The sequence below is a fragment of the Telopea speciosissima genome, chromosome 10 (assembly GCF_018873765.1).
Source record: "Telopea speciosissima isolate NSW1024214 ecotype Mountain lineage chromosome 10, Tspe_v1, whole genome shotgun sequence".
NCBI classification, from domain to species: domain Eukaryota; kingdom Viridiplantae; phylum Streptophyta; class Magnoliopsida; order Proteales; family Proteaceae; genus Telopea; species Telopea speciosissima.
The window spans coordinates 13,183,530-13,255,618 of record NC_057925.1 but is presented as its reverse complement, the minus strand read 5'-3'; the positions used below and the strand labels follow the sequence as shown (position 1 = coordinate 13,255,618).

At 42.1% G+C, this 72,089-nt stretch overlaps 3 protein-coding genes across 4 annotated transcripts; all 3 read right to left on the bottom strand.

Moving 5' to 3' along the window:
• Positions 1 to 28,200: 28,200 nt before the first annotated feature.
• Positions 28,201 to 29,162, bottom strand: LOC122642812 (AT-hook motif nuclear-localized protein 28-like). Its single transcript, XM_043836413.1, has one exon. It carries the CDS (start codon positions 29,124 to 29,126, stop codon positions 28,218 to 28,220), a length of 909 nt encoding a protein of 302 aa, XP_043692348.1. The 5' UTR covers positions 29,127 to 29,162; the 3' UTR covers positions 28,201 to 28,217.
• A 6,675-nt stretch (positions 29,163 to 35,837) lies between these two features.
• Positions 35,838 to 42,169, bottom strand: LOC122643290. Its single transcript, XM_043836927.1, has 3 exons — positions 41,945 to 42,169; positions 38,209 to 38,397; positions 35,838 to 35,939 (listed from the first exon to the last, which is right to left on the bottom strand). The coding sequence occupies exons 1-3, from the start codon at positions 42,167 to 42,169 to the stop codon at positions 35,859 to 35,861; spliced, it is 495 nt and encodes a 164-aa protein (XP_043692862.1). The 3' UTR covers positions 35,838 to 35,858.
• A 2,915-nt stretch (positions 42,170 to 45,084) lies between these two features.
• Positions 45,085 to 47,354, bottom strand: LOC122642811. 2 transcript variants are annotated; one of them, XM_043836412.1, is made up of 3 exons: positions 47,126 to 47,354; positions 45,606 to 46,937; positions 45,085 to 45,507 (listed from the first exon to the last, which is right to left on the bottom strand). In XM_043836412.1, exon 2 carries the CDS (start codon positions 46,934 to 46,936, stop codon positions 45,608 to 45,610), a length of 1,329 nt encoding a protein of 442 aa, XP_043692347.1. In that variant the 5' UTR covers position 46,937; positions 47,126 to 47,354; the 3' UTR covers positions 45,085 to 45,507; positions 45,606 to 45,607. The 2 variants fall into 2 exon arrangements, with proteins under 2 accessions (XP_043692347.1, XP_043692346.1); XM_043836411.1 differs by having other exon boundaries at positions 45,085 to 46,937.
• Positions 47,355 to 72,089: the final 24,735 nt, after the last annotated feature.

Below are 72,089 nucleotides of genomic sequence, written 5' to 3'. Positions count from 1 at the left end.
CCTATCAGCTCCCTCACTGTCTCTTTGTTGCTAAAATCCCAGCCATCCAGGGACCCCTTAATGATCGTGCCCCCAAAACGGAAGGTCAGTGCACAAAATAAAATCAATTGGGGTAATGGTCATCTCCCCACAAGTGAAATGAAAGGTGTGGGTAGACGACTATCTTCTCTCCACCAAAGCAAAATAGATTAATAGAGGTCTAAGTCACAGTTGCGAGACTGCAACTACATAAAGTCCTCAAAGCCCATCTCCCTAATCCATTTGTGAACGGAAGGACCCGTAATTCTTCGGGTGGATTTGGAGCTTGAGTTGCTGTGTCAGTTCTAAATTGAAGCTTCGCTAATATTAGTCTAAGCCACTCAAACGATTTTCTTTTCTACACGAAAGTTGTAGGCAGGTGAGTCTTCTGTCTTTTGGTTTTTATTTCATATTTTTCTGATTTTTTTTTGGCTGAGCACGTGTCGCTGTTGCCCTTTGTGGGGCAGGTGTTGTGCAGAGGTGTATAGTTTTCCGATTTGTCTTTCTCATGAACTCGATCTGTCCATCACTCTATTCCCAGTAGGTCAGAGATATATCCCCCACCCCTTCTTTTTGGTTCTTTAGTATTGATTTACTATTTTTCTTGATTTTTTCGTAGAATTTAAGAAAAATTTCACCGTTTTTCCTTTATTTTCATTATAGGAGTTCCATCGCCTTCAACCCTTTTTAATCTTTTGAGTTGATTGTTTTCAGCATGTATTTTTTCTTATCTAAAGAGAGTTCTGGCGTTATTTTAACTGATTTTCCTTTACTATAATTTCTAGTATGTGTATGATGATCTCCTGCTTGTTAGCATAGAATGTATTGCCCTACATTATACCTTGCATGCTTAATTTAAATTCCAATATACTAACCTTGCAAGGCAAAGCTGGAGTTAGGTATGCCATCTGTCCCCTTTTTACAATTTATTGTGTGTGATTTCCAAACATTTTTTTTTATTTCAATTTAGGCTCATCCAAAAACATTCAACCTAGGGTAGAAGTCCGGTTTTTACTAGGTAGACCGAGGTGCCTAACACCTTCCTCGGACAACAATCTGACACGGACCCCAACCTTTGGATTGGATCACTTCAGATGGAGTTAAATTTGTTTTATTTTTAGTAAGGATTTTAGACTTTAATTTAGATGGTGACTTCTTTTCAATGAGACCTTGAGGTTTGGTTTCACCCCCAAAACCCATCTTGTCCTCACAGTATGGTATTAATATGAGATACTTGTATCGAGCCAGTATTTGGTACGGTATCAGTATGGGATATATGTGCATCGTACCGGTATCTCGAAACCATACTGATTGACACCCTTATGTGTCATGAAAATTATGTTATTTTAGTAAAAACAGAAGAGGAAATTGTTTATGTTAATATGGCATTCTATACGTGTTCTTGTTTTTCTCTAACAGCATAAGCAAATTTTTTTTCTTTCAAATTTACCATACAACCTTTGTTGGTACAGAATTAGTCCAAAAATCTAGAAAAATGATTGGGAGATGGAATTCGATATAAGAGACCATCTCAAATATTTTATTTAAAATTTTTCTTTAAATTCCCAAGGACAATAAATAACTTATTTATACTTAGGTGGGGTGGGAGAATTGGGGTGGGAAAAATGATGTGGCACTTCAAAGTCCCATCCAAACCTTGTTTGGTTATCCTCGGTGGTGAACTTACAAAAGTTCAAAGAACATCATTAAATGCTTATGCTTTGTTTGCTGATGTGACACTTCAAAATCTCACATCTAACCTATCCAAAGTTGGACCTTTATCTACTCTATTTTGTGGGCTGCTCCATTTTGCCAAGTTCCTCTAATAGAGGGGGGCGAAAATATCCACCCTACCTCTGCCCGAACACACTACCCGGGTGGGATCCACCCCCCTCTATTAGAGGAACTTAGGGAAATGGAACAGGCAGGAAATGGAGTAGATAAAAATACTCCAAAGTCCCAACAACTTGGTGGGACTTTGGTTACCATTCATGGGATGAAAAGCAATTTTTTACCTCAATATTTCCACCCAACAAAACCCCCACCAACATGTGGGTCCCATCTCTATTGGGCTAGGTCATTTTGGGGAAACAGATCATTTATCATAAAGAGGATGAGCTTCAAGGGAATGATTTAGAGTTCTTGCAGAGTGGAACCATGCAGTACTAGACACGAGATAGATCTTCCAATGATCAAGGCTTTTTTTGAATAAGCCAATTCATTTGGGACCCTACGGATCCATTCTTTTTTCTATTCAAAGATCAGCCCTTTGTCTCTGTGTTTTCACGCCGAGAATTCTCTGCAGATGAAGAGATGTCAAAGGGGCTTCTTACTTCCCAAGAGATCGGAAAGAACACCAACGGCGAAAGCACTTTGTTGGGCCGACAATGACACTGAGGGACGAAAGCTAGGGGAGCGAATGAGATTAGATACCCTAGTAGTCCTAGCCATAAAGGATGGATACTAGGCATTGTGAGTATCGATCTGTGCAGTGTTGTAGCTAACGCGTTAAGTATCCCGCTTGGGGGAGTACGTTCGCAAGAATGTTTAGTAGATCTGTTCCGCCCAAAGTGCGAATGGGCTCGGGTTATGAACTTATAATCTGATGATCGAGTCGATTCCATGATTATAAGTTCATTCCATACCAGACTAGACCGGAATATGGTTATGTACATTCTCATTATGAGAAGGGGTCATTTGAGCGTATGTAAATAGAGAATATGTTTACATATGGATCCCTACGTCGTTACATTCCATTTAGGATTAGGAAAATCTACCAAGGGCTATAGTCAAAGTGATCCTCCTATTTTCGGGATATATGAGAGTTCGATCATTTATGTATGATTCCTCGACACTCAACTTTCCAATACAAAGGGTTTTGAAGAGAAAAATCCTTTCTTGGGCCCTATTAGTTGATAGAGAATCACAATGGGTTTACTAATGAGTCACGAAATGCTATTGTTCTTACATATGATTTGATTTTTGCTTTCCCCCCCCCCCCCAATTTTCAGAAGTAATTCGTGAGATCGTGCACCTTTCTTTCCTAGTTTTTAGTTTGAAAAATAAAAAGAGAAGAAAGTCTGCAGCTGGTTGGATCCAACCTATTCTTGAAAAAACAACTCGCACAATTTTATCCCAATTTTGCTGAGGGAGCAATCCCATTTTTCACCTTAAATTGGTCAAAATATACGAAATTCCTTACTTTTCGTGAAGGATTAGATCCAATAACAAGGGGTCTATGGCTGACCGATATTGCACACCATCATTGAGCTATTGCAATTCTTTTTCAGATACTGGGTCACATGTATAGGACACTTGGGTCACTGATCATGGTCTGAAAGATACTTTACTAGCTCATGAAGGCCATCAATAATCCCACCCCACTTTCCCTTCTAAACAAAACGAGACGTTATGATAAATAGTATTTTCTTGGGCAGCAACCATCTCTTATTTAAATGAATCTAGCATGGTACAATTGAGGTGAGGGGAGGGGGCTTAAGGCTTTACCTACTAACCTATTCCCGCTTGGGATCGATCCCCTGGCCCCTAATATTAGGACACCAAAGAATGCCAATGGCTTAGGATTCCCTAAAAGACCCTGAAATTCGTCAACATTTCTCTATACTTCTTTATATTTTGTCCCTGAAGAAGCATAAAATAGAGGAGACCCACCAACAAAATGACACTACTACATTTGCAACACCTGTAAAATTCTCCTCCACAAAATAGAAATCTAGAAGAAGATATATATATGCCAAATCTGAGCAATGAAGAGATCTGAAAAGTGTGAGGCAAGAAAAGAACGACACTCTTCACTCCGTACACTGCTCTGCATGGTAACACGTGACAGTCATTATTGGGACTTTGCACCTATCCACCTAAACACAAACTAGGGGTAACCCTAACCCTAACCCCAACACACGTGTCAATCAATTTCTTCACTTTACTCATTTCTGAAAACCTATCTATCTATTATTAATGAATCCACCACAGCTAGAGATTATACAGAATCTTTGTACGACCAAACGAGAGGTTTATAGCAAGACACGTATCATAGGGAATCTCTGTCTTTAATATTCTCTTACTCTTCTTTGCCTCCTTTTGCCTTTATAATGTAAACAACACAACACAAACGAGAGAGCTGATTACTGCTCTCGATCTCTACATTCCTTGATCCTTCTTCCTTCCTTCCTCCCTCATGTCCCGTCACCGGCGTCAAGCATCTCAGGCACTCCCAACTATTTTTGGTGTCATCGATGAACAACAACCCATGAGGTCTCAAGCACTCCCAACCACGTTTGTTGTCATAGATGAACAACCCATGAGGCTACCTGATGTTACCTTTACCGGTGTGTCTGATACTACTGGTGTTCTTGGCCATGGTGTTGTTGATGGTGGAAATAATAACAATAAGTTGACTCATCTGCCACCTTCAGTAGATCAGAATGTGTTGGTGAAGAAGAAGAAGACGAAGAAGCCACCAGTAGAGGACTAGAGGAGTCATAGATCATGTGCAGTAGTTTCAAGTTGAGTTATTAGTAATGTTTCTTCAAGGGTGGAAGTTGAACCATGTGGGTGAGGAATCTAGCTTTTGTTTGCTTTTTTTTTTTTTTTTTCATCTTTCCAAGCTCTAAAATAATTTTATCTTATTTTTTTTTATATGTTGGAGTCATGATTTAAGGTTTGAATGAAGAGTTTTAGAGTTTCATGTTTTCTTCTAATAAAGGTATTAAGCTTTTATCTTAAAACCAATTGGTTCAAAGTGGGGTGATTTCTTGTAGTTCTTATATTTGATAGACGGAACACCCACAATCGATGTGAGATTACCAACACCCACAACCGATGTGGGATTACCTTAATACTCCTCCTTATGTGCAGACATTCTTGTGGGTTCTATCTTCGTGGGTCGAGCAGGGCCCATCATCGACAAATACCCAATGTATCCGGTCTAATACCATATTAAGCTTTCATCTTAAAACCAGTTGGTTTAAAGTAGGATGGCCTCTTGTGACTCTTATACTTGATAATCAGAGCATCAACCCACAACTGATGTAGGATTAACTCAAAAAAGAGCAAGCATCCATGCAACAACACCACCACCAACAACAACCCATGCTCCATTCCAGTTGAATGATTGACATTAAACCACAAGCATCATTATGGATCACTAGTGCTTCTTAGAGGTCATTTTATGATGGGGTTGGGGGTTTAAGAACTGTAACCCAATATGGTGTTATTCCATATTTTCTGTTGTGAAATATCATTTTCAAGCTAGTGTTCTGGATTTGGAACTTAATGGTGTTATATTTATATATAGAGTTGACCTATTAGATATGTAAGTAAACTATAAGATCTTTGACAATAAGTGCAATATTAGATCAACTAACTCTATTGTTTGGAAAGTCATATTTGAAACCATGCCACAGAGAATAAGAGTAGGAGAGAATTTGGCTTCCACTTTTGACAGCCGCCCTTAAACTACCTCACACTTAATTTTGATAACTTTTTGCCTTTAATCTTTTTAACCACCCACTGATTTAATTTCTTGTATTATGCATAGAAAGATTTAATTGCATCTAAGACAAACTAAAAAAAAATTAAGGTAAAAGGTTTTGTGTACAATCGTGTATGGTGCATGATTGTACCTACAACCGTTGAATGGAGATGAGAATCGTATATTGTATACGGTCATGTTCATCCAACGGTTGAAAGTACAACCGTGCACATACACGACCTTGTATGAAAACTTTCCCCAAAAGATAAATATGGTCCTTTAAGGCATTTTTATCTTTCTTGGATCCTTTTACTTTTAAATGCACCCAAAATTTTTGCAACATCAGTTATTGTGCAATCATTGATGGCATAATAAAGGTCTCTTGCTTGAGAGCAAATCCTTTGTTGCTTAGGCTTTGAGAAAATTCCTGCTAGAATGCTAAGAAGACTGGTTCCCAATATAAGACTCCAGTTGCTCCCCACACCCACACTCACACTCACACAATTTGGATGGAATTAAAAGCAGACTTTAAGAACCCTAGGGTTGCCATGGAGTTCCATTGATTGCAACCATTAGGGCTAAGTAAGGTTGGATAGCTATCTACAAATGTTGAGTTTTAAGATGGAAAACACCAGAAAATAAAACTGAGTTTTTTAGTAAAAAAATGTATTGTGTAGCTCATTGGATGATAAAATACACATTTTACCTTTTTGTTTTTAACATTTTCTTACTGATCACATTTTTCATGTGTTTAATTTAACTTAAAAAGTTTTTTTTTTAAATGTTTGGTGAAGCAATATTACTTTTTCGGTTTTTTTTTTTTGTTTTGGTGGGGGATGAGTGAGCAGTAATTAATTGAAAAGGATTTTTGGATAAGGCTAAAATGCTTTATCCCACTAACATGTGTTTGCTAAGGAGTGGGCAATCTCAGATGCCTTAGGATTCTTGTTGGTTGTTGAAATTGCACTTTGCAATAACTGTACCCATGTGTACTTAGACATGACAGCAATCATTCCCAACTAAATCAAAGATATATAGTATGACATGAGAATTCTTGAGGATTTACTACGGCTAAAAAGGACATATGCCACACAAGGCTCTTTGAGAATAATAGGCTTTAGATTCATCCATAATAGAGGTCTAAGGTCTCAATAACAAGAAGTCGTCACCTAAATTGAAGTATAGGATCTACCAACAAAACAATTGATTTTGCTTTGAATTGATCTAACCTAGGATTGGATTCATGTCAAATTACGGTCCGAGGAAGGTTTAGATACCTTAGTCCACCCGGTTGAACTAGGTTGAATCGGACATCCATCATAAATATGTTAATCAGTCATTATACAAAAATAAAATAAAGAAGAAGAGACAAACAAGGCTCACCTCTATTTAACTACGCTATGAAAGGGTTAGTATACTAAAAAAAAAAAAAAAGAATTAAATATGCAAAACCTGAGGTTTAATTATTGTTATGCCCTAAGACAATATATGAGAAGGTTAGCAAACATGTTAAAATTTACAAAAATTCCATTACCCAAGCAAAACATGACATACCACCATTATCAGAAAGAAAGCAATCAAGAACTAAATCATAGCCATATGCTGATGATATCCCATGCATCAAACAACGAATGACGTGAACAAATAAATGTAATAAATATCATATAAATTCCTGTACATGCAAAATTACCAAAATACCCTTATATATAATCCTAGCTTTAACATGTCACCGATAAAATCTGTGAAAAAATGATGAAAGACATTATAAAACACCAGACAGTCATCACCTAAACATTAGAAAACCAGAACAACAAAACAAAACCCAAAAACGAAGAAAACAAAACCATGAAATTTGTCAATAGAATATAAAAATTTAATGAAAAATAGCAAAAGTCATTGGAAAAATCCCAAAAATCACAGATGAAAGCTAAAAGAACCTAGTAATGGTTCGTAATCTCGGATTGGATCGGTGGATATTGGCTGGATTGGATTGGTATCGGCCATGACCGATCCCGAGATTAGACTGATCCATCAAGGTATTCCTGGATCGATCAACTCAGTTGGATCAGCCGACCGATCCAATCCTTGCCATTTTTTTTTTTGGTGGGTTTTTTGACCTTTTTTTGAATTGTTTACCGATCTGTACCTATTTTTAATATTTTATTAATATTTTTTGACCGATTTAATTCCGATCCAGAAAAACCTAGATTTTGATCATTTTTTACCGATCTAGATCAGTATCGGATCGTTATCAGCCATGACCGATCCCGAATTCGATACCTGGATTTTGAACCTTGGAACTTACTATCTTAATATACAAAAAGCTCCATTGAGAACTAAACGAATACTCTAATTCATGGCATGTTGTCCCTGTCCCACTAATGGGTAGCAGCGATGTAATGTTAGTATTTGGAGTACAATGGATTAAATTGAATGAAGTAAATTAGAAAGAGCTTACCAAAAAAAAAAGATTCACTTAGTTCCAAAACTCCTGAAGAGTGTAGAGACATTAGAGTAGGTTAAGCTCAGGTTTGGACGACCTCCAGTCTGCACAACATTGAGGGACTTACAAAATAAGGAAAATTCTCTCTGTTTCTATTTTAGGGACTCTTAGTAGGGATTAAGATCATTTTTGTAGATACCAAAACATCTAAAAGGGGCTTCTTATTTATATCCCAAGATAGTACCCAGGTCTAGGACTCTGTTCCCCATTCAGAGGCTCCTTGATCCTAAGAGGATAGGGTAATCATTGGTTAAGAATGAAAGTAGACTACATCGAGCAACGTAGACCAAGGACGTAGTGGACTTCAAGTCAAATGGCTGCCTCCATCATGTCCGCTAGGATCATTTGAAGGGTTTAGGTAAGTCCTTTAATTGACAATGGCGAGATAAGGCCAATGCACATGCTACAAATCACGAACTCAAGAGACCACAAATCTGCAAATTCCCAGGATCAAATGCCAAATGGGAATAATCCGATAAGCAACGAAGGTTGGCCGGCAACTGGTGTCAAGGGCACCGGTGGATTCCTATTGAGTGCCAACTCTAGCCAATGAACTTGGTTGACTTGGGCCAGCAATAGGGTTTGGGCTTGGTTCAAGTGTGACCCCAAACCAAGGCCAAGCTTGGTTTTGGGTTTGGGCTAGGTCCCACCTATATGATAAAGCCATTTTGCCATTATTTTCAAAATCATTTTTAATCGTTTTTAAATCCTTTGATCATCCTAAGGATTTGGAATATTGCTGGGGCACGAGGAATCTCGAGAGTTATTAAATAGGGCTGCAACAATGTCAGGTTGGGACGGGCTTTATAAAACCCTAGTCCAATCCTGAGTCCCCTTAGCTGGGCCCAAACCTGACCCGTACTCAGGGTCGGGCCGGGCTGATCTTGATTAGCCTTGATCATGGGGAAGGGGAAGGGAGATGCTTGGACTAGACTTGGCTAGGGAGAAAATTATCAATTTTTCTTAAAGTAACACTATATTAAAATGTATTATATCACTTATTATCTTCATATATAATATATTATATAACAAAATGTGGGTTATATATATACATATATATTATATCAATATATATTTTATAGTATAATTTAAAACAGGGTTGGGCCGAGCCGGGCCATACTCAGTCCAATGCTTCAACCCTAGCCCGACCCGACCTTGACTCAGTGTTAGAAATTTCCAACCCTGACTTGCCCTCAGGGCCAAGATATCTCAGCTCAGGCCCTGTTCGATCTCAGGGTGAGCCAGGGCGGGTTCGGGTCGATCGATAAGGCCAAACTTGCACCGCTATAAGGGATCATATTGATGCCTTACATCATGATTTTAATATTTAATCTTAGGGGAAGGGTGTGCTGCCAGGATGTGTGGCCTCTGCACTAGCGCAAGGCCAATGATGGTGCAGGCATACAAGGGCATCCAACAAGAGGGGCAGGACGGGCATTCCCCACCCCCGTGTGTGGGTGTAGGGGAACACTGCCAGGCAACTTTCTTTTTCCCTCAATTTTTTTTCATCAAAGAAAAAGAGTGTTGTGACATTGGACTGAAGCGAATACAAGATTTGATATGGGTGCCTGCAGCTCTTATTCCATAACAGCTCATCACCATCTCATAAGGGATTACCACCTTCAATCAAATAACTTCGCATTAATATTTGGTTTATTTGCATTTCTCTTTCTTTTGTTTTCATCTCATCCTTATGTTGTGCACATGTAAATGCATTTGCTATGATGGGAACGTAAAATGAGAATGAATTAACAATTAAATATATTTTTTGGTAGAAAATCATATTCATTCCATGATACCCAAAACAGAATTTGTTATAGGCAGTTGAGAGTATGAAGTCTTTGTCCTTTCAAATTTTTATAAGATCTAATGCAAAAATTTAGCAAATCTTTATCTTCTCTTTTTTGATAGGTTAGCAATTTTTTCTTTTTTTGTTCTAATCAATGGATAGTATGATCTATTTTTTCATGGACTGGAAAAGGATCTTATCCCACCATGGCGGGAGCTGCACCCATGCAGCACCACTAAATGACAAGAAAAATGGGGGTAAGGTAGTCATTTCATAGGTGGGTCCCACATGGGCCCCACATGTGAAATGACCACCTCCCCCTGTATTCAGGGTGGGTTTTGGTGCTGCACAGTGCAGCTCCCGCCACAGCTGCACAAGATCCAAGTCCTTGTTGGCAGAAATTCATATTCATTTTTCTCCTTTTGTTTTTCACATTCTTAAAAGTAAAATGAAAAGTGATCTCAATCTACCAATGAGCTGCTCCACACCACCCCTCAACCCCCCCTCCCCCCACAAAAACAAAAAAGAAAGAAAAAAAAAGAAGAAGAAAGGGATCTAGCAATGAGATGGTGGAGGAAACTGAAACAAAGTAAGTGTTTATTCATGACCAGATGAAAATATTTTGTTTGAAATTGTAATTTTAAATTCTTTTCATTTGAAACTCATAACAATATTAGTAGTCAAATCTTGATTAAACTTGCAATTTGCATGCCATTTTAATGGCATGGTCTTGTGTCTTTTCTTGGTTGCATTGGCTTATTCAACACTTGAAGATCCCACGTGAATCAAACGTTGGAAATATTAACTTTGGGTCCAAGTCAAAAAATTTCATTTTAATTAAGCTATATGATGGGAAATTACCCATTGTCAAAAAATGGGGATACCTTTGTATATTTTATGCTTTCCATTCTAATGCAAACCATTCCCATGGTCAGTTATGTTTTCCACTTGGTCTTATTTTGGGTGTCATTATATTGAAATATCGACTACAAGCTTTTTTCGGTATATATATATATATATATATATATATATGTATACATTTTTTCTAACCTTCAAATGTCTTGGTCACATTTCAATTATGTCCGCACACACATAAACACATATACATTTTTTCTAACCTTCAAATGTCTTGGTCACATTCCAATTATGTCAAGATTTTTCTAATTGGCTTGTTTAAAGCTAATATTGGTGAATAATCTCGCATAAATCTTAGTCCTCATGCAAGTGTTGTAATAAATAGTTCTTGTGGATATTATGCATTAACAACATAAAGTAACGATGGTGATTAATGCCTCTAAATAGTTGAGGGGAACATTGGATGATTATGGTTGGAGGATGACTTGGGGATTTTTGATTAACTTGATTTGCAAAAACATTGTAACACGTTACTTTGGGTCTTCAATGTCACTATTTTAAAACTCGGTAGTTCAACTCTAGTAATGACCAAGTTACTCTAGATCAACTAAGTTCTTGGTGGAATCGACCCTCTAACTCAGCCTCTCTCGATCACTAGGAGATCTAGATTGACAAGATTAACCGTTTTATTTGGCAGATAATCGGAGTCAACACAAGTCAAGACTAAGTTTGTCATACTTAAAAATCTAAACTAATATTTACTTGGCAAATCGGCCAAATTAGTTAGCAGAACTATGGATATTTGTTGACCTTGTTTACTATTTTTATTTATATAAGGATATATATGGAACAGATGATGTATGTGTTAGTGGTTTGATATTTAAAGTGTTTGGTTTGTTTCTTTGTTACATATGTTTCTATTTGTATGATCTAGGAATTATGTTAATATTGTGTATGTTTTTTTTTTTTTTTCTTCTTTCATGGGTGATATGTGTTAGTGTGTTACTATTGAAAGCAGTGATCGGACAACCCCAGATCCTAAAGTCGTTTCTTCATACGATGCTGTCCAACTCCGATGTTCTCCTGCAATCATTGTATGCTCTGGCGACTATCGTCTTATCTCAACAATGGCCGTTCAAGAGGTTGCTCTCTAGCCTTCTTGTCTCTCCTAAGTTAACACAAGAATGATGATTGTTCTTGTGTGTACCGCAACCAAGGCTAGAACCCCTTTCCCTATTATACTCCCATAGGATGTGGCCACATCAGCCAACAAATATTTGTCTATCTAATTATAGGGTCAAAGGGCTCAGAACGGTGGTGCAAATGTATTGGCAAAACGTTGATTGAAAATAACTGTGGATTATGTCCGAAGAGCGCCCAATCCAATCAAAGATTGGTTCAAGTGAGATAATGGGGAAAAGGGGATCCGATGATCTGGTTCATCTCTTAACTCTAGCTCCCCAAAAGTCATAGAAGACAGGCGAGAGAAGGTAACAGTACACAGAAGAAGTGCAAGAAGGCGGAGACGTGAGAAAGGGAGAAGGTGAATTGCAACCATTGTAGAGATTACCTACTGCTTTTTGCTGGTTCTGATTTGTGTTTGTGTTCATAGCAGGGAGATGATATGAGGGGCTCAAAGATGGTTGGAGATGAGGGGCTCAGAAGTGGGGGTTAGGCTTTCACCGTAGAAGCCGGTAATAGGATGTGAAAATAATTTGGTAGTCCGTATTGCCACCACCCACCCTTAATTAGATATATATTTTTTTCATTTCCGTCTTCTTCTCTCTCTCTCTTACTTGTTAACTACGCTAGATCCCCGAGTTTCTCGGACAGGCTGGCCATTGAGTTAGTTTAGTTTCATAGTTTTAAAACACCATTTGACATGCATATTAACATTACAATCAGTTGATTTAGATACAGGTGACACACAATTCAACATTAGGTTAACAAGGTGGTACAATTGCTTAATACTTTCATGTAAGTGTGGAAATCAGTTCTCTCGGTTTATGGTTCGATTTCTTATCAATTTCAATTATAATGGAATCGAATAAAAAATAAGAAATTATCTGTTCTAAGTTCTGAAACTGACTAACAATTATTGATCGGCTTGTTATTGTTCCTTTCTTTTGGGAAATAAAAGAAAAATTAACAAAATATGAAGTTAGATACATCATCCTTTATGGTAGCAAAGCTAGCCTATTTGCTATAATTGACACAAAACATGCATTGTTAAGAGATATAATTACATCCATCTTCAACGAGAAAGATTAAATTGTTAATAGAATTTGAAACAAGTCCTATGGCGGGAGCCTCGTGCACTAGGTACGCCCTTTTGGACTGGATTTGGACGTACCCACTCTTTCCAAATTTAGACCATTTGGCAGTAATGTTTATAAGCAGCTACTTCATGCGCTGTACTTTTCTGCCACATCGGTTGATGATTTGGTAGTATAATTGTTGGATGGACATTAGGGCATGCCATAGATATACAACTTGTCAAATTTAATGGTCTACCTCAAACATTGAGTCCACCATGTATAGGATTTTCATCTTTAATTATTCAAAATCCAATAGACTTCACCTCTCTTTTTTTTTTTTAGCATTATTTGAGGCTTTGCTAGACCTAGAAAATGACAAATGAAGAGATAAAATTCATGTAAAACCTTAACTATAGTTACATAGATGATAATGTGGACAAAATATCCACCAAATTAATTTAAGCCGCAACCAAACTACCACCTGAAAATTATTGTATGTGTGTGATAGAAATGATTCTAGGTATAACTTATTGGAACCATGCTCATCGTTCTTCGTAAGCTTGGAATCGATGATCTGGTAGCGCAGCGGATTCGGATTGGGTTTAAAATCTTTGTATTCAAAATTGAGATCAATCCATAATGAAACGAAACGAGAAACGATAGGTTACTTTAGAACCACTTTTAAAGTTCCTATTCTAGATAATAGTTCTTTCTCTCTTGAGCAACGATAGAAATTAAAGAAGATGAACACTTGAATCCTCAATTTGAACCAAACGAACAACATGAACTATCATCAAACAATTTGAGATTCATAGTTCAAATCAGCACCACCACTCACACTCAGATGAGAGAGAGAGAGAGAGAGAGAGAGAGAGGGAAATTCGACTAAGGGGGGAGGCCTCCAAAATTCGGTCAAGGTGGTGTCTCCCCTCCCCCCCTTTTGGTGTTGTCTATAAATAACTCAACCCATTAGGGGTGAATGGAATCCCAACTTTTAGTTTTCTAAATTGATTGGGAGACTTATTGGTGAAGTTACTTGGTTTGCAATCTATCTTGCTTCCAAAGAAGGAAGATGAGGAGTCTAAAAAGGATTTTGATATCTTTAATTATAGTTGATAATTTTATCAAATAAAATTACTATAATTAAAAAAATAATCAACCTATTTTATTTTCCCAATAAATATCATGCATAATTAAACTCTTTATTTGCATATAAGATCCTCCACTATACAATATCTCATGATGAATTATAGGCATGTAATAAAATACTGCTAATCCCCACTTCATTGTACATGTCTTTATCAAAGATTCTGTGACTACAATTGGACGCCAAAAACGCGATTAAACATCATTGAAATAAAATAACAATGTGTAAAAGAGAATGCCACCTGGTCACACAACGCATGCCACCATTATGCCCTGACACAGGCACATGCAAAATGATCACCGCACCCCCTGGAACACCAGAAAGGTGGTCATTTCGTGCGCTCTTGTGTCAGAGCGTAGGGGCAGTGATTGGCGTGACGGGATGATGTTCTTTCTCCCTAATAATATATACTTGATAATAAGAAAATAATTTTGTAAAGGAAAAATTACATACCCCTCCCTTGTATTATGGCCTAATTACACCTTCTTTCCTTATATTTCCTCAATTACACTCTAACCCCCTCTGCTTTGCAAAAATTACTATTACACCCCGATCGTTAGCGTCTGTCTATTAAGTGCTGACGTAGCTTAGTAAAAATCTCATAATCCCTAAATTAACCCTAGATCCTTGTACGATGACCCATTTACCTTTTTTTTTATTTATTAAAAACGAATAAGACTCACTTCCCTTTCTTCTTTCTCCCAACTTCATCTTCCACCTTCTGAATCTTGCAATTGCCGGCAACGTAACTCCCTCCCATTTAAGGGTGTCAATTGGGACGGTTCCTGGTATTTGGAATGGAACGATACCGGTACCGGTACCAAAAGTGCCAATCCCAGTACCGTCCCATTTAGTTAACGGGACCAAACCAAGATCCCAGTCCCGATTACTAGTGGAATGGGATGGTACCGGTTCTTAAACGGTTCTAGGCACTGTAGAAAAAGGGAGAAGAAGTTTAATTGTTTCTAACAAGGCGGGTTTATTAGTGTTGTGGAATTTTTTCACTATCATGAAATCTAAGTTGTCTACTGCTTTTTATAAAGCAACTTTTATTATGAAATCATAGTTTCAAACTCCCTAAGATCACATGTAATAAGCTTTTCATTTTGTTTAAATCTAGAGAAGTCCTACAAAATGGAAGAATCCCGTTGTGTTCCTCTTTGACTTTCCCAACCAAAACTCTATTTATCACACATGTCACATGGTAGTATGGTACGAAGTACGAAGTGCAAAAAGGAAGAACATGGTAGACGTAGTTGATCGAGGGAGGAGGGAGGAGGGAGTAGCACTGCAGCAGGTTCTGTGAGGAGAGATTTCAAGCTATAGCTGTTGACCTATTGTTCCTCTTCATATTCAAAAGGCAATTAGTGAAACCCCAATGAGTCGTAATTCTAATACCTTTTTTTTTAACAAAAAGATCTTATATACTCTTTATTTTTAAACGGTACTAGTAGTTTCGATACCATCCGGTACCTAATTGGTAGTTCGGTACTGGTACCGTTGGGAGTCCCGTCTCAGAACCGTCCCATCCCATTTATCATTCGGTACCAAAATCAGATACCAGTACCGTCCCATTTACTAATGGGATGGTCCGGTACCAGGTTTTAGCGGGACGGTATTGGGACGGTTCCCGGTTCCGATCCCAAATTGACACCCTTACTCCCATTGCCTGAGTTTTAGGCTCTGCGGCTAGAGAAGCAAGGTATCGAGAAGGTATGTCTGAAACTCCATCTTCTTCCTCTGGTTTTAAGAGAAGCAAGATGTCGGAGAAAAAAAATTTTGAAAATTTCATGTTCCACCCCTGGGATTTGCCTTAATTATCCTTTCACCCATGAGGTTTGGAAATTTTCATTTACCTCCCCTACTTACCAAACCAATTAACAAAAACACCCAGTCCGTTTAACGTGTATCCATTGACTGTACACTTTAAACATTAAATTATATTTTAATTTACCAAAATGCCCTCATCTTCTCCAAATAGTTTAAGATTTTAAAAAAAAAATCCCTTCTTGGGATGAAATTCAAACCCTGCCGTAGATTCCACCGAGTCACCGAGGTTTTGGGGTAAATGACCGCATCTTTCCGATCAGAGATGGAAACGGCACTCCTGATCTCTGCACGCATCCCTTCCAACAAACGTAAAAGCTTTGAATTTTCAGAAGAAAAAAAATATTTATTTGTTGGTAAGCTTGCAGGTTAATTGGTCTCCGTTTGAGGAAGAAGAACCAGAGAAGGCAGAGGAACTAAAGTTTGCATTTTGATGGGAATAGTGGTTGATTCCCAAAATGAGGGTGTTGATAGTAGTGGTGGAAGATGTTCATGGGGATTTCGAAGTTTGATGAGGAGAAAGCAGGTCGATTGGGCTCATGCCAATGGAGAGGGACACCACCAGTTGGCCAAGGAATTATCTGTTCTTCAGCTCATTGCAATTGGTAATGATTTTAATCTTTCTCTTTCAGAATTCAGAGTTTTGGTTTTGAGTCTCTCTCCTCCCTCTCTCATGGATTTAGGTACCTGAGGATCCAAATTGGTATCCTCTACCGCCGAGCTGCAGGAGGACGGTACTGCCCAGACACAGCACGGCGGGGAATGACCGCCTTACCCCTGCCTGAACGCCTTGCCCGAACAGAGGTAAGGTGGTCATTCACCGTCTTGCTGTGTCTCGGCAATACCATCCTGCCGGGTAGCTTGGCAGTAGAGGATCCAAATTGGGTAGCAGAGCCATTGACTTGGTTCCTGAGGTAAATATTTTTATCTATTGGTTAAACTTGCATTGTGGCTTTTGTCTGTTTTTTTATTTTTGATGGAAGGCTTTTGTCTGCTTTGTTTATTACAAATTGATCAATTACATTTATATTTGGGGAAATATCATCCCCCTCTCCTCTAAGTTTTCATAATATCAATTCAATCCCCAAGTTTTGGAAAATGATAATGCCCTCCTCTACTTTTTAAAGATTCTATCAAGTGTATCCTAACCGTTAAAAAATATTATTAAGTGATGATGTGGCATGTACAAAATTTTTAAAACCCCAAAATACCCTTAATATAATTATATTCCAATTTTGCCCACCCCTACTTTCCCTTCTTCTTCTTCATCACCACTTCTTCTTCCGCCAGCACCACCATCATCGCCACCACTCTTCCACCGCCAGCACCACCGCCAAGAGTCTAATTACTATTGAACCCATATTACAAACAAAGTGAGTAGTACGAGACAACAAATCAAGATACCTTGAGATCTCTAGGTAACTTGGAAGCAACGACAGTGGAATGCTGCAAGCAGTTCGCTTGATTGACGATTGCTTTCACAACATTTGGGTGACAGTGGCGGCAACAAGGATCCGACTCATCTACTTCCATTTGTGGTACTTCCATCTTACTTCCAAGCCTCCACAGATCGCCATGTGTCAAAGCAGTCATCCAACGTTTGAAAATGAAAGTATTCAAAAAATTTCAAATTTTCATTCAAACCCTTATGAGACCATTGAACCGTGACTTAAACCCTTAAACAACCCAACCCAACCGGCTCAAAGGTTACTCAAACCAAACCCCAAACCCCAAACCCATCTTCTCCCAAATCCCTAAACTCTACGAAACCCAAACCCATCTTGTTTCTCCTCTTCTTCTTCTTCCTCCCAAAAACTCATCAGCTCTGCTCCGCTCTGTTACTCTCTTCTGCTTTTCTTTCGGAAATTTCAAAGAAGCCTTGCAATCGTTCCGGTTGGGTTACATAAATTCAAAAAAGCCTTATAGGTGTTCTTGCTCTCTTTCTGTTTCAAACCCAACAAAACTCTGCCTCTCCACTTCAAGCTTTTCGTAATGGCGAGAGAGAATGAGAAGCCAGGCTAGCATCGACCACATGATTTATGTGGGACCCCGCCGCCCCCCATCCTATACAACCACGTGCGTCTCCAAACTCCAGTCACACTAATACACCATCTCGGTATTCCTCATTTGAGTCAATTCCTCTCCTTTCTTCTCCTCTTCTCCCTTTCGTTATTCACTTCAATCTTTCATCTTCTCCTCCTTTATCTCTTTTATTATTCCTTAAACACAATCCTTCCTTTCTCCTCGATTACAGAGACTGTGAATTCAAATCCAGCCTTGCCTTTCCTTCTGTTCCTATTATTTCCAATTGGATCGAAATTAATTTGGTGATTGTAGATCCGTTTTAACCCACCACCACCACCTCTCTCTCTTTCTCTCTTTGTGTGAGGTCACATTTCACACGAGAGAATAGACAGAGAAGATAGAACAAAGTGTGATAGTCAATGTGATTGATCTTGGAGGAACGATTTACCCGAGTTTATTGTTGGAAACAGATGTTTTGGATGACAATTTTGTTAACAATTTAATATCTCTGTAGCTAAAACAAATGAAGCAATTAGCGGTAACTATTATATTAAACCGGAACGATTGCAAGGCTTCTTTGAAATTTTTGAAAGAAAAACAGAAGAGAGTAGCGGAGCGGAGCCAAGCAGTTGAGTTTTTGGGAGGAAGAAGAACCCGTAGAGTTCAGCGATTTGAGAGAAGACGGGTTTGGGGTTTGGTTTGAGTAACCTTTGAGCCGGTTGGGTTGGGTTGTTTAGGGGTTTAAGTTACGGTTCAATCGTCTCATAAGGGTTTGAACAAAAATTTAAAATTTTTTGACTACTTTCATTTTCAAACGTTGGATGACTGCTTTGATACGTGGCGATCTGTGGAGACTTGGAAGTAAGATGGAAGTACCATGAATGGGAAGTAGAGGAGTCGAATCCCGGCAACAAACGGTTACTAAGAAAAAGAAACTAAAAATAGGGGAAAGTAATAGATCAGAGTAGACGGGTTAATGAAAATGGAATAGATCCTTAGAGGGTTCTTGTAGAAATAGAACATGGAAGGACTGGGATACTCTTTTCGCTTTTGCAAGATCTTAGCAGCAAGTGGTCCTGTGTATATTTATGGTGGAGGAGTGTAATCGAAAAGAGGAATTTTAGGAAAGACATCGGAGCTTTCCTACAAAGGAGCTTCTCTTTGATGAGCTAATTGAGAGAATTTATGATGACTACGAAGAAAATCTCTTCCATAATGCTCTTGTGAATAAGCCTCTCATCATCTTCGATTACTCTTGTCTTCTTTGGTTACACTGTAAACAGAGATTGAGAACGAGACAGAGAGAGTGTGACAATAGTGGATGTAGATTCCGATGATTTTTGCGGAGTGGCAATCTCGTTGGAGAAAGGTAGTGGGCAGACCTGATTCCTAAGAGGGGTTTCGCAGAGGGGTTTCGGTTGCGTGCTCACCACTACGCTATACGACGTGTATATATATATATATATATATATATTTCGAATCATAACGGGCATTTGCTGCAAATCACAGGGGACTGTGTTGCGCAAGAATCTCAAGCTTCCCCTGCCCGCGCTTCGCCATAGCAAACTCCAACCCACCACGGAAGGAGGAGCACGGAGTTCGCCGCTGCGCAAAACCCTCTCAGAACTAAATTTTCTTCGCTCCAACGGGTGGGTTTCACCTCCACCTTTGGATTCTCATTGGTGTTTTTTATTCTAAAATTTGATTTCTTAGAAAAGATATACTTGTTAGAAACCCTTTCCTATTTCAGTAATTGCACTGAAATGCTTTGAACCAGTTCCTCGAAATTTCGTATTGTTTTATTTTGAATCAGTTCCCTGAAATGCTTATGTGGTTTTTTGTCCTTTTATCTTGATTACGTTTCTGTTTCTTATTGTTCTTTGAAATTTCATTTTTTGTTTTATTTTGAGTCTTTTGACTGTTCATCTTATGCGATGTTATGAGTCATTTTTTGTGATTCAACCGTTAATGTTTTATGATTAATCTACTATAAAACGACTAACCTGTGTTTATACGAAGTTACTTGTCTTTGGATTTGAGTGAGTTTTGACGTTTGGAAGAACGACTCATTGTGAGCTGGGTTCCTTTCACCTAACTCCTTTTCTTGGCGGTGGTGCTGGTGGTGGAAGAGTGGTGGCGATGATGGTGGTGCTGGCGAAAGAAGTGGTGATGAAGAAGAAGGGAAAGTAGGGGAGAGCAAAATTGGGAAAGTAGGGGAAGGCAAAATTGGAATATAATTATATTAAGGGTATTTTGGGGTTTTAGAAATTTTGTATATGCCACGCCATCACTAAATGTCATTTTTTAACAGTTAGGGTATGGTTGATAGAATCTTTAAAAAGTAGGGGAGGGCAGTATCATTTTTCAAAACTTGGGGATTGGGTTGATATTATGAAAACTTAGAGGGGAGGGGGATGATATTTCTCCTTCATATTTTTTCGGTTTCTATTCATTAAGGGAAATATCATGCCCTCTCCTCTAAGTATCCATAATATCAACCCCACTCCCAAATTTTGAATAATGATAATGCCCTCCCCTACTTTTGAAAGATTCTATCAATCGTACTCATTCTGTTAAAAAATGTTGTTAAGTGATGACATCAGCCTTAATATATTCATTTAAACCCCAAAATACCTTTATGTAATGTGATATTTCAATATTATCCCTAATAACAAGAGATTAAAATAAAAAAAACAATAATACCCTCATCTTTAACCTTGTATCCTTCTTCTTTTTTTCTTTCTTTCTTCTTCTTCCTCCCGCAACCCCACCCACCCCCACTCCTCTACAACCATGGCTGCCATTACTGTGAGCCTATATATTAAAAAATTAAAAAACAACAACAAAGGCAGCCAAGGCTGCCATTATCATTAAACACATACTTGGGCCTGCAATTATCGTAAAGCTCTCACAAGGGCATGCAACTAGTGGTAGCAAAGGCCGCTTGTACAGTGGCACCGGGATTAACACATGTGGTGGCCGAGGTGGGCTCCTTCCTTCTCTGGTGATCTAAAAAAAAATCGATTTGAAGGTGGCAAATTTGGGAATTTTTTGGAATGGTGAAATCGATTTAGTTTTCATGCTACACCGGCATAGAGTTCGCCAGAGTCCAACTATTGTTCGCCGGTGTTGTGGATGTCAATCGGTGTCGACAGCAACCGCAATCAGAGGCTAAAAATTTGTTGAAACCCTAGCAATTTTCGATTTCACGGTTTGGGCTGAGGAAGAGGGATTGGCATCGGGTTTGCAAGTAAATCACTCCTAGAAAGAGCCCACAAGAGAGACCAGTCACCAGATTCCCGGTGATTGTGAAGTTGTAGGATATCCCTACAAGACTCACTGTTGAAATGAGACCCATAACATTGATCTGGGATTAGGAGAACATCTTCATCGACCTGTCTCTTTTTTCTTGAAGCTGAACTAACAGGAGACTGCTTCGGCACCTGTGAAGGTTGAGCCTTTTCCACTTGATCTTCACCATTGTTGAATGACTGACTCTTCGCCATGTGTGGATGGAGTTGCAGAGGGGTGGGTGCAGGTGGATTTGCAGGAGGAAGAAGAAGAAGGGTAATATTGTCTTTTAAACTACTGTTTTAACACCGTTAACCACTTAGGGTACGGTTGATATAATCTTTCAAAAGTAGGGGAGGACATTATCATTATTCAAAACTTGGGGGTGGGGTTGATATTATGGATACTTAGAGGGGAGGGGGATGATATTTCTCCAATTGATTTTAATTTATAGAAGTTGAATTGCAGGTTTTTTCAAACCCTAAATGATTTGGGAAAGATGAGGGAGTTTTAGTCAATTAAAACAAATTTTAACGTTTAAACGTGTACATTTAACATATTAGGTGTTTTTATTAATTAGTTTGAAAAGCGGGGGGGTATGTGAAAATTTCCAAATCTCACTAGTAAAAGTATAATTAACACAAACCTCAGAGGAGGTATGTGAATTTTTTCCAAAACAAAAGGGAGCCATGGCTGCTAGCTCTCGTGCTCTTGAAAGAAAATGAAAAACTTGCACTTCCAGAGGTGAAAGGAGCTTCAACTACTTGAAAACAAAGTAACAAAAAAAGCCTCATCTGGAGAACTGAAAAGCAAGAAAAAACAAAGCAACAATAGAAAGGCCTCATTTGGAGAATTCAATCTAGAATCGAAGCCCAAAACCACAAACTCTAATTCAATAGAAACATAAATTCCCAATACCTAAAACAGATGAAGAAATAAAGGGAAAAAAAAAAAAAACGAAACTTTAATTACGAGAGATAATATACAATTGGAATTGAGATTTGGGTTTAACTACCTGAATTCGATTATTCTTTTTCTTTTTTTTTTTTTTTTTTGGGATGCTTTCCTCTTTTAGGTGGTTTCGATCTATGGATTAGATTGTGGTGATCGATAATAAGAATTGCTCGGAAGAGACGAGCTTCGCTTCTCTCCTTTGGAAGTTTCGATTCCAAAACGAGAGAAATCTCTGAACTCTATCTAGATTGAATTCTCCAGATGGCTGCTAGCTCTCTTGTTCGAAACAAGCTGGAATCGTCGCTGAGTCACTCGACCACCCCTTCGATCAAATGACAGATACAGACGACCTCCATTGCCTGGACGTTTTCTGGCGAAGCCTTTTCCTGTAATGGGTGTTTTAGGTTGAAGATGAGATAAGGGTAGCTGTGTAATTTTGTTTCGGATGTTTTAGTACAAGGGTAAAACAATCTTTTCTAACCAATAATTAACAGTAGGTTAACACCGTCAGCCAAGGAGGTTAAAGTGTAGTTGGGGAAAATGCAGGGGAGGAAGGTGTAATTAGGCTATAGTACAGGGAAGGGGTATGTAATTTTACCTTTTGTAAATAATTTACAAAAACGTAACTGGATCCAAATTCCAATCCGATTGATCATATACTTTCTCTTTTCTTAATATTCCCTAATCAAGGGTAGTGGATTCCATGTTGAGCATTTCTTTCATTCATGATGCAAAATCACGAATCTAACACACCGATATATATAGTCCAAATGACATCAACAATTGGTATATCAAAATCGAGAATGTAACATTGTAACGATAAGGATCTCTCATGTCAAATGATCAACTTTTGACGAGTACGCATCTCGTCCTAATACCACAGGCGATAACACATGTGAGAAATGTACCAGATTCTTTTCTATACACACACATAATGTGTAATTACATTTATGTCTTGAAATCATCATTTCTAGTAACATAAAATAATAGATGTTAAATTTATTTATTCAAAACAAATTTAGGTTTGATGGACATACTCCAACAAGCTCATCAACAGATTTCTCTGAGATTTTTGAAGTCTTTGAGTATGTGATCCGACCCACCTTCAATGATACTATTGAAGCTCAAACTGATCAGATAAGGGAGTTGAGTTCGATTGTTACCTAGGGTTGCAACAGGGTCGGGTTGGGTCGACCTAAAAACATTCAAGGACCAAATACATGGATCCAACACATTGTACCAAGAGTTGAATGAGAAAGAAACAACATAAAGATGTGGTTTTTTTTCATTCTAAATTTCCCACCTAGAAGTAACGTAAACAACCAAGAGTATGGCTAGGATTACTTGTACTTTAAATAATGTAAAAATCCTAAAAGATGATCATATAAACAAATGCTACATTTTCCCCAAATCAGAGCAAAAATTTTAACTAGAGTATATATAAAAATCCAAAATCTTAGCTTAGATTCTTGAATGAATAATTCAATTACTTGAATGGTATTTCAAACTATTGTTCTTAAGCAAACAAGAGATTCAGCTGGAGGTCTTAACAAAGGTTCTAATAGGACTGAACCACATTAATGGAGTTCCAAAGACAGCTTAGGTTAAACCATTTGGTTCCAAGCGGAACCCCAAGCTCAAAACTAAAACAAGGAGAGCCATCTAGGCTCAAAACTGAAACATGGAGAGCCATCCAAGCTCAACCGAAAAAAGAAAGAGAAGAGAGAAATGAGGAAAGAGCATTTGGCCTACCTATTTGAGGTACACAAAGGCTGCACCAAGTAGACCCAAGCACAAGCAACCGATCCCTTCTTCTTCTCCTTCTTCTCCTCCTTGCTATCTTCTCTCTTCAAAGCTCTCCTCTCCTTTCACAATTAGGTTAGAAAAGGAAAATGAGAAATGGCTAAGGGATAGCCCTAGCTATCTTATTTATAGAAGTGCCTTACTAGGGCCTGTTTGGCTAGGGCCTCTTAGTTGTAACCTAGGGCCTGTTTAGGTAGGGTAGCTCAAATGTCCACTTAGGGTCTATTTAGGTAGAGTCTCTTAATGAACCACAAACACATTGCCCATCTAAACTCATTTTAAAACATAACTTGGACCCAATGGGCTTCATTTTAGAATACAACTTGGGCCTTGTTTGGCTAAGGTATTTTAATGTCTAAAGTACATTAGCCTATTTCAAGCATGACTTGGGCCCAAGGACCCACTTAATAGGCAAACACAAGACAAGGGGTTAGGGTAAGAGTTAGCCATGCCCGGGGGCATAGGCATCACCCGAGACATGAGCATGTGGGCCCCACACACAAAATCAAACATAAAGGCTTGAAAGTAAACATTGGATGCAAGCACGGATGCAACCAGTCACCTTGCATCCGACCTTGCCTCCGATGCCAAGAAAGAGGCAATTTAAGCTTCGAAAAGGTCCGGGTTTTGACCCGCACATCAAGGACTTAGCGAGGGTAAAACAAGAAATAAAAGATAGGGTCAGTAACTTACCCCTCTTCCATCACGATATGTGCCTCGTGATCCCGAAGAGCTTCCCAACAACGATGCTGACCTCATCAATGAATGAAGTGTCGATATGGCATAACACAGGGGTGCCTTCTGGTACACCTCACTGTCAGGGCTTGTACTTGGAGGAAAGTCCATAAAGTCATCGGCTACAAATTTTCCCCACTCTCGGTTGAGGAAACTGTCCTCTGCAGTCAACCTCGTGAACTGGTCAATGATCTTACGGGTTGGCTTGATGACCAGGGAGAACAGTTCACTGGCATAGACCTCTGCTCCGTCTACGTGGCATAGAATGAGATTTTAATATTAGTATCCGGGGGGTGGGTATAACAGCAAGAGAATTGAAGTAAATCGATACCGAAGTAGATGGCGAGTGGTGATCTCCACGGTGATGGCTGTGGGCTACTCTGTGACCGTCATCCTCTTCAGTGATATGGATGGATCTCTTCTTATGGGAGGAGGAATACCTTTCTTTGTCAAATTTGAGTTCACAGAGCCAAGATTTGAGTCGTTTGGAAAGCTTAGAGGGTGAGTTGACTAAATTCAGGATATCTGGAGAGAAATTTTGGATGACTTTAAGTTCCATATGATCTTCCGACCCTAAGCTTTCATCATCAGAAACGGTTCTCTTTCTTTTCTTATGGTGGGAAGAGGTAGCTTTCCCCTTATCCTTGTATGCCTTGGTCCGATCAGAGGAGGGTTCAGGGCTGTTTGACAGATTGGAGGCAGACTTCATTGAAGACATAAAGGAGCTTGACGACAGATTGTTAGAGTAGCTTGGCGCCTGATCAAGATTCGTTTATATATTCATATGACTATATATTTGTACATAAAGAAAGCTCGCTACTAGCCGGTGGTGTGTGCTAGCTCTCAAAAATATATTTTATTCTTACTTGAAATAATTCAAAAGTATCAAAAGTGATAAATAACCGAAGGGAAAAGATCCTTGCCAGATTGCGTGCAGCTTGCATCCAGACATAGGACTGTATGAAATGACTGTCCTGCATGTGCTCTCATTAGTCTCCGCCCTTGTGCAGAGGCTATGCAACCTCGCAACAATCTTCTACACTGAAGTATAAGTCTAATTTTGAAGAAAACTATGATAAGACAACCTAGGGGGGGGGGGAGACAAATATCCTACAAAGACAATGTTGGAGCTATTTCGACATTGATAGCTTGTTTTGCCATATGGACAAGTTATTCGATCATCCTCGATCACCATTGGATAGAAAATACGGTCACGTATTAAATTAGATAGCTCATTTCAACCATATCCTTCATCTGGTATAGGGTTTTGAATCCCTTCTTTGCTTCAAATGCTATGTTCAAATGAACTATGGGAGAAAGTTCTTTGTGGGGGAGTGTGCGTCCTACGTCCAGATACAGAGGGAACAAAAATGACCACTACCTACAATAAAAGACAATAATGACCGCCCTATTGAGGTTGTTGTATATGCTTACATTGGCTCTCGTGCATGCAAGAGCCACACTCCCCCACAAAGAACTCTGCCCCTATATAAATCTTAGCATTCTATAGTTTTAAAAAAAAAAAAGCATCTAATTACTCTAAAGATTATCTCAAGATTAGATTATGAAAATAGAGGGTTTCCCACAACGCCAATGCGGGTAGGAATTGAATGCCACCCCAATGACACAATCAAGAATTCTATCATCTACATGGGTTAGAACAAGAGAGAGTGTGTCAATGTGAACCCTCATTTTATTATGTGGTAGAGTGCACATGCTGAATTCTGCACTCTATCAGCATGGTCTTCTTTTACCCCTAAAATAAATAACAAATCTACAAAGTTTTTGGCCCTCCCAAACATTTCCATTTGTCTAGTAAAACTGTTGGTGTGAGCATTGCTTCCTACACAAGAAACCATGTGCCAACACCCAAACAAAGAAGAGAATAAAGAGGAGTTCAGATCTGCTACCCACATGGGGACGGGTGGGGATAGATCTAAACCCTCGGGGTGTGGGGAGGGAGAGAGTGATAACCTCTTCCTCTTCCTCTTCCATGTTGGTGGGCCCATCTAGCTCCAGTGCTCCAATGATGCAGAGGGAAAATTGTACTCAAAACTGAAAAAGCCATCTCTTGGCATGAACCATCGAACCAATAAAATCCCACCCGATTGAGAGAACACTTTAAACGCTCTCCTTAGTACCATCAATGCCTTGCTTTCTTTCTTTCTCATGATCTCATGAGAGAGAGAGAGAGAGAGAGAGAGAGATCTGGGCAATTACTGCCTGGAATGCATTGGAGAATGTTGTGAAACTTTAAGACTCGATTGATCATGAAAACAGGTGGTCAAAAGTCAGCAATAAATGTGGAGTTATCTGATGCATGGCCCTGAAAATTAAAAAGCACTCTCTCTGTGTTTTTGCGTAGAGAATAGAGATGCTGCTGTACCTGTCTGTACCTGTAGTTTAAGAAAGAAAGAAATTCTGAAACTGGAAATTTTATTGGGTTGGAAAGAAAGATGATCAATCGAAATTGGCTTTACTGACTTCTAGTCACTACATTGTTGTTGGTCACAGAGATAGAGCGAGAGAGCGAGAGAGAGAGAGAGAGAGAGAGAGAGAGAATATGCACCAGCATTTCTCCTGTGGGGAAAACCCAGTTACCGAATCAAGATCCAAAACGTGTAATTGACAAGTCATCACACTGACAACGCATGCGCCTGCTTGGATTAAACACTCCATTTTCAATTTTTTTCTGGGGTCAGAAGACGAAACACACCATTAGTACCCTTCATCTCTTTTCTGAGTCTTCTCTGATAACCCCTCCAGGCCACCGTGAGCGTCACCTCCACCAGCTTCCTCCTCATTACTGTAAAAGTCCATCATTATATTCCCCTATCTACCAAACCCCCTCTCTCTCTCTCTCTCTCTCTCTGGATCAGCTCTGAAAAGTAATCTCAAGGTTTAATGGAGTTGGGCAAATGGGTTCAGTACTTATGAGTCTTTTTAGACCTCCATGGTAGAAGAAGATCACTTTTTTTTTTTTTTTTAAAATTGACGAACAGCTATGTAGGTAGGGACACTTTTTTAATGTAAAAATACCAGAACTCATATACAAGGACAAACACAGGAACCAGTTCTCATGCAACATTAGTTAGTCTTACAGACCATGCAACAATGCTCTCTGGAAACCAACCAACATTCGATCTATACCAGTTAGTTCTAGTTCCTCTTCTCATCAACTCTTTTAATTGGAAAACAAAGAAAAATAGAAACAGAAACATCTATTAGTCTATTACCCATTAGTCCATTAACATCCAAATCAGCTTGCATTGGAGCTGGAGAAATCAGCATTTCCCGAGAGCTTTTCCTGACATTTTCTTTAAGAAACTGACAACCAGCATCAGATCAGAAGCAGCACACCACCACCACCACCACCACATCAGTAAAGAGCATGAAGAACCCTGAAAGGCTAGTAAACTAATCAGAAGACCAGAAAAAGAAAGGCCAAGCAATAACCCAAAATCAAAACACAGCAAGAAACAGAAGAAAGATAGAATTTTTTTGTGTTCTCTCTGGTTTTAGTAATGTGAAGAACGATTGGTGGAGGGCCATGACAAAACATCAGGAGAAATTTGGCAACTCAAAGGGGTTGGACTTTGAACATTGTAAACATTCATGGACATGCTTGTATTAGTCTCTGTGCATGCATCAGTCCCAGAAGCAGAGCAACCACCAACGTTAGGCTTCACATCCTCTGTTTCTTCCTCTTCACAAATAGGAAGCTTCTGAAACGAAGGATTAACAAACGAAGCTGCAACCAAAACAACATTACTAGCAGCAGTAAGTGATCCTGCAACCGTTCCTCCAAAGACCTGACCTTGAGCTCCTGCAAGAGAGATCGTAATGGACGGCGAAGTAATCGAAGTCGAAGAAGACGATTTCGAAGAAGAAACAGAGGAACACAGAAATGTGGCGGAGAGAGAGAGAATGTGGTATGGTCCATGGAGAATAAGAGTAGACGCGTGAGGGACAGGTAACCGAAGGGTAACGTTCGCGACAGTGCCGGAACCGCTTAAAACACAGAGCCCCACGTGGCGGCGGCGCGCGTACTGAGAAACCATCTCTACAATGTCGGTGCCGGCGGAGAGTTCGAGAATAACAGGTCTCATTGCAGCGTCGCTGTCTCTGGTAATCACTATTGGTGGTTTTGGTTTGTTTTTCGAACCCGGTGGTCGGCCTCGGGGCTTCCGATTGATCTCACCGGATGACCCAACATCTCTGCCGGTTCCAGAGCCAGAACCGGCGACAGATTTATTGTTGGAACTGCTGGGCTTCGTTGGTGGTGTAACATCGCTGCGGGTTCCAGAATGAATCATGAAGAGAGCTCCGGTTCTGGAGGGGCTATGATCGTCGTCTTCTTCGGAGGTATGGCTGTGGTAGTCTCGAGTTTGTGAGAGCGAGCTTCCTCCTCTACCGTACTCTGCCATTTTTGCTTCTTCTAAGTTCTCTCTCTTCCTCTGTATCTCTCTTGTTGTCTTGTCTTGGCTTAGGTTTTGAGAAACGAGAAGCAAATTGAAATCCCAGATGGGTTGTGACTTTTGACACTTTTGGAAGATCTTTGTTACATATACTGTTCCTTTCTTATATACATGAAGAAGGGAATGCTGGCTGGCTGGGTTTCTTTTACCGGACCGGGGTTGAGATGACCATAATGGATCGTTTGATGGATATCTGGTCCCACCAGAAGATCAGAAGATGCGTCTATGTGGGTTCCATTGCTCTTGTTTCTGTCACATCTCAAATCTCACTTCTCTAGGTGCATTTTCTTGTGTGGAAGTGTCTTCAATTCTTTCATGGCTTAGCTTTCTTCTGCTCATGGTTTTAGAAAAGGGGATTCGGATCGGTGGATCGGACGATCCAGATTTCCACTATTCCTAATCGTTGTTTCTTGAATTGGAATTGGATATGTATTGGCCAATTCCTAGTTGTTGCGTCGAAAAATCTCCACGAGCTCCCTTCCTAAGATGTGACCTGCACAAGAGAAGAGAAGGGACACCAGAGAGCCGATTGACACCAACAAGGGACTCTTATATGCCTAAGTCAGACTTCTTTAAGCAACAATTAAGAATAGTGAGATGAGTTTAGATACCTTGGTGTGTGGTTATTCCGGGGTATATATAGTGGTTGCAGACCTTGGAGGCGGTGAGAGAGGGAAAGTCCCAACATAGTAAGTTTCCTCTTTGATAAGTGTTTCTCTGGCTCGAATCCTTCTTCTTCGGGATTGTGGTTCTCTTTGTTGTAGTTTCCTTATAAGAATAGGTGAGTATAAAAGAAATGCCTATGTGGCCTATCGATCCGTTTTTAGTAGATTCCTTATCGGAGCAGGTCTGGAAGTGATCCGGTACACCTCGCCAAGAGGGGAGTCATGAGACCTTGATGACTCGGCGTGATCCGATTGGATAGTCATATTCGGGCATAACACTAGTCATTTTCTTTGTAATCCATCTTAAATTGGGTCGCTTCCTCACTTTTGAATCGATTCGATTTTCACCATAAAATAGCTTAGATTTATGATTCCTAAACCGATCTATGCCGATTAGGGTTGGAATCCTCTATGACCGATTCTGAGTTTTTAGACCTTGCTTTTGTTCCCTCCCTGGCTTTATGTTACTTTGTTTTGGTGATGTTGGTGAGCACTGAGGACTGAGGACTGAGGACTGAGAAAGGAAGGGGCAGGGTTACATCGTACATGTGTGAGAAAGCATCCAAATTGGGGATTAAAATCCTCTCCAATGCTCGCATCTGCCAGTGCAGTGCAGTGCAGGTGCTGGAGCTCAACACATGGAAAATGCTTCATCCAACAGTGCGAGCTCGATTGACCCATTTTTTTCTTTCTTCTCGAGCTTGGCACCATTGGATGTCGCATCTTCCATGTGTCAAGCTCTAGTGCCCGCATTGGTAGATGCGAGCATCAAAGAGGATTTTTTTCCCCAAACTCGAGCCAGCTTTAAGGATCGAAGATCTACTCAAAGAGGTCTGTGTGGGGATAGAAATAGAGTACTTGGTGCAAAACCCACCTTCACAAAAAAAAATTAATAACCTAGTTTTCTTTTAGCCACAATCATCCCTTGACAACTACATCGTGCACAACCGATATCGTGAATGACCGAGGTATATTATCGACTTCGTCCAATTGGAGGACTATTTAGTGAGGATGGTGGTGGTTGCTGGTCAGTGTTTAAAAACTTTTCCCAAAATTTGAGCACTTATTAGCTTTCCTATCCCACCATAGGATACAAAAGATGAGTAATGATGCAAGCAGAGTCTTAAAGTGGAATCAAGGATCGAATCAATAAGTGTCAATTCCAATTGGAATCAGTCTAATCCAATGGATTTCAAGCTATTTTGGGATAGTGTAGACACCGCATTTTGTTACTCAGGAGAGTGTGGCAGCAATGAGGGAAGGAGTCCCTCGGAATCTGATTGGAACTCTTAGTCACTTTTAGTATCAGAAAGTCAAGATTTTTTTGAAAAATTATCGTTTTGCCTCTATTTCTTATTACTTTTGCATCCAAACCTACTTGGAATTAGCTAAAATTTATAGGGTAGAGGTGATTTAACATATTTAGCCTAAGGGAGAGGGTTTCACATGCTACTAGTGTAGGAAAGAATCTCCACACTACCTCCATTTAGTGGTCAGAAAAATTTATCAATCAATGTGGATCCCATATTTTCAAATAGATAAAATAAAAACATAACAAAACACATGTGCGGGCCACTTGCTTTTTTGTGACAAAGCATGGGATAGAATCTACACACAGACAGTGTGCGGATATTTTTTCATTTAGCCTAAATATAAAATTTTGTGCAAAGATAATGCAATTTTGCCATTATTTCATGTAAATTACTATTTTACGGCCGTAAAAATTGTTGAATTCTGTTGGTGTTAATTAACTAACCAAATCTTTTAAGAACAGTCTCAAATTTTGTGTTTTAGTGTGTTTTATCATTTAAAACATTTCCCAAAATATGGTATAAAATTAACTTAATTTAGCCACTGTTTTGACAAAATTTCCCTTAAGAAAGTGCCTCAAACTTTGGGCCTAGTTTTGGCCCAATTTTGATAAAATCATCACATTATTTTTATATAATGGAATATTACATCTTGAGACCTTTCCAATGACACTTGGATAGTGAAAATCGGACCACTGGATCTCTTGGAATCGGCGCACAAAAGGCACAAATGGCGAATGAGGGGATTGCCACATGTCACCCCTTGAGGTACACCTCAAGGGTTGTCCCTGAGGTACCACGATGGGCCCTTGCCTTGCTATAAATAGATCTTTATCATTAATAGAAAAGATAAAATAGATCAGGTGTTTTCTAGCTTAACTAATGTGTGTGTGTGTGGATATTTAAGCCTACATATATTGCATTCATCACAATCTCGACATGCTTATGTATCTAACTCAAATTCAACTGCAACCAGGGTTTGTTCAAAATAGATCTTTGTCATTAATAGAAAAGATAAAATGAACAAATATGTTCCGAAGGAAAACCTCGCCCTCCAACTCACATTCCCTCGTTATGGACCTCCCAAAGGTGGTCATCATATTTTGACTGACCTGTAACTCATGCAAATCCCTCGTCGGTAGAATATTTCATACTCTAGAAATATCAATCATCGATTGGGCGGGACTAGGTGGTTAACACTTTCCCATTACTTAACTGGATCCTTACCCAGCCTTTGGAACTGGCCTTTGCCTTATCCATCACAGGAGTTATGCTTTCCCTCCTTGAGGGTGGCGGGGGGGGAAGACATTTATGGGCCCTAGTCCCTAGACGGTAAAACCTAAGTGGTGCCTCCAAAAAATAAAAAGGTGCCCCAGATCAGCTCGATCGAGACCAACGTCTTCCCCCCCCCCTCCATCTCTTAGGGTCATCAACGTAGGCCTTGCAACAAATCTCCCCATCCTCTCTCCCCCCCCCCCCCCCAACTAACCCACAACAGTTTGTCAACTCCATTGGGAAGATGAGAATCAAACTTTTGTTTAGACCATGTGAATCATCTTTAAATGTTTATGAATATTTCTTCATATTTGGATTGAATAACATGTGATTATTTGTGAATTTCAAGATATTAATTTTATTTTCATGAACATACACTTCTTGCATAGCACGCACATAACATGATCCCCCTCTAGCTTTGTGGCATAGCTATCGGGTCCCTCATGTAGATTTGGGCCGCACCCAATGAAACCACTATAGGATCGAATGCAACCAAAGAGGGGAGGAATTAGGTTGTGACCAAATAAAAACACAAACCCAAAACTAATCTTAGCTAAATCACACAATAGCATAAAACAGAAAACAAATAAGCAACTAATATAGAGAGTACCATGAAGTACAAAACACAGCAGCAGCTTCTTAAGATGATGTAGACAGTAAATCTCGAACATAGAAGCTCAAGATGTTTACATGATTTGTTTTGCACACTTGTTGTATATTGTAGATTGTATTGATCTCTTTCAAGACATTGAATGATTCAATCCCTTTTATAGGCAAAACAAACTACCATTTAAAAAACTAGTCATTAGAGTCAAGCTAACAAAATAGTAGGATCTAATGTCGATGCACGAAATAAAACAATTCATGGCTTCTAATTCGATATGAAAGACATGGGTAAAGCATTTTATGTCTTCGACATAGAAATTCACTAGGATAGGTCTAACAAGACATTATGATTATTTTAAAAGAAGCCATATTGAACAAATATTACAATGCTTCAATACAAAGGATTGTACACCTGGTGTAGCACCTGTTCTTAAAGGAGATAAGCTTAGCTTAGAACAATGTCCGAGAACGACCTTAAAAAGACAAGAAATGCATAGTGCCTATATACGTCTACAGTAGGTAGTCTGATGTATGCACAGGTGTGCACAAGGCCAGACATCTCCTTTACTCTTAGGGAGATTCCAACATAATCTCTGTATGTCACATTGAAAAAAAACGAAAAAGATGCTAAGATATTTTACGAGGCACTAAAGATCACATGTTAACATATCGACGTGTTGATGATTTGGAGCTGATAGGCTATTCAGATTCCGACTACACTGAATGTGGAATTTCAAGAAGACCACTTCATGATACATATTTTTGCTAATTGAAGGAGCAATATCCTGAAAAAGTGTGAAGCAACCAATTTTGAATATTCTGTGAACACCGTAGCAAACAGCAGCAACATGTACACTATTAGCCGATGCAGACATTTAGATGTCAAGTACTTTGTTATTAAAGAGAATGTTCAGGATTGTCATGTTATGATAGAAATTATTGGTACTTAAGAGATGATAGTTGATCCTTTTACTAAAGGGCTTCCACCTAATGTATTTGTGGGACATGGTAGAAATATGGAACTTATGTAAATCTTTGTACCTAGTATTCTATCTTAAATATGATTTTTCTATATAATTATGTGTTCTGTCATTCATTGTCATGTATGCAATTTAATAACCTGGAGATGACAAATGCCCATTAAGAATATAAGGCCATGTAAGTGTACCCTCAAATTTACCATTGAGTTGATTCAGAATTTCCCATTAGGTCAATTCTCTAGAGTTCTTATAACTAACCACATTAGGGTTCATTATGAGAATAATGATTCATTGTGATACATGGAACTGACTAACCTATATATTTTGGACATGACCGCCCTAATTCGGGAGTAGAAGTTTTCATTTTGAATGTCAAGGTAAACTATTATATCGAGTATGGCCATACAACAAACGCAACATGGAAAAAAAAAACATTAATTTGGAATATGACAATTTTGTCCTGGGAGAATGTTGGCTGATATGGTTTAAATCGCCACATCAGCATAGAATTTTTAACAATGTTGCACGGTGATTAAATTTTTATTAAAATTGATAATTGTCATGATGGGCAGCATTTATTAATCAAAGATAAAATAGGAGAGAGAGTTCTTCTTGATTTAGGTTGTTAACACTAATCCCCATCACATTAGTGTTTTACGATTGAGAGACCAAGAAGCAAGATAACTTCTTCTTTGCAATTGACGAACATATTGCAAGAGAAGAAGTGATCGCCAGAAAAACTTGAAGCGACGTTGATTAGCGACTACAATGGTAGTAACATCATCCATGTATCTGGAACAGAATAGAGATAAGAGTGCACATCTCTTTTATTTCAGTCTAACCATGGATGCTCGAGTTTATCACTCTATTCCATCCCTGCTATTTAAACAACTTCAAATAGATATATTTGTCACATGGAAGTCGTGTTTGTTCGGCTTCCAGCTTTGAATGTGCCCGAAATCCACCTTGTAGAACTTATGGAGTTCTATTGTGTAACTAATGAATTTTAATTGTTATCAGCACCTACTGCATCAAATCTGTGGATTATTTTCATACATTTTTCTCATAAAGCTAATTTCAAAAAAGGAACTAGAAGATACAGATAAAAATTCTCACCCCAAGTAATCAAGCCATAAAAATGGTATGCAAATATAACATATCAGATTACTTTATCGGAAGGTTAAAATCAGAAACAATTGGAGAGTTGCATCCATAAGGGAAAGAAAAATAAAAAATCTAAGTTACATCGTGATGGATCAGGTAAGGACCTTTATCTGCTCCATTTCCTGGGCACGTCCATTTCCCCAAGTTCCTCTAATAGAGGGGGACGGAATGACCACCCTACCCCTGCCCAAACACACTGCACGGGTAGGGTCCACCCCTCTCTATTAGAGGAACTTAGGGAAATGGAACAGATAAAAATTGATCAGGTAATGCTCCCAGATCCATCACATCACCACTCTACCTCTACAGCATAGACAGCTAAAACATGAGGCATTTAGAAAAGGTTCTTGTGAAACAAAATTCCAAACTCAGCCATATAACTCTTGTTAATCTATACATAGAGTCAATGTCACCAACATATGCCTGAAGAACAAGTTAAAAGCTCAGCTCGTCCAATGACCTTAGCTTGAAGTGGTCCAATCTAGAATGTATCCAACACCAAAATTCAACCCAATCAGATATCAGATATCACATACTCACACTACAATTGCAATCTTTAGTAGTGCAAAAGCATTTATACTTACTTTGAATTGCTGCCAGATAACCATGAGACTTCTACATGATCTTTGGGATTCTCAATATTCATCTATAAATGCCATCCAACAAGATAATTGACCAAAGTCACTTTGTGCCCCTTAAAGTTTCTTCAACCCTGGTGAGTGCATATGTAAACACATCGATGGTCCAATCCTTGACATCATCCTGTAAATAATACATAAGTAATATTCAGAATCAAAACCAGACTGTGGTCACGAATCATCAAGGTGACAAGAAACACACATTTGCCCAAAAAAAAAAAAAAAAAAAACAATTAACCAGCTCATCAATAGAAGAAGAAAATTGAAGATCATAATTTGCATTTTCTCATTTATACATCGATATTTTTTCCTTGAAATAAATATATAAAATTGTAATCCTCGGATTGGTACAAAAAGGAGACGAGCTTAGAACTTGAACTTCAATCTAATGAAGTGCATGTTTAACATTCATCTAAAAAATAAATAAAAATGTTCGATAGATAGATTCTTATTTATTCAATTGATAATCAACTGCCAAGAGTCTCTAGTTTGTTAAGGAAAAAAAATTCTCTAGTTTATGATAAAACTAACAGATGATTATAACCCACTATGAACATTTTCTCGACTACATGTCTTGATGATCTATTATTTACATGCAATTTCTTCAAAAAGCAATCACTAGTGCAGTTTGGAGGAAAGAAAGACCAGACCATGGGTTACTTCAATCTTCATTTATACGCCTTTTTTCCTGGTTAAGCTTCAATGTTCATGAAAAAAAAGCTTAAGTGCAACAAAGTCATATAAAATATAAAAGAATCATAGAATCTAAAGATTATTTCTATCATCAGCTTACATATAAATAGATAGTGTGATTTTAATATCCAAAATCAAGTTTAGGTTTTTAACTGCTGAATCCAAAATTATCAAATTCATGCTTCAATTGGATACATTTGACTAAAGCAATTATTGCCATCAAATAGCTACATTTGACTTCATAGCACAATGTGACCATAACTATTACTAAACGTGATTGTAAGGGGGCAAAGGCATTAAAACCCACACAAAAAAGCCCTTACAGGCATAAAAGGTCCTTGGTGCGATAGTAAGGTTGCTCCATTGCGACCAATTGGTCGTGGGTTTGAGTTTGGAAACAGCCTCTCCGCAAAAAATGGGGGAAAGGCTGCATACAATATGACCCTCCCCAGACCCGGCAATGGTGGGAGCCTCGTGCACTGGGTACCCCCTTTTTTTCCCTTTTCTTATGCTAATCAGTTTTTGGAGGGCAGGGGTTCAATACTAGGGTTTCTCTCATCTTTGTTTTCTTAAATCATTAAAGAGAATCACGATAAGATAGACAAATCAGGCAATGAACATCCCTAGCATCGTTATAGAGAATGGGAAACTTCATATCTTCAAAATTTCCCAAGCTCTCTTTCGAAGATAATGGAGGATGATGTTTCTAATTGTAGGTCTTCATTTGCAACTATTACAGGAGTATGGTTGGTCTGTATATACATGGAGATCAGTTACTCCCAGTACAAAGTAATGAAGAGGAAAGGTAAAAGTATCAATAAATAAGCATGTTTTTTCATAACACAGGACAGAGTGGAGGTCTGTAATAAACTTGCACTGACACCAATTCCCATGTGTCACAATACAGTCCTCTTTACAGCAAAGATCAAGATTAACATACTCTCCACATACATATAAAGCATCCAGACTTGTAGAAGGGTCTCAAGCATTCCCATGTTTCCAAGAAATAATAATAACTAGATCACGAAACAGACTTTGAATAACATGGATAGAGTATCGATTTCTCAAATTAAAAGAAAAACGAAACAGATGGGTAAATATTCTTATATGACAGTGACCCAATCTTCAACAATTCGTAACTTTAGTTAAGCCAGTAAAATTACTTAGCTAATAATCAGAACATGACATATAAAGATGCACCCAAAAATATTTATCAAAGAAAATAGGCAACACAACTACAGCTTACCAAGGAGGCAAGGAATGACATCACTCATCTAATAACTGGTACTAAAAGATCTCTTATAGTCACATCACTTGGGTTGTTTAAGTACATAAGAGAGTATGTGCATTACACAACACAAAAGTTAGCGCATCAGAATACTTCTAGCATAAAATCCTAGGTGTATATGTTGATGAACATACTGAATGGATCTTAAAAGGCTGAAAGTCTCAACACAAAGCATATTGCCATAGCTGGACTTCATTTGGGAAAAGAAAAAAAGCATACTGTCATAGCATTGAAACAGTGGCACTACTTTGATAGAATGCTGATTGATTATTTGAAATTGCTGATTGATTATTTGAAGTTTCACCCTTTGACCAACTCTAAGAGAATTAGCAAACATAACAAAGAACAGCAAACTAACATAGTCCAAAATAGATAGCAAAGGAAATAACACAAAGAGGCTTGGATCCTTCACCCTATGCAACGGTTCAGCAGTTCTAATGCGTGCAATTGGGCGAGCAAGCTTGGATTCAAAGGGAGTCTTTGGCCTCACTTCTTGGATCTCCTCCAATTCTTCACAACTGAGCATCCTAACTGTCCCTTGACCAGGTGGAGCATTCTGTATTTTGCGCTCAATTCTTTCTAGGGATGTAGATTCATCATACTGCCATCAAAGCAAAAACACTATGAGAAGTGAATATTTGTCATGACCCATTGCATAAAGTTTTTCCATCTATACTAATTCCACATGCCATACATGTAAAGGGCTCTAACCTGGTATGGGTCCTACTTGCACAGGGCCTGTGAGGGGTCTACTGGAGTCACCTCTAACCTTAAACATTTTTTTTTTGGGGAGGGGGGGGGGGGGGGATAGCAACTAATGCTAGTTCAGGAAAACCACACGGTGACACAGGTAACCCTAAAGTTTATGCAAACAAGGTTTTAAGTATCCTTCTGTATCCTCCGATACGTATCGTATCTTTAAGGTACTGATACGGTACCTAATACAAATTTGGTATTAGTACATATAAGAAACCTCATCTTTATATATAATCAATTGAATGCACTTGTCTCGTCATATTTTTTTCTTTCTTATACAAAATATATTTTACTTATCACTTTTTTGGAAGAATGTACTCTGTGCCGCAGCGCAACCTGCGCCCAGGCACATGGGCAGCCTGTGCAGGTGGGCAGGGTGGTCATTGCACCCACTCCCATGTGTCTGGACACAGGCTGCGCTGCGGCACAGAGAACAGCGCCCCTTTATTATAGTGTTCTATGCTTCAAAATTATATTTTTGCATATCCTAAGCATTTCCATAGTCACTCCATACATATCTTTAACATAACTTGTGTCTCTCCGATATGATACGCACTTTAAAATCACCCTTCCAATACAATATCAATACTTTAAACCTTGGATGCAACGACTAAATTACAGTACAAACTAATGGGAAATTAAAGGAAAGAAAAAGAAACAAAAGTATAGGTTTCTATAGAATCACGTGTTTGCATCTCCATGCATCGACCAAAAGTGAATGTCAGGAATCTACCCTTAAAATCTGGACGGACATCCACCAGGAAATAATTCTTTTATCAACTCAAAAATTCTCAATTGAATGAAAAAAAAAAATGATTATGCATCATTGGGTGTAAGAGGGGATAGCCGTCAAACCCTGCATTTGACTCGATAGGTTTCCGAATTAATAAAGTTAAAACATTAAAGACAAACACCATCACAAACAGCCTGTAAGTTTCGTTACCATAACTGTCCCACTTCAACTTGAATCCGTAAGATCTAGGTGTAATTGAACAGCCTTTTAGAATCACACGAAGCAGGAAGTCTTGACTGTGAAAACTAAACCTAATAAAATAAACGGAGCAATAATAGACTCAATTTTAACTTATGAAATTAAAACAAGAGCAACTCAGAAACAAGCCCATTAAAGTGGTCTATTACAAAGAAAACCCAATGGACCAAAGGCCCAATGCATATTTAACCCAACCCAAGACTTATTTCCACTAAAATAAGCCAACTTCTATGTTTTATTTGCATCAGGTTCTCGTGCCGATTGTTGCTCCACTTCCTTTATGCCTTCTTCTAAAATCTAAGTTGTAGTTCTCTTCTCAAATTAGAAAAGGCTATAACCCTGAATTTAGCGTTTGTGTTTTCATCCAAATCAATAGATGTCAGTGTTTTCCCATCGATCTTGTTTCTGTCTACCTGCATCTTAGGATGGATTGCAATGGAACCTCTTTAAACTGAAAGGACTGTTAATATACATGATTGTGACCCATATTTAACAGCTCGAGCTTTTAGAATAAACAGTTGTAACATGGTATCAGAGCCAGGAAGTCGGGTGTTCAATCCCCGGTATGTGTAGGGAGTTTGTGTAGTGTGTGTTGTGCCCCTACACCTTGTACCCTCGGTGGCACGTGACGGTGTCATGTGCAGAGCCATGTGCGTGTTTTAGCCTGCACATGCGGGAGAATGTTGTTGATATACATACAGCGCAATCTTTTGGGATAAACGGTTGAAACAAGGACCAACCATTGCCATTACACTGTAAGACATGTTTCTCCAAATCATAGACAGTATTATAAACTCTAATCCAAGCTCTCCCAACACAACCAATGTTAAATCAAATAATATAAAATTAAAGAAAAAAAAAGAAAGGATACATTCACACAAAAATCCACCCACAGACGCTCTTAAAATCGGTCACGAGTGATAGTAGGATGAATCTACCTTCAAAATCTAAAAAAACACTAGAAAAATAATTTTTTTATCAAGTCAAATTCCTTCCTTCTAAAAACAACGAAGATTACATTTTTGTAGAGAGGATAGCCATTTAGCCTTTTATGTTTTTTTTCCCTTTCCTAGTAGGAGTCCAGCTAGATCTTCCTTACAATAAAGATCAGTCAGAATATTCTTCTATAATAATTTAAACAGAATTTATGTTAGAGACTAAAACTGTTAGTAATGTAGCCATAAGGCCCATAACTTCCCAATTCAGCTAAGATTTCCCACAAGATCTTGATCCCATTGGAGATATAAATAATTGTTCAGATGACATTTTTGTTACACCCAAAAGAAATGGCATTTTGACTGCCAAATAAGAGGTGATGAAAAGCATACCCAAACTTCATTCCAACTTCTAATTTGAAAAAGAAACTCAAAACTAATTTTATATATCAGCTTAGAACGCAGAACTATACTAGAACTTAGGGGTGGCATTGTGGACATGAATATTATCAGTCCCTAGTCATGTCAAAACATACCATAGTTGTCTAGGTGACCTAAGACGTTGGAGGGGAGGGGGCCTAGACACAAGGCGACCAAGGTGACACCTTGACAACTATGGACATGACTATAACAAAAATATGAATCGACCATAACATGGCCTATCTATTAAACAGGTCAAACAACTTGACTCTAAACACTATTGGAAAACACAAATCCCCACTCCCACCAAGAAATTTGTTAGATGGGTCGTGTTTTGGTAAAAACAACACAACTCAAAATGAGACAAAACAATACAAAATGATGTGAAAATGATAGAACAAGAAGGAAAATCCTAGTAAAAAGGAACTAAATAGTTTAAATAGAAAATTTTGGGTTTAGTGGTCTCAACGCGAAATTAACCCCTTAACAGGAGTTTAATATGCTATGTTCATCTAGGTTGGCAAGTCATGTCAGGTATTGCCATCCCTACTTAAACTATTAGACTCAAAATAAGCTTTCAATAAAATTAGTAATCCCAAGTCTTTGGACATTCCAACATACCCTTGCTGCATTATACTTAAAGGGTGTCCCACTGCAGGAGGCCCCCGCTACTGCAGGGTCAGGGGAGGGGCAGATGCACGCAACCTTACTCCCGCTACGTAGAGAGAGGCTGTTTCCTTGATTCGAACCCACAACCACTAGGTTGCAATAGAGCAATCCTACCATTTGAGCCAAGGCTCACAGATTCATGAACTTTGATCTTACCTAGAAATAATTGACAAAGGATGCTTCAATGACATTTATCCCTAAGGTTCCTAATCCACATCAGATCCAGAATAGAGTAAGTGGGAAACCCTCATCCATTAATCTATTGGGGAAAAAATTCAGAGTAATAGTAACAGAAACAGAAATGAGAAACACAAAATGAAATGGCATTCGAATAATTTTTTCATAAATTAGGGTTTTCAAGGGTTCGATTTGATTACCATCATGAGAACCTTGGCGAACAAAGCGCAAGCGACAACAGTCAGAACCATGGGCATGGTCATTGTGTCGAGAAAAGCCTTCGATTCTGGAGTTTCGACAAAAAAATGGTCCTTATTAGGATCCCTTCTCTTCCTCCTTGACTTCTCCATTTCTGCAACTTTTCTCTTCAAGGTTTCCCAAACCGGTCTCCAGGGCTTGAATAGAATGCGTCTGATCCCACTCATCCTGGATTATCGAGGGCAAGTAGGGACTCTCTGATTGAACTCCGGAAATTCAAATTAATAGAGAACATTCAAATCTTCTCCCAACACCAAAAGAACTGAAAGGATTAATCAATCCTTGTTTTAGGGCTGATTTGGTATGATTTCAATTTTAGATTGATTTCATGAAATAATCAATAAATAAATTTTTTTAACAAGAGATTGAAATTATTTTGATTGTTTCAATCCGAAATATTTCAAGAACTAAAAAAATTCATTTAGTAGTTCAATTTCTAAGAATTTATAGAGGGTGGTGGTATTGGTGGTGACATAGAAATCCACAAAATTTACAACCTTATTTTGAGTTTTAACTTGCAACGATGCAGAACCAAGGACCACCTTGACAAGTTGACAACCAATCTGAACACGTCATTTGGGATTTTGGACATTAAAAGGCCTAGAATATAAAGAGCAAAAAAATAAATAAATAAGATTTTACTTGAATGTGATTGGACTGTGGTGCCATAGAATTAGAAGCTGTGAGGTTAGAACATTTTTAATTCAAAATGTATTTATTGGATCCTTCATTATGGGATTAGGGGGTGTGGTATGGCACACAGATCTTCTACAGCGCGTTGCCCTGTCTTGCCTGTGCTGTGCAAACACAAGGCAACGCACATTGACCGTCTTACCCCTGCTCAGGTAGGCACTCAGGCAAGAGTAAGGCGATCAATGTGCACCACCTTGTGTCTGCGCAGCATGGCAAAACAGGCAGCCACGCCATAAAAGATCTGGATCCGTGTGGTTTGAGAGCCTAAAAAATCTAGAATCTGTACTTGTACCAAAAAAAATTTAGAATCTGTACCAGAATCAGCCCATTGACTATGTTAAGATGGAAATTTTTTGTTCTAAATTTTGGGCCAAAATCAGAATCAACAGGTTAAGCCTCATCTTTTGGGTCAAGTATATTGCCTGATTATGGAATCACTCTAATTCTGGATTCGAACAAGGAGATGATTCTTCCTGCTAGTGAATAATTCTCAAGGGTGATGTTCAAATCCTACTATCCGTAATTTTTCAAGAGTATTCTTAGAATCCCACCTTATCATTAGTAAGGGCTGATGTTTTCTGTGCCGCAGCGCAGCCTATGCCTAGACACATGGGCCTGCCATTCAAGGGGGGCAAGGTGGTCATTTCACCCACCCCATGTGTGGGCGCAGCCTGCACCCCCGGCACAGAGAACATTTGGAGCGGTAGGGGAAACCTGATAACAGCTTTGACGTTTCATGTGGTGTTACATGGAAGAAAGTGGCATAAAGGAGCACACTAATGAGGTGTGCCAAAATGGTTTTGTACATAGAAGGACAGCAAAATCATTTCATGAGATAAGGAGATAGAGAAAAAGGGTGGTAGTGTACCCTCCCTTGGCGGCACAGAAAACCTTTTTTCTATATAAATATTGCATGCTTTTAGATCACTTTCGGCTCCAAGGTCTGGTCATGGAGTGCTCTTAGTTTCCACCCCCCCTTTTTTTCTTTTTGGTGGGGGTGATGGTGGGGATGGTAAGAAGGAAAGTGATTACTTGTAAGGCATTAATAGTGAAGGCAGGAAGATTGGGTACATCACAAGAAGTGCTTTTAGTGAGTGGTGAATTGAGCTTTGAGTCTAGTCCAAGAACTGATCATGTGAATTTTACTGTTATAAGTCATGAAGATGATGGGGAGGTGAAAATGGATATGACAATGGTAATGTTTTTTTTATTTCAGGTGTATACCCATCCAAAGCTAGTAAAGCTTTTGAATGGATTCACCTGGAAAGGGGTTTGGCTTTAGCAATCATAGGGTATTGTTCTAATGCATATCAGGCCATTGCAGAAGCAAATGTTTTCCTTCATGAAGCTCAGAAATTGAAAATGATGAAGCCACAATGTTACTTATGATCAGAAAGCAATATTTAAATCGGGCAAGCACTAACATGTCCTAGCTAGCTATCAAGTTTGGACTGCTGCAGAACCAATCTTTAGACAAAGCAATTTGACTAAGTCTGCCCATTACCTGTTTTAATGAACTCGGTTTAATTCTCAGACTTGCTAGCAGAAAAAGCAACAATTCTCTAGAACTCTTAATCCTTGTGTTACTGAAGATGGGAAGCATATTACTGCTCAGATCATTAAGTGGAGTCACCGTATTGGATCCGACATATCCATCACAAGCAGCTCGGTGAACATGCCTACCAATTCTGGGTACTTGAGAAATAAAATGCTAGTTCTTGATAAGATGACAGTTAAGAAGCACAAATCGCATGCCATGATTCTTGACCTGCAAAGCTGGGGCGAAGGGATATGCTGGAACCCAATGGACAAAGCAGTATCATACCATGCCAACAGCCAAGAAAAAGAAAGAAGAAGAGGGGTCCTGGATGAGGCTAATAGAGTTTCTGCAGGCATACATCATCATGAAACCACCATTCCAAGATAGTCCTTGCCAAGGCCTTGTTCACATCTCTCATAGACTAATAAAAGTTCTTGAAGAATTGGGTATCATATATTTACAGAGTATCCATGTATTGAATAAGAGCTACTAGTACATGTTTGTTTGTTATATCAAAGTACAGCTACAACCATTGCATCAGAAGATCCAACAATTGAGGCTTAGCAGTGATCTTCATGTGAAAAATATATATAACCAGCCAGATGATTCTGACATGCATGGAGTTCTTCCACTGCATTATGGATTACCAATATCAAGGCTAGAAAATTGCATAGACCTTACCATGGCCAGTTCTGTAAGTTTATATTCTTGTACTGTTACAATTTCTGAATTGGAATGTAGATGTTTTGTATTTATCTAGTAGAGTGTTCCAACTTCAGTTGCATTATTGTGAGAAGCAAATAGGGGATGGCTTGAGTTTCACTTGTCTACATGTCAACCATACTAAACTTGACCAAAGAATGAAAGGCAATTTGACATTATCCAAAAATTGCAGTGTAGTAAGGTAATCAGCAGTTTCTGTGATCACATTATATAAACATGTTGGCCTTTGCTTTGGCACATCTGTTCCATTTTCAATTTTCAAACTGATTTGGAACATGAGGATTACGAATAATCTAGAAATTTATAATCTCAGAGGATAAGACAGAAAGACAAACAATTACAATGCTACTGCCATTGCTGTTACAGGATAAATAATTGAAACAGACATGTGGGTTACCAAGATCGCAAACCGTGCTTCTGTAAGCACGGAATTATACATTTCTCCATCTTCTTCTTCTTTTTTCTGGTGGGAATGCCACAGACAAAGGGTGTAACAAGACTGGTTAGCCACAATGAAGAGGTCAACAGAGACTTTGATGGTTTTGACCCCATATCATAAGCAACACCTAAATATCAACGAAAACCAAATTACTGAAATTAAACTCTCCAGTGCTGGTAGGAACTCCATGAACTTTGTAAGTCCTAACATTTAGAAGAAGGCTCTGCTACCATAGAATACCCTTGAGCCATCCTTTTTCTTTTTATCGGTTTCAAGATTCTTATTATGGTTGTTAATAACAACACCATTGTCTTCAGGTTCCAGTTTATCAAGATCCATTGGGAGCTTCATCTTTGCCAATGATTCTGTAAACTGTTGCATGCTTCTCATATACATATCAACTATTTGCTTCTGCATTGCATTCTGCTCAGCGTCGAGGTTGATGTTCCCAAGTGGAGCAGTAAAAGCTGGACCCAATTCCACCGGATGCATATTGCCTTTGGATCCCTCCTCTTCCTTGCTTGTGAAACTGGACTCTTTCTCCTCTCTGACATCACTCCCTTTCCTTGACGTTGGTGTATCCGGAGAAGCCCGAGAGCTCTGATGAGCCTCAACATTTGAATTAGTTGAATCACTGGCAGCATGACTCTTTTTCTCCATAGAGTCAACTGAGTTTCTGTCATCACTTAAGCTGGTTGTTGTTGAAAAGAACCCAGAATTTTGGTTGCTTCCATTTGGAGAAATGGATCCACCATAATTTTCCTCTGAAGAATTTATGGTCATGTCATAGTCATCTACCGACTGAGTACAAGCACCAAGATGAAGAAAAGAAGCAGTTCTTACCACACTAGGCCTTAAAGCAGCACTGTGCTCTGCCATGTTGAAATACTCAGAAACCATTTGCTGGTTCTCCTTCACCACATTGATATCAGGGAATTCAATTCTCCCATATTCAACTGGGTCCAATACCTCAGAGTTCTTGGGATCCAGCAACACAACCTCTGAACTTATGGATGAATTAGCAGTTGAATCAGAGGACTTCGCAGACGAATTAACAGGCAGAGATGTGTCAAGAAATAGACTCAGCTTGACAGTTCCAGCTGGTGAATGGAAGAGATCAGTGGAGGAAAGGGTGAAATCTTGGGTCACCTTTCCCTTCCCTGCCACCAACGACATTGGGACAAGGGTAAATCCCAACAACTGGTCTTCCATATAATTCCTGGCTCTGCTGAGCATCCAAATCTCACATTTGAGGACTGCATCCAGTTGGGTTACTTTCATCCTCAAATTTTCATTGAATTCAGGGTTCTTGCCACCTCCATTTATGATTCTAGTTGACAGGGTCTCATCTGGGCTGTAAGTAAGGGAAAATTTTGCATACACATCTTGTTTGTTATAGATGCAAATGTTGTGTATGTTCCTGGCATGATGAACAAATATCTCAAGAAGGCCAGAGAACTCCCTATCTCCATCTGTGTCTACCATCACTTCAGAGCTAGTATTGTAATGGAACCCAGATGATTCAGTAAAGGATTCCATCCCAAACAAAGTAATTTTGACTAAGGAGGAAACCCAGAATAAGAACAGAGGAGTATCAGAGATTTAGACTAAATAATAAACTTTGTATGTATTTGATTATCCTTTTGTAAAGTGCCAAAGAAAAATTAGAAATAAATGGAAAAGCTTTAAGATAGAACAAAAGTTGCAGAGAAAGAGAAAGAGACTTACTGTTGAGAAATGGTAGTGGTGCTGCAACCTTGGGAGTAGATGCTGGTGGGTAGTAGGTGGTGAAGTATGATTGAATGAAGAGGAAAGCAAAATTGATGCTGTGATGATGATGTTATGGAGGTGTTCTTTTTCTTCCCTTTTCAAAATCTCTTGTGCTTTTCTTCTCACCTTTTTCTCCCGGTGGGTGGGTTTGAGATTTGTGAGGTTACTTTGCTTGAAATTGCAGCTTGTGGGGAAGATAAATCTGTTCCACTGAAGTAAATGGAGGACCCACACGCTTCCCATCCCTCTCGTTACCATTTTCAATCCTCTTTACAATTTACACACTTTGCTTTGTTTCCAATTTGCTCTTAAACTCTCTGTCTCGTCTTTTTCTTGTTTTTCACATGGGAGGAAAATCCACACTTTTCTGAATCAGGGATGGGAGGTTTTCTTTTTTGGTTAGAGAATCAGGAAAGGAGATTGCTTAGCAAAGACTTTGGGCAGAAAGAATACAAACAACCAATAGCGAACATGGGTTATGTCAGCAGACCAAGGATAAACAGGGCTTGTTTTTCCCACACCTATTTGTAGGGTTTGGCTTCTACCAAAAAAAATATATATATTTGGTGGGGTTTGGTATTAATCTTATTGGATAAGGGCTGGAATTGATTGTAAAAATAGAGAAGGCTATATCTTATGGATTCGACTCCTCCGCAGGGCGGCACAGTGGGCAGCGCTCATCCAATGGCTTGGCTGCCACAATGTGCATCGGGATGTGTGTTGGCGTAGTTATTGGTGAAGCCTGATTTTGGTCTAGAAAGTGCATTTCAGATTTTTGGAAGACCGTTTCGATCTCGAAATGACCTTGGATTGCCGAAAAATGGCGTAATTCACCGCCTCTGGGGTGAGTTGTGTTGGGCTTGTCGAGATTTTCGAAACGGTATATTTTGAAATATATGTTACGTTTTGGTCTGACCCTCTCCGGTTTGGCATTTTTTGATCTGGGGGTATTTCTATACTTTTTCGGGTTAGAACTTCTCTATATAATGTTCTTATCTCTGGGAGGGTTGTATGAGAGATTTTGTAACATTTCCAAAGGATAGTGAAATCTGTTCTATTGTTCAGCCATGGATGTAGATTCCCATCTTGGGGATGAACCTCCCTAAATTTTTTGTGTTGTGTGTTGTGTGTCTTCTCTATTTTTGTTACTCTTTTATAAATTGTCATTCTGAGCATTATTTCTTAACAGGTGTGCCATCTATTAAATTACCCACTTATTTTTTCCATGCTATTATTATAAAGCTTCCATTTCTATCGGTTTCGGATCTGATTGCCACTGTTTTTCGATCATGTTAAAATGTTAATATGACATATTAAGTAGACACATGGCTTAATAAAAAAAAATGATGGGGTTGAAGTGGGAAGTGTTTGTAGGTGTTGCTCTCTATATATGAGTTGTATTTGAATCATGGATGTTACGGGATGCTAGAATGTAAAGATGTTATGGCTTTATTTAGGTGGTGCTCACATAGAGCAATGCTTGCTAAGGTAGCAGGGCATTTCTTTCACGAACCTGAGTTGGCTTGAGAATGCTTCATGAAGCAGATTTATTTTTTATAGGGGAGATTTCTTAATGGCATGTGTTGCGTCAAGAAATCGTCGAGCGGTCCTGCGAGTGCCGTCACCTGCAAGTGGACCAAAGGGGTCAACAGAGAGAACCGGTGTGGTCCCGGCCTAGGGCTCTCCGATGCCAAAGTTAGATCTCCTGGCGCAAACAGATGAATAGTGATTATTCAGTATGAGTTTAGATGTCCCTTGATGGGGTTGCGTACCTTGCCTTTTATAGTAGCATATGGCGGTGTATGGCGGTGTGGAGAGTCCCCGTTTGATGGCGATTGTGCCGTTGAGTGGATAGAGGCCCTGGGTAACGAGGCTCTATCCTGATTGGCCATCTCCCCGTGGGAGGGAGTGTCCTGGTGGCATCAGGATCCTTGGTGGATAGATACCCGCGTGTGGTGATAACGTCCTTGGTGCTTGAATCCGTCTGGATGACGTGACCTCTAAGCGGCGGTCTAGAGTCCTGGTAGTGACATGAGTCTTAGCGCTATGATCGGATCGTAGATGGGTGGCCCCCACCTCACGTGCCCACGATGTTGTGCTGGGTGCAGGCCGCGCTGGGTGAGGCTGCGCTGGATGTGTGGGCTGCGCCTAGGTGAGGCCGCGCCCAAGTGGTGGCAGCGCTGAGTGAGGCCGCGCCACAGTGAGGCCGCGGCACAGGTGAGGAGGCAGCCCGATGCGGGGCAGCGCCCGAGTGGTACTGGGACCCCGGTTCGTTCCCCTTAGCTATGGAGCGGGTCGTCTGTGACATGTGGCGGTCGTTGATTGGCCCGGTGAATATTGGATGTATCATTTGCCCCCCACTCTCTTGGGATAGGATGTCCAAGAGAGTAGGTGTCTTTTCATAGTGAGGGGTCCGCTGCGAATAGACTTTCCTGTGGGGTTTGCCTGTAAATCCACTAATGAGGTAGGAGAGGTTGGGGGTTCAAACCTTCCCCCCTACACTTTTTCTTTTTGTTTTTTGTAGGTATATGTTCCTTCCTCTCCCTTCTTCTTTCACTTCTCATTTCTCTTTCTTACTTTTTGTCTCCCCTTTTGCTCTCCTTTAATTCCCCCTTTTTGTCTTTTGTCTTCTCTTTGGTGCCCACCATGTGCTTGTTTTTGGGTCACCTCCACTAGTATCCATTTTGCTTGATTTTGGGTCCTTGTGTTGGGGTTGTGTTATCTTGGTGCCTTGGTTTGCTTGGAAGGCTTGAGTGGTGCTTGGCTTGAGTGCCTTGCCTCTTGTGACCTCTATCCCTTGATTGTGCCTCGTGGTGTGGCCACGTCGTCGTCGTGTGCCTGTCTTTCCAAGCGGTCACCTTTTGTCTGAGGTAAATCGGTCCCCTTTCTTCCTTTTGCTCTCTTTTTTTTTTTTTTTTTGGGCCTGCGGGTGTGGCTACGCCTAGGTGAGGCCGTGGTGAGGCCGCGCCTGCGGGTGTGGCCGCGGGTGAGGTCGCACCTGCGGGTGTGGCCGCGGGTGAGGCCGCGCCTGCGGGTGTGGCCGCGGTGAGGCCGCGCCCCGCGGGTGTGGCCGCGGGTGAGGCCGCGCCTGCGGGTGTGGCCGCGGTGAGGCCGTGCCCTGCGGATGTAGCCGTGGTGAGGCCGCGCCTGCTGGTGTGGCCGCGGTGAGGCCGCGCCTGCCGGTGTGGCCGCGGTGAGGCCGCGCCCTGCGGATGTAGCCGTGGTGAGGCCGCGCCCTGCGGGTGTAGCGGCGGTGAGGCCGCGCCTGCGGGTGTGGCCGCGGTGAGGCCTCTCCTGTGGGCGTGGCCGCGGTGAGGCCGCGCCTGCGGGCGTGGCCGCGGTGAGGCCACGCCCTGCGGATGTGGTCATGGTGAGGCCGCGCCTGCGGGTGTGGCCGTGGTGAGGCCGCACACCTGCGGGGGTGTCCGCGCCTCGGTGAGGCCACGCCTGCCGGTGTGGCCGCGCCTGTGGGTGTGGCTACGCCTTGCGAGGGTGGCCATGCCTGGGTGTGGCCCGTGCCTTGCCGGTGATGCCGCGCCTATGGTGGCCGCGGCGTGGGCGTGATGGACCCTCGCTCTTCTTCCCTGTTCTTCCTCTTGTATGTGATGGATCTGCTGTTTATATTTTGCAGGTGACATTCCTTTCATTTTTCTTGCCAGCTTCGGGGAGATTGCTTTCTCGAGTAAGTAGTTCGTTCCCCTCTTGTCCTTCATGTCGTTCCCGGGTGACCTTGGCCCTGCTTCAGTCGGGGTTGGATCTTCAGAGGAGCGTTCCCCCGGATCGCCTTCTTCTGTGGGTACTCCCTCCTCTATACCCTCCCCTAATGATACTAATTGAGGAGTGGGACCTTCTAGTGTCTCCGGTCCCCGTAGGGATCGTCAGCCCTCTGGGACGGCATCCTCAGCCGCCGATCCTGCTGATAGGTTAGGCCCTATTGCTAGCATCTTGTCACCTTCTGACTTTGTTTCCCTCCGTGAGGAGTTCCATATTCCCGCCGAGGTCATGTTGCGTGCTCCAGGGCCTAGCGAGTATGCCTTCTCTCATCGTGCGGGGGAGATCTGTCTCTACCGTTCATTTTTCCTCCAGGGCCTTCGCCTTCCTATCCCTCGCTTCGTCGAGTTAGTGTTAGAGCATTGGCACCTCACCCCACAGGCGGGTGTTGCCCAACTCTTGGAGGGTGATCTTGAGTTTCTATGTCTTCTTCGCACTGGGCAGTGCACACCTGTTCCCCTTTTCTCCCACTTTTATCTCGTTGAAGAAGGGGAACCATGGATGCTATCACTTTGCTCACCGCGTGCTCAAGGGCCCCTATGCCTCTGTGGAGCTTCTCACGGGGATCACTAGTCACGTGAAGTATTGGAGGGATTGCTTCTTTTTTGCCAAGGTCCCCCGATGCCCATTACGGACTGTTAGGGAAGTTATTGACCTCAAGAGGGTCAATCAGGGGCTTGAGCTGAGTGATTTTGAGGGTGACTCCCTCAAGCTGTGCCTGGGTCGCGATCCGTTCCACGTCCAGGAGTTGGACTCGGAGGCCTTCCTGTCTCTCTGGAAGCTGAGTCCTAGTAAGAGCATTGTCTTTTGTACTTGATTGGCATGTTGGTATTTGAATGTATGTGTCATCTGATTGGTTGGTCGATCTATGCAGTGGATATGCGTCCGGACTTCAGGAGGCACCTGTGGGTGTGGCGCTTCCGGGTGTAGCTGTGGTGGAGAGCGCTCCGGTGTTAGAGGTGGAGGCTGCCCTGCCTGAGGGGGGTGCTGCTGCGCGTCCTCCTGAGGCGGACATAATGTCTCCAGCTGGGTCGGAGGTGACCCACCACTCTGTGATCCCTTGACCTTACGGTCATCCCGATCCTGTAGACGTCTCAACCTTTTTCCTTTTTTTTTTTGAACTTGAGTTGTAACTACTATGACTTTTCTATGTGATCGCTTTTGCTTTTCTTTGATTGCCTTGTCTCTTGGTGATTGTTTGCGCGTTGATGCTCTCTGACCCTTGATAGTCCTCGGATTTTGGTAGTGACGTCGTGCCTTGGTGATCCTCTGACCTTGGGGGTTAACGCCTTAGGCATAGAGCCTCAGCGGTGGCATGGCGCCTTAGGCATGAAGCCTCAGTGTTGGCATGTTGCCTTAGGCTTGACGCCTCGGTGTTGGCATGTCGTCTTAGGCATGAAGCCTCAATGTTGGCATGTCGCCTTAGGCACGAAGCCTCAGTGTTGGCATATCGCCTTAAGCACGAAGCCTCAATGTTGGCATATCGCCTTAGGCACGAAGCCTCAGTGTTGGCATATCGCCTTAGGCATAAAGCCTCAATGTTGGCATGTTGCCTTAGGCACGAAGCCTCAGTGTTGGCATATCGCCTTAGGCATAAAGCCTCAATATTGGCATGTCGCCTTAGGCACGAAGCCTCAGTGTTGGCATATCGCCTTAGGCATAAAGCCTCAATATTGGCATGTCGCCTTAGGCACGAAGCCTCAGTGTTGGCATATCGCCTTAGGCATAAAACCTCAATATTGGCATGTCGCCTTAGGCACGAAGCCTCAATGTTGGCATGGCGCTTTAGGCATGAAGCCTCAATGTTGGCATGTTGCCTTAGGCACGAAGCCTCAGTGTTGGCATATCGCCTTAAGCACGAAGCCTCAATGTTGGCATATCGCCTTAGGCACGAAGCCTCAGTGTTGGCATATCGCCTTAGGCATAAAGCCTCAATGTTGGCATGTTGCCTTAGGCACGAAGCCTCAGTGTTGGCATATCGCCTTAGGCATAAAGCCTCAATATTGGCATGTCGCCTTAGGCACGAAGCCTCAGTGTTGGCATATCGCCTTAGGCACGAAGCCTCAGTGTTGGCCTATCGCCTTCTTGCCCCCTGGAGTCTTCAAGCGGTAAGTCCCTGGGCGTATCTGCTTGGAGACTATGTAGGGTCCTTCCCAGTTGGGTGACAGCTTCCCCGCCATCTGTGGCTGCGATGCACTTGCCCTCCGTAGTACTAAATCTCCCTGGTGGAATAGCCTTTCCTTGACCCTGGCGTTATAGTACCTGGCGATGCGTTCTGTCGGTAGGCGACGTTCCTTAGTAATGCTCTTCGCGGACCTCATCTATAAAGTCTAGGTTCGCCCGCACTCCGTCGACATAGGTGCGTTCATTGAAGTGCGAGAACCCTATGGGACATAAGCGCAGACCTCTACCGCACCAATGCTTGATTGCCATATGCTAGGCGAAATGGGCTCTCTCCTGTGGGCGTTCGTACTATAGTTCGGTATGCCCACAGGACGCTTGGTAGCTCTTCTACCCACTTGCCTTTGGCTCCTTCTAGCCTTTTCTTGACTCCTTCCAGTAGCGTTCTGTTGGTGACCTCCACCGACCATTGGCCTGTGGGTATGCTACCGACCACAGTGATAGTCGATGTTGTAGTAATGTGCGAATGCTTGGAATTTAGGGTTGTTGAATTGTTTTCCATTATGCGAGGCGAGGATCCGTGGCACCCGAACTGTAGATGACGTCGTCAGCGACGAACTTCTCCATCTCTGTCTCTGTTATCTTGGCCAAGGGTTTAGCTTCAACCCACTTGGTGAAGTAGTCGATCGCGACGACCGGTACTTTCGCTTTCTGGTGCTTGCGGTGAAGTTGCCTAAGATGTCTAGTCCCCACATGGCAAAAGGTATGGGGTTGAGGATTGATGTCGACTTGGTGGCGGGTAGATGGGTCTTGGGGCGAACAACCGACATTGCTCGCACTTCTTGGCATATTGGATGGCCTCCTCTTGCATTCGTGGCCGTATAGTCCCCTGGCGGAGGATTTTGTAGGCTAGGGCTCGTTCCCTATGTGGCTTCCACATATCCCCTCATGGACTTCGGCTGGGCGTACTCGCCCCCTTGGGTCCTAGGCACTGAGTAGTGGTGCTTGTTGCCCCGGTTGTACAAGATGCCCCGTCTAGGACGGTGTACTTTGCGGCTCTCATCCCGATCTTCCTTGCCTCGAGTCTTGTCTTCTGGTAAGACGTCGTCCTGTAGGTAGTTGAGTATAGGGTCCATCTAGCTAGGCCCCTCCTCAATCTCATTAACTTGCTTCTCCCGGCATGTTAGCTCATGTAATATTTCCACGTACACTGCATTGGCCAGGTTTCTGAGTTCATCATTGGCTAGCCTGGACAGTGCATCAACAGTTGCATTCTCGATCCTTAAAACTCGAACCATCTCAAACTTCCTGACCTCGGACCTCGAACCTTGAACTTCTACCATGGTTTGTCGATTGTGGTCCTTGGCCATGGCCAAAGACCCCCTTTTTATTTTTCTTTCTTCTCTCTTTTCTTCTTTGCTTTTGGGCAGCGGCCTTTGACAGATGGCACCCAAAAATTTTTTTTTTTCTCTCTTGATAGGTGACGACCATAGCCCTTTGGCCGTGGCCTCTTGGTCGTGGTCTTTTGGCTGTAGCCACTTGGCCTCTCTCTTTTGATAGGTGACGTCCATTGATGACGACCATAGCCCTTTGGTCGTGGCCCCTTGGTCGTGGTCTTTTGGCCATGGCCTCTTGGCTGTAGCCACTTGGCCTCTCTCTCTTCTTCTTTTTTTTTTTTTTTTTTTTTTTTTTTTTGGTTCTGTCTCTGGTAAGGTGCATTCAACGACGAAGTCTGCCAAGGCTTGGCCTTTGATGGCAGTCCTGGGTTGGAACCTGATGTCATGCTCACTTAACTCCACCGCCCATGCTATCAATCGTCCGGAGATGTCCGGCTTGTGCAATATCTTCTTCAAGGGTAGGTCTGTGAGGACTGTGATGGTATGGGCTTGGAAGTATGGTCGTAGCTTCCTGGCTACCATTACCAATGCATAGGCTACCTTCTCGATCCTAGTGTACCTGGTCTCTGCATCGATCGTGACATGGTTGACGTAGTAGATGGGCCTCTGGACTTTGTTTTCTTCCTTTAGCAGGATCTTCGCCCGACCGCGACAGGGGTGGCGGCCGGGTAGAGCCGCAACTCTTCGTTAGGTTCCGGTCGCCCAAGCGGTGGGCTCTCTAGGTACTCCTTCAATTCTCCGAACGCCTTTTGGCACTCTTCCGTCCATGTGAAGTCCTTAGGGCTTCGGAGGTTCTTCAATGTTTTGAAGAATGGTAAGCACTTATCACCTGATCGTGACACGAACCTGGAAAGGGCGGCAACCCTTCCATTCAACCTCTGCACTTCCGACCGTTCGAGGAGGTGCCATCTCTTGGATGGCCTTGATCTTGGATGGGTTGGCTTCTATTCCACTGGAGACCATGAACCCGGAATTTTCCCGACGTTACACCGAAGCGCACTTTGCGGGTTTAGCTTCATCGGTTCCTCCTCAGTACTATGAATGCTTCCTCTAGGTCGGTCAGGTGTTGGTTGGTGTGGACGCTTTTCACGAGCATGTCATCCACATATACCTCCATGTTGTGCCCGATCTGCTCCTCGAACATCTTGTTGACCATTCTCTGGTAGGTGGCCCCTGCATTCTTTAACCCGAGCGGCATGACGTTGTAGCGGTAGTTCTCTTTGTCCGTCCGGAATGCGGTGTAAGACTCATCATCCTCGAGACATGAGGATCTGGTTGTATCCGGAGTAGGCGTCCATGAAACTCAAGATCTCATGGCGGCGGTGGCGTCGATCGAGGGTCGATCCGGGCGTGGGTACTCATCTTTGGGCATGCCTTGTTCAGGTCGGTGTAGTCGACACACATCCTCCACTTCCCACTTGGCTTTGGTACCATGACCACGTTGGCGAGCCAGGTTGGGAACTTCTCCTTCTCGATGAACCCCGATCGGCTTAACTTCTCGACCTCCTCCTTGATTGCTGCTTGTCGGTCGAGGGCAAAGTTACGCCGCACGTTGAACGGGCTTCCTGGTTGGGTCGACATATAGTCGGTGTTCCGCTATGGAACGTGGTATTCCTGGCATGTCGGAGGTCGACCATGCGAAGACATCCATGTTCGCTTGGAGGAGGTGTCCAAGCCCTTCTTTCTGTTCCTTGCTTAGCAGCGAGCCGACCTGAACGACCTTGGAGGGGTCATCCTGGCTGAGGGGCCATGGGATGAGGTCTTTCACTGGCCTTCCCCTTCTCTCTGTCAGTTCATGTTATACCCGCACCCCAGGAGTATAATTAATTATTAATTCTTCCCCGTGACGTGTAGTTATCACTGCCACGTATGCCGGTGAGTTGTTCTCACTGGTGGTCAAACCCAGCTATATTGACCATAGTACGAGGTTGCCTATGGAAACTAGTCGGGACCATGGAGGTTGCCCCTTGACGTGTCAGGGGTAAGTAGTTGACCAAATTTTATTGTGTGCTTACTGCCCTCTCAAAGCCCTCGAAGTGTGGTCCAAAGGCCCTGACCTCTTATGGTGGGAACCACCCTCCTACTCGCATCGGAGGCAAGGTTATTGGCTGCCTCCGACCCTGCATCCAATGCTGCTAATAAGGACCCTTGTGGGTGAGACCCTGTGGCTAAGGTACTATTGGCGCCCTGCCATGTTTGACCCTACCCAAATAGACCCTAAGGTACACTATGAGGCCTTATCCAAACAGGCCATTAATAGTGGTTTTCTATAAGAGAGAGGTGGGTAGGACTATTCATTAGTCTTGGCTCATTTCTACCTAACCTAACCTAACCGTGCTTGAGAAGGGAGTTATGAAGAGAGGAGGCAGCAAGGAGGAGAAGAAGGAGAAGGAAGGGAAGAAGAAGAAGGAAATGGCTGCTGAGTTTGGAGCTTTAAAGAGGGCACATCTTGTGTATCTCAGACCAGGTAAGCCAAGTGCCCCTTTTCCCCCCTTTTTCTCTCTTTCCCCCTTGCTCGTTTGAGTTTGGGTGGTTCGTTGGTTGCAGCCCCAAGATGGGGATTTCTTTTTTTGAAACCCAAAGGGTTAGCTCGAGTCATGTGTAGTTTCCCCTTGTAGGATGCTTTCCTATTTTCATTACAATCCTATAAAGACCTCTATTTTGACCTCTTGCTGAATCTATTTGATTCTAAAGCTTCAACCACCAAAGAAAACCCCAAATCTGGATTTTTGAGCTTTTGATCCTTTAAACCTCCTTAAATCTTTGAATGTTGGGTGTTTCTAAGACCCAAATAGACTCCAAGACACCCCTCCCTTGTCCCTTGAGGCTTAGAGAACCAAATGGGACAACCCTGGGCTTTTAAAGACCTTGAAATCACACTTGGGTTGCATCGGAGGCAAGACTGCGTGAGTCCGATGTTTGCCTCTGATGTGTCCTGAGCCTGCAGGGAAGGTCGGAGGCAAGGTCGGAGGCAAGACTGCGTGAGTCCGATGTTTGCCTCCGATGTGGCCTAAGCCTGCAGGAAGGTCGGAGGCAAGGTCGGAGGCAAGCCTGCTGAGTCCGACGTTGCCTCCGATGCAGTTTTTATGGCTTATAACTTATGTAAACTGTGGGGTTTCTCTATGAGGCCTCCCCTACACTCTCTCACACTCTTATTCACTTCTATAGGCGCCAACATATGTGCAATGGGGTGATTTTGAGAGGGAATCGTTGCGCTTATACAAATTTCATTTGAAGTAATTGGTGAGTGGGTTTGGGTGACTGTTTGAGCTTGTTTACTATTGCTTATTCATGCATTTATGAATTATATTGTGACATTATCATTCAAGCATGATTGCATATTTGCATTTATTCTTATTCGATGATGATGATTTGGATGATATGGATTTGTGTTGGGTTACGGTCTTAGAAATCACGCACCGGAACCCCAATTACGTGGAATTGTATATTACATCTCATTCTTGTCTGTATGCGCCGTGTTGTCTTTGGTACCGGGTGTTAGATGGAATGGGACGTTGACACACCGGATGTACCTCTCAACACGATAGGATTCATGTAGTATATCGTGGTTAGGCTCGATTCCTATGCTCGACCCTTACCAACAGGGGTTTAGGTGTTGGGTAGCCGAGCACTGCTTGCTGTGGAGAGTTAGAGAGGCCAGGCCAGGGGTAGTAATGGTTATCGGGTCCGCCTGCAGGGTGGTGATGACTACGACCGGCGCGGGCTCCATAGTAATAATTGAGGTTGCATTGTGGTGAGAATGGAAGGATCCACAATGTCTTCCCGAGTTATTGCGATAGCATATACCCATTGACTTAGCATTGTGTGTTAGGTGGTAAATGGCTCGAGTTCCTATGCTACGACCCTTACCAAGTAGGGGTTTAGGTGTTGGGTAGCCAGAGCACTGCTGCTGTGGAGAGTTAGAGAGGCCAGGCCGGGGTAGTAATGGTTATCGGGTCCGCCTGCGGGTGGTGATGACTACGACCGACGCGGGCTCCATAGTAATAATTGAGGTTGCATTGTGGTGAGAATGGAAGGATCCACAATGTCTTCCCCAGTTATTGCAGTAGCATATACCCATTGACTTAGCATTGTGTGTTAGGTGGTAAATAAATTAATAATAGCATGCACCATGGACTATTTGTGATTGTGTGATTGTGCATCCCCTTTTCTCTCTCACTAGCTCGGTGGAGCTAACCCCGTGTACACATTCTTTTTAGATTTTGATGCGAGATGATTCTTTGGAGCCGGAGCGGGCGAGGATCATGGCGATGGTTGCCCATGATGATTGTGCCTACGGGCTGTATTGATACTTGGGACTTATTCCCTTCTTTTGTTTTTTTTTTGGGCCACGTGCCTTATATAAATATTTATTGTTATATTTGTTTTGGGATAGTTATGCTATGGTCATTCGGGATGTCCATCCAAACTATTTACGTATCACTTAGCCGTATGAACATGAGGTAACTACTGTAAACGCTTTCGCTTATTTTATGATCGTTGGAAATGTAATATACCTTTGTCTTTCGCACTCTGATATTATTGTATTGTAATATTGGTTTATGACTGTGAGTTGGCCACTGCATCGAGATCCTGGCGGTGAGGTGGGATGACGCGTGTCACCCCAATCATACCCTGATATTGTATTTTATCCCTTGTCGGGATACGGGTGTGACAACATGGTATCAGAGCAATGATGCTCTGCACCGACCATAGTCTTGCGGACTCTTGATTTACTCTCTACAATTAGGTTCTAAACTAAAAATCTTCAAGAATATAAATGATTGTGTGCAGACATAGGAGAAGACTGATTGTGGTGAAACAAGGACTTAGAAGATAATAGGTAACATGGAACTTAGGACTTGAACCATAGGCTGTTAAGCTACAACAATGTAATTGCTTGGTTGAGTCTTAAGTAGGTCATAGATGGGAAATTATATGCTATAATTCATAAACACTAATGAATCAATCATAACTAAGCACAATTATCAGCAATGATTTAAACAAGAGAGAATTAAGCAAATACATCGAGATACATATAAGATTAATTACAAATATCTAATTGTTCCAAATCTTCTTGGGAGGCAATCATATCCTTCCCATTTCAACATTCATGATTTCATCCATTCCAACAAAAACATATGACTCCATCCTGCTCAATCAAAAGATACCAATCCAAACACTATAATTGTTTCAGATTCTCTGTTTGGGCATAACTGTGCCTTTCCCAACTCAGAATGCAAGACCCCATTTGTTCCAATTCGAAGCTTTTGATTCTGGTTATCTCAGATTAAATATACAAGTCTACCATTTCTAAAAGTTCCTAGTTGTTCATCCTAAGACAAGAACTAGAAGAACTGATCCGGGATAACTTCAATTTGTTGAGAGAAAGCTGGGCTAGTCATTTGCACCACCGCCACCACCGCGACCAAGAAAGGTGTTGATGTCATCTACCCCTCTCTCGATACCCTCTAGGCGCCGAGTCTGGTCGAAGAGTTGCTTCGTGACCTCATCGAAGCATCCACCACTCGCGAGTTCGATCGCTTTGATGGTCGTCGAATGTCAATACCTCCCACCTGATGAAGGTATAGGGATTCCTTCTAGGTGAACAGAGGGTCTTCTCTTCCCCAATGGAGACATTGATAATGCCGGCCAACTGTGCTGCGATGAAGGCTATAGGAACCCCCTTTACATACGAAACAACCCGATAGTTTTGTGTGCCCGGGTTCTCGGTGTTCAGATTTGCATAGAAATGCCTGATGAGTTTTGGGTAATATGGTTCAGGGAGGTTGAGAATGTCAGTCCACCCCAATGCCTCGAATCTCTGTTCCACATTGTATGCTTTGAGATCATCCAACACTACATTTCACCCCTTCCACTATATTTTTGAAGCGGAAGTAGTCTTGATAAAGCTCTTGGTCCTCTATCTTTTGAAACCAAAGTGGATCTAGGACAGTTGGTGCAACTTGTTCCACGCATGCACGCCATGTTCTTGGAGCCATTGATTGTTTTAACCTGCAGCCAAAAGCCAAGTAGATAGCAAATTAATACCTTGAATGCTAAGGCCTAAGTAGATGATCAATGTAAGGTTATGAGGTTTAAAATCTAGCCTTTGATTCTTTTCCCAAAGCAAATTAAATTACAGCAATATTCTTAGGCTAGAAAATTCTGATTTTTATCAAATTGTGATCTAAGAAGTTGGGAAAAAAAGAAAGGCATGGCCATTATGTGAATGACATGATAAATAATGAAGATTCATGGTCATAATATGCCTAGAAAGTAATATTTTATACAAAATAGTGGGTTCAAGCAAGAAATGGGTTTATTCAATCATGGAGCATGCCTTGAACTTCAAAGAAATTTTTCAGATTTTGTGGTTGGAAGTTTGAATCTTGGAAAACAAGTAAATATGGTTTGTGACAACTCAGAGAATGTAAGCTAAGCCCTATCTAGTAAGACCGAATCAAATATGGCAAAAGAGAAGATGAAATATTCTAAGGATTTTATCAACAATCATGTATACAAGAAAATATGTTTGAAGATAAGACAATATGATAATTTTCTATGAGATTTTATGGCATATAAAAGAATTAGATTTGAACTTGGAGAGTTTTCCCAAAATATTGTGAATTGAGGACTTTACCACAACCAAAACCTGAACATAATCCTAGTAAAATTCAACTAGACATGACAAACATAGCAACAATCTCTAAAATATTTGCAAAGACTTGAAAATTTATAAAAGATGCAATAATCAAACAAGGATCCAACAACTTAGTGTCATCGATCAAATAGGGCTTGATTTACACCTAAAAACCCTAGTTCCGGCCAATCGATTTTGGCATGGACTTGGTGTACATGGCTATGAGATTACAAGCAAAATCAAGACATGATCACAACTTGAGATGATTCATCCCAAATCCAAGAAAAGATGAAGTAGAAATGGGAAGAAAGCCATATCTTGAGCAACTGAGAGTTGAACCTTGAGGCTTAGGATTACAAGAAAACCACCTAAGGAGAGCTTGAACGGAAGTCCCTGTAGAGCTTTTTCTCCTTGCGATTATGTCCTTTTCTTTGGAGCCAAAAGTGAGTTTTAAAAACTCGCAGCTCTGTTTTGATAAAATTCTGCGAACAAACAAACGAACGGATCCACTTGTCGTGAATCCGCTCCGCATAAAACTTGAAATTATCATTTTAAAACTGTGCAGATCAACGAACGGATCCACACTCATGCGTCTGTCCGTAGATCCGTTTGACTTCAACTCTCTCGGCCTTTGAGACTTCTGTGACCGGACGAACGAACGGATTTGCATTCCACATCCGCCCCGTTAGTCCGCTCTACCTATTTTCACAGAGGAGCCATGAACGCACCCGGAGTGCTGACGTCGCTTGTGAGTCCACCCGATTTCTTTTAAGATTTTGAGCCTATTTTGGAGACCTTTTGACCACACCTATATGTGATGATCATGTGCCTATACCCTAGATCGACCACCCCTGTTGTGTGACCCATTTGTGGGGACCACTTAAGTCTAGTTAATACCTTTAAATTGAAAGAGGTTACGACTTGTACCCGGGGCCCGCTAATAAGAACTAGCGAGGCATTGGTAATCGCTGTGACTCCTCTCTTACATGAAAGGAGAAAAGTTACCTTTGAGGATGAAGACCTTTGACCCTATGAATGTAAGAACTCAAACCTTATGGATAGGAAAACCTAAATCTATGCGGGTAGAGACCCTTAATGGGGTGCGTAGAATCTAAACCTGTGGGTAGGTACTAGGAAAGGAAAGTAATAGGCTGGTTTGGGCTGGTCTATGTGATTGAGCCACGAAGGTCACATGTATTTGGAAGTCACTCATAACACCTCAAGCTAGTGACGACTCTATTTGAACTTTACTTGGTCCATCCAAACCTTGTTTAGACTCATAGAGAAAGTCCTACACCGTGATTTGACTTTCTAAAAAAGGACTTAGTGAACCGTACCTGAGAACTTCTTGTTCTAGTGGATTGACCTAGATGACAGATATGTCTAGAGGAATTTGATTGTAATTATTGAATCTATGCCTACATATTGGTGTGATAAATATATATATAGATATCCCTTAGAACCTTGGACTTGTGTGACTAGAGTGATTCTCTGGTACTACAAGTATGGCTTACCTCGACCTTGCTGTGAAACTAGTTGGAGCCCTGACCTTGGTTGACTAAACCTTAGGGTAATGAATAATGAATTTAATGACTGAGTAGGTTAATTTATTGAGACCTGCTTGAAGAGTTGACTTGGACCAAAACTATTAAAGGATTATTGGTTCTCGAAAGAGGACTGATGTGGACTCTTCCTTGTGGGATAACTGTGTAGTAGGTTTAAAGGTTGTGAAAGCTGAAACTAAAGGATGTAACAAGACCTTCTCCAACGATAGATATGAATGGGGTAATGGATCACCAAATGCGTTCCCTCCGTATTGGGAGTGAACAATAGGAGATTCCATCAATATTCCAAATCATTCTAAAGTTGGGTTAGGTAATGAGACAACCAGATGTGAAAGCCTTCAGAATGTAAACCCTATGTTGGGTCATGGACAGGTTAAATCCTCGTAACCCAAGAATGACTAGAGTCTTGAAGGCTAGAGTGGTATCACCCGATCTGGAAGATCTAGGGAACCTTTGTTCCTTGAGACTTAACTTAGTAGTTGGAACCCTGTTTTCCTAGGGTTATTGTGAACCACACCCCGGTGGTAATGTGACCCTGTAAGGAAAAGAGAATTGTGGAACCTGACTTGCTGTGACATGTAGGCACTGCCTCATCTTGACCCGACCTTTGACTTAGTTTAAGATGTGGGTGACTTGGGATGTTGTTATCCAACAACCCTTATCACTTGAGACCCTAGCTGCCTCAAATTTCGGGACGAAATTTCTTGTAAGGTGGGGAGAATGTTATACCCGCACCCCAGGAGTATAATTAATTATTAATTCTTCCCGTGACGTGTAGTTATCACTGCCACGTATGCCGGTGAGTTTTCTCACTGGTGGTCAAACCTGACTATATTGACCATAGTACGAGGTTGCCTATGGAAACTAGTCGGGACCATGGAGGTTGCCCCTTGACGTGTCGGGTAAGTAGTTGACCAAATTTTATTGTGTGCTTACTGCCCTCTCAAAGCCCTCGAAGTGTGGTCCAAAGGCCCTGACCTCTTATGGTGGGAACCACCCTCCTACTCGCATCGGAGGCAAGGTTATTGGCTGCCTCCGACCCACGCATCCAATGTTGCTAATAAGGACCCTTGTGGGTGAGACCCGTGGCTAAGGTACTATTGGCGCCCTGCCATGTTTGACCCTACCCAAATAGACCCTAAGGTACACTATGAGGCCTTATCCAAACAGGCCATTAATAGTGGTTTTCTATAAGAGAGAGGTGGGTAGGACTATTCATTAGTCTTGGCTCATTTCTACCTAACCTAACCTAACCGTGCTTGAGAAGGGAGTTATGAAGAGAGGAGGCGGCAAGGAGGAGAAGAAGGAGAAGGAAGGGAAGAAGAAGAAGGAAATGGCTGCTGGGTTTGGAGCTTTAAAGAGGGCACATCTTGTGTATCTCAGACCAGGTAAGCCAAGTGCCCCTTTTCCCCCCTTTTTCTCTCTTTCCCCCTTGCTCGTTTGAGTTTGGGTGGTTCGTTGGTTGCAGCCCCAAGATGGGGATTTCTTTTTTTGAAACCCAAAGGGTTAGCTCGAGTCATGTGTAGTTTCCCCTTGTAGGATGCTTTCCTATTTTCATTACAATCCTATAAAGACCTCTATTTTGACCTCTTGCTGAATCTATTTGATTCTAAAGCTTCAACCACCAAAGAAAACCCCAAATCTGGATTTTTGAGCTTTTGATCCTTTAAACCCCCTTAAATCTTTGAATGTTGGGTGTTTCTAAGACCCAAATAGACTCCAAGACACCCCTCCCTTGTCCCTTGAGGCTTAGAGAACCAAATGGGACAACCCTGGGCTTTTAAAGACCTTGAAATCACACTTGGGTTGCATCGGAGGCAAGACTGCGTGAGTCCGATGTTTGCCTCTGATGTGTCCTGAGCCTGCAGGGAAGGTCGGAGGCAAGGTTGGAGGCAAGACTGCGTGAGTCCGATGTTTGCCTCCGATGTGGCCTAAGCTGCGAGAAGGTCGAGGCAAGGTCGGAGGCAAGCCTGCGAGTCCGACGTTGCCTCCGATGCGTTTTTAAGGCTTATAACTTATGTAAACTGTGGGGTTTCTCTATGAGGCCTCCCTACACTCTCTCACACTCTTATTCACTTCCATAGGCGCCAACATATGTGCAATGGGGTGATTTTGAGCGGGAATCGTTGCGCTTATACAAATTCCATTTGAAGTAATTGGTGAGTGGGTTTGGGTGACTGTTTGAGCTTGTTTACTATTGCTTATTCATGCATTTATGAATTATATTGTGACATTATCATTCAAGCATGATTGCATATTTGCATTTATTCTTATTCGATGATGATGATTTGGATGATATGGATTTGTGTTGGGTTACGGTCTGGGAAGTACTGCACCGGAACCCCCGAATTACGTGGAATTGTATATTGCATCTCATTCTTGTCTGTATGCGCCGTGTTGTCTTTGGTACCCGGTGTTAGATGGAATGGGACGTTGACACACCCGGATGTACCTCTCAACACGATAGGATTCATGTAGTATATCGTGGTTAGGCTCAGTTCCCTATGCTCTCGACCCTTACCAACAGGGGTTTAGGTGTTGGGTAGCCAAAGCACTGCTGCTGTGGAGAGTTAGAGAGGCCAGGCCAGGGGTAGTAATGGTTATCGGGTCCGCCTCGGGTGGTGATGACTACGACCGGCGCGGGCTCCATAGTAATAATTGAGGTTGCATTGTGGTGAGAATGGAAGGATCCACAATGTCTTCCCGAGTTATTGCGATAGCATATACCCATTGACTTAGCATTGTGTGTTAGGTGGTAAATGGCTCAGTTCCCTATGCTACGACCCTTACCAACAGGGGTTTAGGTGTTGGGTAGCCAGAGCACCTGCTGCCTGTGGAGAGTTAGAGAGGCCAGGCCAGGGGGTAGTAATGGTTATCGAGTGCCTCTCGGGTGGTGATGACTATGACCGGTAGCGGGCTCCATAGTAATAATTGAGGTTGCATTGTGGTGAGAATGGAAGGATCCACAATGTCTTCCCCAGTTATTGCAGTAGCATATACCCATTGACTTAGCATTGTGTGTTAGGTGGTAAATAAATTAATAATAGCATGCACCATGGACTATTTGTGATTGTGTGATTGTGCATCCCCTTTTCTCTCTCACTAGCTCGGTGGAGCTAACCCCCGTGTACACATTCTTTTTAGATTTTGATGCAGATGATTACTGTGGAGCCAGAGACTGTGGCTGAGGATCATGGCGATGGTTGCCCATGATGATTGTGCCTACGGGCTGTATTGATACTTGGGACTTATTCCCTTCTTTTGTTTTTTTTGGGCCACGTGCCTTATATAAATATTTATTGTTATATTTGTTTTGGGATAGTTATGCTATGGTCATTCGGGATGTCCATCCAAACTATTTACGTATCACTTAGCCGTATGAACATGAGGTAACTACTGTAAACGCTTTCGCTTATTTTATGATCGTTGGAAATGTAATATACCTTTGTCTTTCGCACTCTGATATTATTGTATTGTAATATTGGTTTATGACTGTGAGTTGGCCACTGCATCGAGATCCTGGCGGTGAGGTGGGATGACGCGTGTCACCCCAATCATACCCTGATATTGTATTTTATCCCTTGTCGGGATACGGGTGTGACAGTTCATCTCTCTGGTCACTGACCATGCTCTCTAGGCAGAGTGCCATTCCACGGGTGTTGCCATTATTCTTTTTCATGAAGGTGGCATAGCAGTCCCTTGCTTTCTTCTGATTTCCTCGGATTTTGCCTACCCCATTCTCGGTGGGGAACTTCATCTTCAGGTGAAGTGGTGATATGACTCCTCTAAGGGCTGTCAGTGATGGTCGCCCTAAGAGGCCGTTGAAGGACACCACGGACTTGACTACCATGAAATTCACCATGATGGTTACTTGTTGAGGGTGTACCCCGAAGGTGACGGGTAGCTTTATGGTACCTCTGATGGAGGCGGTGGCACCTGAGAATCCATGGAGATAAGTAGGCTCTGGTTTGAACTGGTCGTCCCCAAACCCAAACTGTCGATAGGCGTCCAAGGAGAGTACGTCAACAGACGCCCCTGTGTCTATCATTACCCTGTGTACAGGTCGATTGGCTACCTCCACCTGTATTACCAAGGCATCTTCATGCGGGAAGTTTAGTCCTTCCAGGTCTTCATCCGAGAAGGAGATCACCGCCTCGATCCGGCTATCTTCTTTGGGCTTCTCTACCACTCCCACGAACCTGGCATGAGCTTTAGCTTTTACGGTGGACTCTTGCCCTGGTCCTCCAAGTATGGTGAGGATAGGAGGTCCCTTGGTGCCACTAGGTTCTGTGGCATCTCTCCGCCTCTTACGGGCGGTCTCTCTCTCGATCTGTTCTCCTTTCTTCTCGTCTCGGTTCCACTCGTCTCCGTCGCGACCTCTATCTCCTTGGCCTCGAGCGGTTGTCACGTCTCCCCTTCACATACTTGTTCAAGCTTCTGCTCTTACCGGTTGTTCTATCTCTCTGCTCAATTGATAGCACTCCTCTGTGTCGTGCCCATTCTCTTTGTGGAAGAGACAATATTTGTTAGGGTTTCGCTTCTCTGGCGCTGCTAGCATGGGTCGTGGCCAATGGAGTAGGTCACGGTCCTGGATCTGCATGAGTATCAGGGACTGGTGGTGTTCGATGGTGTGAACTCAGGGGTGCTTGCCCTCTCACTTCTCTCTGGGCAGCGGTCTGTCCTCCTAGATGGGCGGTCGCTCTTCTCTTGTCGTCGCTCTGCTCTTATCGGCGCTCTGTCCTTGACCTCTTACCCTCTTTGCGGTCATCAGGTGCTAACCTCTTGTTGTCTTGTGGCTTGGCCTCGATTATTTTTGTTCTAGCTTGTAGTACCTCGGCCATATTTGCAAACTCGTTACACCGCTCCAGGAGCTCTTTCATAGTCCTGGTCTCATGTCGTGCCAGGTCCTTGATCAAGTCCAGGTCCCTAATACCTCTGCAAGGGCTGCATGTCGTGTCCGGTCATCCAAGTCTCGAACTTCCAGGGACTCCTTGGTGAACCCGGTAACGTATTCCCCGAGAGATTCCCCGGGTTCGTACCACGTTCGATGATTGACGGTGGTCTTCTTACGCTTTGACGCTTTGGAAACGGGTGACGAATGCTCGCATAGCTCTGCGAGCGAGCATATAGATCTAGGTCGTAGCCTAGAGAACCATGATGTGGCTGCTCCCTTGAGGGATGCAGGAATGCCCGACAGGAGACCACGTCCGACCCCCATACAGCGTCATCATACCATTAAAGTAGTTGATGTGGTCATTAGGGTCGATGGTACCAGCTGTAGAGTTCGAAGGTGGGTAGTCGAAACACGGAAGGTAGTGTGGTGACATGATCTCTCGCCGAGAATGGGTGTTGTCCAGGTATGGAATGTGTCTCGCCTTTGGTGCCGCTTCTTCAACCCTTCCGACTTCTCATCCGGTCGCGAGTCTTTGATCGAGCTCCTCGTCCCGTGTCCATCCCCCACGCCTGGCCGGACGTTCGCTGCGACCCCGTTCACGCTCTCTCCTGGATGTCCCCTCCCGCCTTGAGTGTTGGCGGGATGGTGAATGGTCATGCCGTGATGAACCCTGTCGTGAAGGTGAGGGGCCTTCTTCTCTGCAGGCCCGGCTTCGTCGTGGTATGTGACCTTCTTCCAGTCGTCCGTCGAACACAGACCTCCAGACCGATCTCTGCGGGCTAGACACCCTCGCCCTGGGTGTTGGCATCCTCCCACGTTCTGACCGTGGCAAGAGGTCTCTTGTTCTCCTGGGATGCTGGGAAGGGTCCCCCCGCTGCGGAGTGGGGGTTGCCTGTTGCGCAAGTCTCTCTGATCTCACGCCCCTGGGAGATGATCTCCTAGGGTTCGACTCTTGTTGAGGTATGGACTCCACCCTTACTGATGGTGAAGTCCTCCGACGGTGAGATGTCGCACGCTGCGTCAGGTATTCTCGAAAGAGTCGTTGTTCATCGAGGATCTGTCGTTGCGGTCGTTGATCCGACCCACGATGGTCTGGAGCATTGGGGTCGGTGTCACCTCCACCACCACATCGTCGGCCTCGTCATTGTTGGGCTCGGCAATCACGAACTGGTCATTAAAGGGGATCTCCTCCTCCGGAGGGACATGGTCTGGTTGTTGGCTCTGCGGCGAGAGCACTCTAGGGGTGGTGATCCATTCCTTGCTCCGTTGTTGGTGGTGGTAGTCTTCCTTCGTGCCATTGAATGAGTATGGAAGCGAGCTAGTAGCTGTAATGGCTAGCGTCGTTCCCACAGACGGCGCCAATCTGTTGCGTCAAGAAATCGTCGAGCGGTCCTACGAGTGCCGTCACCTGCAAGTGGACCAAAGGGGTCAACAGAGAGAACCGGTGTGGTCCCGGCCTAGGGCTCTCCGATGCCAAAGTTAGATCTCCTGGCACAAATAGATGAATAGTGATTATTCAGTATGAGTTTAGATGTCCCTTGATGGGGTTGCGTACCTTGCCTTTTATAGTAGCATATGGCGGTGTATGGCGGTGTGGAGAGTCCCCGTTTGATGGCGATTGTGCCGTTGAGTGGATAGAGGCCCTGGGTAACGAGGCTCTATCCTGATTGGCCATCTCCCCGTGGGAGGGAGTGTCCTGGTGGCATCAGGATCCTTGGTGGATAGATACCCGCGTGTGGTGATAACGTCCTTGGTGCTTGAATCCGTCTGGATGACGTGACCTCTAAGCGGCGGTCTAGAGTCCTGGTAGTGACATGAGTCTTAGCGATACGATCGAATCGTAGATGGGTGGCCCCCACCTCACGTGCCCACGATGTTGTGCCTGGGTGCAGGCCGCGCCTGGGTGAGGCTGCGCCTGGATGTGTGGCTGCGCCTAGGTGAGGCCGCGCCCAAGTGGTGGCCGCGCCTGAGTGAGGCCGCGCCCTGGTGAGGAGGCCGCGGCCTGGGTGAGGCCGCTCCCTGGTGAGGAGGCCGCGCCTGGGTGAGGCCGTGCCTGGGTGAGGAGGCCGCGCCTGGGTGAGGCCGCGCCTGGGTGAGGAGGCCGCGCCCTGATGCGGGGCCGCGCCCGAGTGGTGGCCGCCCCCCCGAGTGGTGCTGGGACCCCGGTTCGTTCCCCTTAGCTATGGAGCGGGTCGTCTGTGACACGTGGTGGTCGTTGATTGACCCGGTGAATATTGGATGTATCAGCATGGATGGGAAACCAGCCTTCATGGGCTTGGCGGAGCATTATAGAAGGGCGAAAGTTTTTTAAAGCGGGGTTTCTTTGGAAAGTGGGTTTGGAAAATAATATTCGTATTTGGGAGGAGGGATGAATTCCTTCATTACCAGGCTTCAGATTTCAACTGGTAAGCCCCAAGGGTGTTCTTTGGTGTGGGTTTCAAAATTGAATAATCAACAGAACCAAATTTTGAACAGAGAGCTCATTCAACAGAATTTCTCACACAGTTTCGTGTGGGGTATGTCTAGAGATGGATGTTTCTGAGTCAAATCAGTTTATCATCTTTTTTGCGGAGAAGGAGGTGGTAGAGGCTTCGACTTCATGGATGTTGTCATATTTTGCCGAAGACAAAAAATTTTCTGTGGAGAGCATGCACAGAGGGATTTGCAATGGATGACACATATTGATGGTTGTTGTTCGAGGTGTGGGTAAGTTTCAAAAGATCCAGCCCATATCTTGTTGAATTGCTCTTTTGCGAAGGCGGTGTGGTTTGGGTGTCCTCTAACTCATAGAATTAATTCAAGAACTGACTTCTTAGTGCAATTTTGGATCCATAGATAGAGATTTTTTAATCATCAAGGCAAGAGAATCAGTTGAGGGCGCCAAGGCCTTTTTAGTTTCATTGTGTGGTACCTTTAGTGAGCGAGAAACAATCTCTTATTTTACCATTAAGAAGTGGACTCCATTAGTAGTTATTGAGGCAGCAAAGAAGGCCCATGGTGATTTTTTGCTGGCTCATCCTCCATCCTCCCCTTCAGTTTTGGTGGGGAACCCAACAACATCTTAGGTAGCACAACAATGGTTTCCTCCGCCTATGTTGTTCTTTAAACTCAACACGAATGCAACATGGACTTAGGACAAATGAAATGGAGGAATGGGTATGGTAATTTGTGACTCTATGGGAAGACCTTGCTTGGAATGCCGGTTCCAACCAATTTCGATAGCATTTTAGTAAGGGAGGCATTAGCAATTCGAAGTGTCCTATTGGAAGCTTTGTCGGATAACATGAAGTTCTTAACGGTTGAAACGGATTGTCAAGAATTCTGTACTTTCCTAACTCATGCAACCACCAATATTCTAATGGCAGTGCAGCCTATGGTAGAAGACATTCTTTGTTTATCTTCTTACTTCAGTGAATGAAGATTCATGAAAATTCCTAGGGAGATTAACACATTTGCTGATTCTCAGAAAATTATCACCTCCAGTTTGCTGACCGGCCCAGTTCCCCAGTTCCTCTAATAGGGGGATGGTGGACCCCACCCGGGCAGGGTATTTGGGCATGGGTAGAGAGGTCATTTCAGCCCCCCTTTGTTAGAGGAACTAGGGAACTGGGCCGGTCAGCAAACTGGAGATGATAAAGATCCTGATTCCCTAGGTAGGAAGGCTCTGTGGGTGACGTTTACATCAGAATGACCTATTTTCACTCCATGGTTGTTGGAGGCTTGTAACTTTACGGCTACGTGCTTTGCACACTCTTTTGAATATGATTATCTTTCAAAAAAAAAAACAAAAAAGACCTGTGCCAAGTGCGGATAAATGACACTAGCCGCATGGATGCCATGATTACAGGTCTAGCATGCAATGGATATGGTGTAACAATAGTTGAAATTTGTTTCAGAATTATTTACACCAACCCAAATCGCAGCCCATGTAACATATGTTGGGACTTGGGGTCTTCTTTGGGACTTGTGTTGCACTCTCAAACACGAGGATTTAGTTCATGGTATTGACACCGGTATTGGTTGTTGGTGATACAGATATCAATACATGTTGATTGTATCGAGTCATATCAGGTTGATACGGAATCAAAATATCAATTTTTTTCAACAAAAAAATGAGGGTTCATAATCCATAATTTATATCTGAAAATTTTGTCACTTCAAATGGTTGAGAGCCATCTAATCAATTTGGTTTCAGGAATAGGTAATTTATTGGGTTGCAATCCTTTCCTTGCTTTGTATGTCTCTTATATGAGGACCTTTATTCCCTGAGGTTCGTTGACCGATACGGTTGTGCGATTCCTCTCATAGGACCACTCCACCCCCTGATCGAACACAATGTACGGGTGGAATCCACCCACCTTTTATTAGAGGCACTAGAAAATCGTGCCAGGCAGGGGAACCGCAGGTGATAAAAGTAACTTATATGACTATAACCAATGGTGAACAAAGGGACAAATCTTTTCTATCGTGCCTTACCTAGAAGCCTTTTCCATCGTATTCTTCTTTTCAGGCACAAACTGATGACTTGGTA

What these genes read in the sequence shown, in the direction of transcription:
- LOC122643290 (XM_043836927.1), bottom strand. Translation starts at nt 42,169, where the DNA reads ATGAGTGGGATCAGACGCATTCTATTCAAGCCCTGGAGACCGGTTTGG. An exon ending in TCGCCAAGGTTCTCATGATG is followed by an intron (nt 38,398 to 41,944) that starts GTAATCAAATCG and finishes CTTTGATGGCAG; the next exon opens with TATGATGAATCTACATCCCT. An exon ending in CTGCTGAACCGTTGCATAGG is followed by an intron (nt 35,940 to 38,208) that starts GTGAAGGATCCA and finishes TATTATTTACAG; the next exon opens with GATGATGTCAAGGATTGGAC.
- LOC122642811 (XM_043836411.1), bottom strand. Translation starts at nt 46,936, where the DNA reads ATGGAATCCTTTACTGAATCATCTGGGTTCCATTACAATACTAGCTCT.
- LOC122642812 (XM_043836413.1), bottom strand. Translation starts at nt 29,126, where the DNA reads ATGGCAGAGTACGGTAGAGGAGGAAGCTCGCTCTCACAAACTCGAGAC.